This window comes from Lactuca virosa, chromosome 8 (genome assembly GCF_052849685.1).
Source record: "Lactuca virosa cultivar CGN04683 chromosome 8, Lactuca_virosa_CGN04683_v6, whole genome shotgun sequence".
NCBI lineage: Eukaryota > Viridiplantae > Streptophyta > Magnoliopsida > Asterales > Asteraceae > Lactuca > Lactuca virosa.
In genome coordinates this window covers 109,133,715-109,205,803 of record NC_136433.1, presented here as the reverse complement: position 1 = coordinate 109,205,803, position 72,089 = coordinate 109,133,715, and the positions used below count along the sequence as shown (strand labels likewise).

General features: G+C 40.1%; 2 protein-coding genes across 2 annotated transcripts; both read left to right on the top strand.

Annotated features, from left to right (window-relative positions):
* The first annotated feature begins 80 nt into the window (after window positions 1–80).
* On the top strand, window positions 81–3,789 carry LOC145133796 (glycerophosphocholine acyltransferase 1-like). The gene is made up of 8 exons (XM_079068755.1): window positions 81–453; window positions 520–618; window positions 783–840; window positions 971–1,071; window positions 1,195–1,290; window positions 1,431–1,524; window positions 1,655–1,898; window positions 3,337–3,789. The coding sequence occupies exons 1-8, from the start codon at window positions 367–369 to the stop codon at window positions 3,632–3,634; spliced, it is 1,077 nt and encodes a 358-aa protein (XP_078924881.1). The 5' UTR covers window positions 81–366; the 3' UTR covers window positions 3,635–3,789.
* Window positions 3,790–43,061: 39,272 nt separating this feature from the next.
* On the top strand, window positions 43,062–44,339 carry LOC145130716 (uncharacterized). The gene has a single exon (XM_079065491.1). The coding sequence runs from the start codon at window positions 43,062–43,064 to the stop codon at window positions 44,337–44,339; it is 1,278 nt and encodes a 425-aa protein (XP_078921617.1).
* Window positions 44,340–72,089: the final 27,750 nt, after the last annotated feature.

The following is a 72,089-nucleotide window of genomic DNA, read 5'->3' as shown; positions in this document are numbered from 1 at the left end:
ATGTTTCAAAAAAATATATATATTAAAAATAATCGGTCAACCCATAGGGGAAAAAAGTCAACCGTCAATTGTTTGGATGTAATGAAGTTCGTTATGAGATCACGCTTAAGATACCAACACCCAAATAAATTGAGGGTCCAAATCCACGCACAATTTCTGAAATTTACAGACTTTGAAATCATTCCCGATCAAAATTTTTAATTAATCCATCCCATCACCTCTCTCCCTCTCTCTGTATATACATGCATGTATAGGTGTCAATTCATATCATCACCTGCGATTTCGTTTTGTTTTTTGTGTATCGATAGGCGAAGAGAAAATTAGTGTCTACGCATTACAGATTTATGAAATTGTGATGATGAGAAGATGTCGAGCACTGAAGATTCAGAAGATTATTCATATGGCGGACGTCGATTTCAAAGGGTGAAGCAGAGGCTAAAAGATCGATCCAGGGTACGTATGTATTGTCAATTTCTTCGTATTGAATCGATTTGATACATTTATTCATTTGTCTGTTAGAGAGTCGCCCAAACAAAAGAAAAAACAAAGGAGATATTGTCCAAACAAGCTGTGAAGATAGCCAAACATGCTGAAGAACATGAAAGCTTCATCACCAAGGTACATACATATAAACACACATAGAAATACATACAGTCATACACAGATGTATATATGTATGTATAGAATGTGCATAATTAACAATTACAAATTTAGCATTTCATGATTAACCTTACATGGTAGAATTGTTTGAATAAATTGCTTTCTTTTTTCTGGTTTTGTAGGTAACTCATTTTTTGGGTGTCTTCGCATATGGGGCATTTTGTTTCATATTGGGTGCAAGTGAGTAAAATACGTTTTGGGATGATTTTTCTTTCTTTCTTTTCTTTGTGTTAATTGATGTCTAGAAATTGGCATGAATGATCTTTAGTTTTATTTAGTGCTTGTTAATGTCTTGTTTTTATTGTCTTAGGGCCCCAAGATGTTCGATATATTTACATTTTGTTCTACATCACCTTCGTTCCTCTTCGATGGATTTACTATCGGTATAAGAAATGGCACTATTATCTTTTGGTACGATCATTAATTTCTATCACTCATTCACTTTATCTGTTTGTTTTATTGGTGTAAGAAGAAATAAAGATGTGATCGACCGACTCTTATATATGCCAAAACGTAATGCATCTATATATGCAGGATTTCTGCTACTATGCCAATACCCTGTGCTTGATCATGCTTTTATTCTTTCCTCGAAATCAAAAGCTTTTCATGGTTACCTTCTCATTTGCAGAGGCAAGCGCATTCTCTCAACTCTCATGCATATTTATATATTTACGTATCTACAATAAGCAAATTTAACCCATAGTTAAAATGCATTATTAGTAGATCACTACTGAGTTGACTCACAATTTACGGTTGATACTCTTATGTAGGGACCGCTAGCATGGGCGTTGATCATTTGGCGTTGTAGCTTGGTTTTTAGTTCAGTTGACAAAATTGTAAGCGTCCTTATACATCTTTTACCAGGTGAGTTTGATTAAATTTGTTTAAAATTGGGAAAGACACATTTCCCAAATTTCTATTTTAACTCAAGTAAGTTTTGATATTTTTCTCAAGCTAACCATTTTTTTCGTCCTTTTGGGTTGTATATGTGTAGGTGTGGTTTTCTTTACGCTATGCTGGTGGGACCCGGAATTCTTCGAAGCCATGTATCCAGAGGGACATGCACATGCACGAGGAGTTTCATGGCGTAGTGTAGAAAGCCAATCGTTCCTGTGTACATGGCTATTCACAGTTCCTTTGTTTGCTTATGGCATTTGGCAGCTTCTTTATTTTCTTATAGTAAATGTCCTTCGTCGACAGCGCCTCTTAAAGGATCCTGAAGTCATGACTTCCTACAGGTTAATTAATATATCTCTAAATTCTCTAACATCACATGCATGGATATATCTACCCTTTCTTTTAAACGGTTTTTTTGGAGACCGAATTTATTGTTGTCACTGTTTGGTATTCAATTTTCTTAAAATAAATTTCCAAAAAATTCAAATGGGTTATATATATATATATATGTAAGGTTATCAATCTATTAATTTGATAATAAATTTTCATAAAGGTTTCAAATGATTTGATTTTTTTCACAAATGCACCAAAATATGACATTTAATTATGGAAAAACATTATTTTATAAAATATATAATATTTATATATTCATATTAAATTTTTATTTTTAATAAACCCGTGTAATACACGAGTTTCACACCTAGTATATATTAAAGTTATGAAGAAAATGAATAGTAAACTTGTCATTTTTTTGGCAGAATTGGTCCCTGTATTATTATTGGGCTTCAAAGTTATGAATAATAAATTTGGATGTTTTTTGGCAACTTTGCTCCTCATTCTTTAACCATTTTGACACTTTTGGTCCTTGCAACCAATAATTTTACACTTTTTAGGAACCTTTTAATATTTAAAGTTTGGCCACAAAACTTTAACGGTTTGACAACTTTGATCCATTTTCTAAAAAGTTGCAAATTCTCACCCCTTTAATTCTTTAGCCATTTTGACACTTCTGGTCCTTGTAGTCAAAACTTTTATATTTTTTCATAAAAACTAGATGTTTTTTGGCAACTTTGTTCCTCATTCTTTAACCATTTTGATATTTTTGGTCCTTACAATCAATATTTTTACACTTTTTAGGAACCTTTTAATCTTTAAAGTTTGACCACAAAACTTTAACGGTTTGACAACTTTGATCCCTTTTCTAAAAAGTTGTTAATTCCTACCCCTTTAATTCTTTAGCCATTTTGACACTTCTGGTCCTTGCAGTCAAAACTTTTACATTTTTTCATAAAAACATTAAAAAAACGGTCTGGGGCAAAAGTCCGGGCTTTTCATCCTTGCACTTTCTACGTCTGTCATATTTATCGATTCGCAAACAACATTGAAAGCTTCTGGCCCCCGCGTAGCGGGGGTAACCTTTCTAGTTACAATTATAAATTGTTTTTTTATAATAATCTTCATAACAATAATTTTAAAAAATAAAATCATAATTTTTTTTGTTCTTTTTCAGAAATAACTTAAAACGTTTATTTTTAACATAGTCCTACTAAAGGATGACATGGTAGTTAGTTTTGTTTCATCTTTAGTTTTGAAAAAAAAAAAACTTTTTTTGATCATCTACAATACATAGAGTATATATGTCAAACAACAAGAAATATAATATTTTATATGGAATTTTTGTATCAATATAGCTTTATTTGATTGAAGATTATCTTTATAAAATAAATTTATCAATTTAATTTTCTAGTTTACATAACTAACATGTTTGATGACGTACAGGGGGCTATCAAATAAGGCACGTAAAGCAAACAACGTATGGTGGAGATTAAGCGGGTGTCTTGGAGACCAAAATCGCATGCTAATGTACATTCTGCTTCAAGCCATTTTCACAGTGGCAACAATGGCGCTCACAGTTCCCATATTCCTGTCATATGAATTACACCTTATTTTCCAGATACTCAAAGCTTCTGCAGCTGTATGGAATGGAGGTCAATTCTTATTGGAGGTCATGCCACGTCAAGTGGTTCTCAAGCAGAAGAAAAAGCTAGAGGTGGCAGCGCCAGTACAAGGAAACTGACACCCACATCAGCGTGCCACGTCAGCTAGTCTCTAGGTGATTTACACAAGTCATCTGCCATGTCACACGGCATCCCATGATTTAGTTATCTTCCCCTTACTTATTCCAAAGTGTATATTATCCATATTTATTGGTGAATACATGCTTAATTAAATCCTCATAATCAAAATAATTGCTTACATTTTTAATTCGGTAATTGAAACGGTATGTTGAGTACCCTGTCTTTGTTTTAGTTTTCTCGCAATGTTAATACTAATCAAATTAATTTTCATAAGATACCAATAAAATAAAATGACATAATAAATATAAAGCAACACGCAAACATATATAAATGTAACATCCTCTGAGATCTTTATGTATCAATGCTTGCATGGAACTTGAGTCTTTTTCTTGTTTATTGTTATTGGATTTTTTGTTGCTTTGCATGGGTTTGGATTTAGCACTCACAAATCAAAAGCCAAAAGGAAAAGAAATTTCAGGGGCCAAAAAATACTAGTTTTTGGATTTGAGCTCATAACACATCAACATGCCGTTATATTGTTGCATTCATTCTCATATTTTAGTTTTAGTTGTTGTGCACACATGTAAATGGTACCCAGATTTGCACATTTAAACATGAAGATTAGAATATTTGTGAAGAATTTTGGAGCTTATTCTTTTACTCTCGATCATTGAAGACACACTTAGGTTGAATTTCTCCATGATACTTTGTGTAAACTTTTGTCAATTCCATGATTAGCATGGATTGGTGTAGTTTAGTGTTATCGGATGAGGTATTCTTAGGATTATATGTTGGATTTGATGTGATGGTGAATTTTCTACATTCTTTTCTTATGAACTCCGAAAATTAAGGTTTATTTTCTTGGATTGCTTGACTTGTTGTTTACACCATCTAAACAATTGCTAAATGTTTGAGGAAATAGAAGCATGAAATTGAATGCTTAGTAGTTCAACTGCAATTTCTGTTGATTGTGATTATCATCTGATACAAACTTACATTTGAGTTTAAAATTTATTAATAATTTTTGAAATTTAGGGAAGAAATATGCATTTCATTGGATGTTTAGTGCATGTTTATTTGTTGGTGCTCAACTGAAATTGATTTTAATGCAATTATTTGAATATGAGGAACTTCATGCATTACTTTGTTAAAATCCACACTGTAAATTTTTGTGCATCATGCAATGAAACTTGTATGTTATGTAGTACCAAGAAAGAAACATCTAAAGCCTACTAACACATGTTCAAGCTATTACCCCTAATATAATGGCGTCAAGATTTTAAACACAAATAAAGCACCAGATAAGCATATTTATCAAGAAAATTTTAAAGGTATTACAACTGTTGTTGATTTTTACTAGTTAACAACGAGTATAAACAAAAAAATACCGATCGCTTGCTCAGAAATATGAATTCATACCGATTTTCTCTTCAGAACTGCTATGCTTCTCGAGCAAGCAGATCACTTCATCTAAGAATCATAAATCCAATTCGAGATTGATTTCAAACCTTACCAATCAACTCCGACACACACTTCTTCACTTTTTCGTCACCGCTACCAGCTTTAGCTTTTACCACGACTGGAGCATCTCTAAACGCTACGACTATTCATTCTCGAAGCTTCTAAAGATTCCGCCATTTCTCGTTCTACGCATTTTTCTCTCTCGATTAATTCTTCTTTGGATACACCACCGACAATCAGCGATTTCCGCTATGATGGGGCGTACTTGCTGGACGCGCTGACAGAACAACCGTTCCGAACACCAGCCTCGCATTGGTGTATGATATTTGACTCACACGATTTGTATGCCGATGCCCAAGATTGGGGGTCTTTGAAACCGAGGACGACGGAATCGTCTGTTCAGGCTGGATGGGTCTTCAGATGAGAGGTATTTGGGGTCGAAGGTAATTAGGGTTTCTGCCGGTGAGTAGTCGTCTTGATTTATGGACATTCTTCGCTTATCGGCCTCAGGAGTCTGCAGTTTGGCAAATTCTATTCATATCCTCCTCTTATAAAATAGTATTATAATCTTTAAATAACTATATGAAGTGTAACTCTTTTATAATATTTGAGGTTGGCTATTCATTTATATAAAAAGATTTTTATATTATTTTTATGTTTTTCTAATTAAAACTATTTTTTACCTTTTTAAAATAAATAACATCATCCTTTCCGGATCCAATTTTATCAACCAAATCATATATCTATCATCGTCATTTATCTCTTCTCTCATCTTTAGTATCTCGAACCCTTAGAACTCTACAACCCTTGCCACCATAACTGGATTGTTGTCGATGAGCTTTGTCCAACTGTCATCAGCTGTCTCCTTCCCCGACAAAAAGAAATACCTTACAACTTCTATCTCCCTTTCTTACTTCTCTCGTCGCTCTTCTTCCTTACCCTCCTTCAACTCCGATGAACAATATCATACACCAAAAACCTCTCTCTCTCTCTCTCTCTCTCTCTCTCTCTCTCTCTCCCCCCCCCCCCTCTCTCACCTAAAATTAGTATAGGGAATTGCGAAAGAGGAACGAGAGTTAGATCTAGAAATTATTGTCAAATATGGAAATCAGGTTCACCTGATACTCTCACATGAAATTGGTATATGGTATCGAACAAGAGGAAGAGAGTCGAATCTAGAATGAGAGTCTATGTAGGGGTTGAGCTGGATTTCTGGGATGAAATAAAGTTCTATAGGGTTGTGAGAAATCAATATCAGTTTGACGAGGGTTTCATTTGATGTTTATGTTGTTAGTTTAGTCTTCTGATGTAATTTAATTTCCAATGGTTTCATTTAGGATTTGTTAGATATTCTTGCTGAAAATTTATTCTTGCGATATTCTTGTTGTTTTTTAGATTGTTTCGTTCTTCTCATTGTGGTTCTACTTTGAAGTTATGGAGGTCATGGAAATGGATCAGTTCAACAACATATCCCTTGTTTCGATAGGTCTTGGATGTTGTTGGGAACATTCAAACAAAGCTTAATGCAACATTTTGATTTTTTTCTAAGAGTTTGTCATATTTCAATTGAATTGCAACACTAATATAGTCAAACATAGGATAAAACTTCTTTATTTCTATATTCTACTTTTACGTTGTTCTTTCATTCCGTTTAAATAGGAACTTATAAACTCACTTGTTTACTATCTGAGTTGTACGTTGTGCAAAAAAAGATATAATTAAGAGTCATGTGCTTATGTGGATGGACTCTGCTTACCTTTCACTGCTTTTTAATGCATTGTAATAGTGATATGGAGTTACTTTGTAACCCCGTTTATGCAAGTCTCCATAATCTAACAAATAAAATGGGTTACAAAGTAACTTCAAATCATCGTTAGAATGCACTAAAAAGTAATAATAAAAAAGAGTAGTATAATGTAAACAGTTGATCCACAAAGACATAAGGCTAACAGTTATACACTTTTTACATAAGGTACACCACAGTCAGTAAACAAAGGAGTTTGTTTATAAGTTACTATTTAAATAGAATGGAAGAACAAGGTGTAAAAGGAGAATTCAAAATTAAAGAAGTTTCAATCCTATGCTTGACTATATTGTTGTTTAAGTTAAATTGAAATATGAAATTGACTCAATCATATCTAAGTTGGTCTTAAAGATGTTAACAAGCTCTAACACATCACATTCTCCGAATTGTTAAATTCAAAACAAGCTCTTTGAAAGAAACCTAACTTTATAATTTAAATTTAAACAGGTTATTAGAAAAATATCAATAGATTGCATTAAGCTTTGTGTGAATGTTCTCATCAACATCCAATACTCTTCACAAGCTTGGATACGTAAAAATGTGTGAATTTGGTTTACATTAAATGTAACGTCCGTGTTTCTGGGCTAAGAATTAATATAATTATTTAATAGTCAGCGTCAACCATTGTAACTCATTTTGAATTAATAAAGAGAATGAATATTATGTGAATTATGTGCTTATATACTTGTTTATAACGATATAATAAATTAAGAATGAAAATAAGCGTCAAAAATAAAATAATAGATAAACCCGATATATATGAAGAAAGTTTTAGTGGTCGTGACAAGGATTCCGGAGATATAAAAAACGCCGAAATCCGAGTTATAACGAATAAGTTATGACATGTCGAAGTGTTACGGCTAAACCGGCACGACACCGCATAACGTAAAAAGTAATTTTTGATAAAATATTTTTTAGCCTTAGTTATCTAAACAAAAGTTGAAATATACGTTAAACCGAGAGTGTGCATAAAAAGAACGTCCAAATCTGACTTCGTATGAGGAAGTTACGATTTTTCAAAGATTTAGCATAGCAATGCATAGCCCGGAATTTGAATGTTAGATCGGTCGAGTTTTAGCCAAAATAATCTAAATGAGAAATGAAGATGTCGTTAATAGGAGTTCAACGATAAAAAGACAGTCGAAAACGGAGCTCGTATGCGAAAGATATGGACGAAACTTAGTCCCTACTCTTCGAGCGCGGCGAATTCGATACAGTTTTGTAAATCTGAGATAGAATGATAGTTAGCTGACGGGGTCTTAATGAAAGTTGTAGTACTCGTAAATACCAACGCGTAGATATAAAGAACGTCGATAATAGAGCTCGTATGTTAAAGATATGGACGAAACTTAGTCCCTACTCTTCGAGCGCGATAAATTCGATATAGTTTTGTAAATCGGAGATAAAATGAGAATTAGCCGACGGGATCTAAATGAAAGTTGTAGTACTCGTAAATACCAACGCGTGGATATAAAGAACATAGAAAATGAATCTCGTACACGGAAGATACGGACGAAACTTAGGGCCTACTCTATGATCAAACCCCTATAAATAAAAGATGAATTCTTCATTTTTTTTCTTCACACCATAAGCCTTTCTTTCTCTCTCTAACTTCTCTCTAGACTCCCAAAACCCCTCTAAAGCCCTAGTAACTTCAAGGTGCTAGAGGAAAGCCCCGGAGCATCCGAAGGCTCCGAGAAAAAGAGCTTTTCGGCTCCGAAGCTCTGCTCCAGTGGAGCCCGATTTTTTTAGCAAAACTCACTGTAAGTGAGATACGCCTACCCTACTTTAAATATAGCTTATATTTAAACATAATATCGTTATTATGAACCTATAAATAAGTTTATCAGTAATTCAAAGTCGTTATACTGATTGAACTACTTACGGGAGAGGTGTCTAGAATGGTCACGTTGGGTTTGGTTGTTGGATTTCAGAAAAGCTATATGCCGAAATGGTCCTGCCTTCCAACTGTCCTGCCTGGATGATCTTTATTTGATAGATCATGAAGTAGACTCTGAATTAATGATGAATCTAGACTAATAATTAGTCGCAATGAATATTAGACTAAAATCTAGTGGTAATGATACCAGGTTTCATCGAAGGAAAACAAATTAAGCGAAGCGCTATCTGAGTTCGTAATCACCACCTTAATAGGTGAGTGCATAGTTACTTTCATCTTACACATATATATGAAGTAATTTATATAAATTACGTACTATGTGTGTATATTATCTGTTTACTTGATATCTATGTTGGATGAACGTTTTTATACATGTTTTAAATGATTTAAACTGTATACGTATTTTATATGTACAAAAATGTTGGGTATAACATGGGTAGATGAAATAGATGATCTGTGATAAAATGATGAGAGGTCTCGATGTTTATGATGATCCAGTCATCTAACAGAGTATAGATGACGACCACGGACTATTCTAGACAGTCCAGTGGAACGCTAGCAGGCTCGCAACCTGTAAGTGTTTATTTGAACTTAGTGTTCGCCAACAGTACTCCATCCCCTCATGGTTGCCTTATTTGACATAAATTGTTAAGGAACCCCTGAAGCAGTGTTGTCACCCCGATGAAAATCCTTAAGCTAGGTCCCTTATATTAGATGTTTTAGGGACGTAAAGTGAGGATAACGGGAACGGGTAATCGGGTTTGTTAGGTTTGATGAAATTAATAAACTTATTATTGTGGGTTGAAAACCCTATATGCTCACCAGGCTCCCAAGTCTGGCTCGCTCAGTTTATTGTATTACAGGTAGTGACACAAGAGCATAGTTGGATGACTTGACGAGGGATTATGGATTATAGGCCAGTAGATATAAATAAATGTTGTAAGGTCTATGTTGTTTTGTTTATGCTTTTGATCTGTATCGAACATGACATCCCGAGGTTTTAATATAATGAAATTCATTTCTTCGGAAATACTTTGATAAATCTTTATCACATTTATCTTTTGGGAACATATTCCGCAACACTTTTCTTTAAAAATATTACTCTGATTTTCAAACAAAACATAAACAAATCAGTCTTTTCTGACCGTAAAAATGGAGATGTCACATTAAAAGCCTTCAACGGAATTTAATTTGACGTGTCTTACTAGATTCATTTCACTAAACAATTACTAAAAAAAATTATTTTACTTATAATTCGCCATAAAATAAAGCCTATATGTGGCTCACATAGAACATTTGCTTTAAAAAGGAGATAAAAGGTAAAAGGGTTTTATACTTTTATGGCATGATCTCAAAAGGCTCGTCTCTTTCTAATGCATAGGCATTGTGCCATAGATTGAGTTATGTAGGCAACCAAGTAAAATAAGAGACGTCCACTTCAAAACGCATTCTAGAGAGGACCACACTTTTTGACAGAAGGTATGTAACATCATAAAGTTATTCATTTGTTCATGATTTATAATTTATTATATACATGATCGTAGAAGATCTTAATTAGATCAATTATGATTCAGAATGATGTAAACCCAAACAAAATCAAATGGCCGAACAACTAAATGTTTCACAACTGTTTTATATGTATTTATCTTTTATAAACAGTTATCATTTTATGTAATTTTACATATTTTAAAAGTTTTCAACTACTTTTGTCAAACACTCATAAAAAATAAATTTACAGCTCCCGACTACCAATTACAAACTAGCTTTGTCGGACGCACCTTATATCTTTCATACTCATTTATTGTTAGCTTTTTACATGCTTTAGTAGTGATTATTTACGAATTAATTGTTTTAGTGGTAATCACTCGGAATGTAGTGTTCCATAAAAATTTAGGACATGTTCAAATCTCATATGCTTCCATTTTAAGATTGCATGCAACTCATAAAAGAACCATGACAATAAAGAAAGTAATATGATAGATCCAAAAAAAAATGTTTCACTTCTTGACAAATAGAATTTCACAAGTGGTAACATTAACATATATGACTTTGGGCTTATTTATAAGCTAGTGCCCACTTTATTTTTAATTGAATTTAATGTTTTCCATTCTCCATTCATCTTTACGCCTAGAAATGAAACTATCAGCCTTTACGTTCACGTCGGGGCTAGGAAAAGATATTGGGCTGGGCCCAAACGAATCTCCAACGTCGATCGCAGTTGATGTTGATGTTGATGTTGATGGTGATGGTGATCGGAAATCAACGGGTCCATGCTCCGGTGAACTACAAACAGATTCATGAATGCTCCTTGACTTAACGGAATCCCCTCGGAGTTCGAATTTCATCGCTGGCGGTGGTGGGGTTGGAATTGGAATCATAGGCGAGTGTGGGCCGCTGAGAAGAAAATCGTCCCTGTCATAGAAATTGCTTGTTTTTGTCGGTAGAGGCGGTTTGTCTGTGCCCGCAGAACGCCGGCGGAGAGCTTCTGTTTTCCGTTGCAACGGCGGAGATGGAGATTTGATTTGGCTCATACGCTTGGACTCTTGCTTCAGTGTTACTGGAACAGTGGACCTCCGAGGTGGAGAAATAACGGAGGAGGAATTGATATGCTTGCTTTTCGTTCCAGTTTTGAAAAAACCCGTGATGATTGAAGATGGCGGAGGTGGAGGTGGTGATGGTGGTGGAGAGGTTTTTGGTGGAAAACGCTTCGTCTTACGGACGGTCTTAAATATGGCATTGAAAATGGTCCTAAGTGGTGGAGGCGGCGGAACCACCGTAACGGGAGGCGCATGCGGCAGCAACAGCGGCTGTATAGACGGAGTGACCGGCTGTATATTTGTCGGTTTCTGTCTGCTTTTTCGCTTCCTCTTCCTCTGATCATCCACTGAATCTATTTTCGTAGCCAGTTCCGATGTAGAGTCACTTAATGTCCCTTCAAGTTTGTCACGCTTCTGATGCAATCGGTGCTCCGATGGCACCAACGAAGGTGGAGGCGGAGGCAGTGTTGAAGATGGAGGATTTTGGGATACTATCTGTATCTTGTCAATTCGGCTCGTAACATCATCGACCGTTTCATCCCGCCCAAGACTCCGACAGGATCTCCGCCTCCTTGTCTTGACGCTGACGGAAAGCGGTGGGGTCGGAGGTGAAAGAGGACGCAATTGTACCATGCTCACCGGCACATTTCGACTGATTTTAGTACTTCCCTCCGCATGCACTTCCTCTGCCTCCCTCCGCCGAGGTCGGTGGCGGATATCACCGGAGATCGTTTCATATCGATATATATCCTCCTTTCCCCCTCCTATCCGCGGTGAACGGTTGTTAACCGATGAAGAATTCTGAATATCCACCTCAGAATCATCGTAAAACCTTATTCCATTCTCGCCCTTCTCCCTCAATGATTCAGATTCCCGCCTCAGATCCGGGTACGATCTGCTGCTTCTTATTAATCCACCATTAACCTGCTCGTGCTCCTCATACTCATAACTTTCCGGCACGAGATTGTTCACTGGATTGGTGGCGTTTGCCATCGTCGAAGTGTTGTTGGTCGTTGAAGCAAAAACACCGCAAATAATGGCAAAGAATACAAGGAAAACGTTAAGTGAATCCCAAGTGGATTTGAGAAAAGTTGGTTTGATGATTTTTGGAATATGTGATTGGAGTGGATGGAGGAAGAAGAAGAGGAGGAGCAACACAAGAATTGGGAGGAGGAGGATGAGAATCACCGGTTCGATTGATGGATTACGGCGGCGTGTGGTGGTGATGGATGGCTGGAACCAGGCGGTTGGTTCAGAGCCGTCATCTTGCTCCATCGTGTAAGTTGGGATTCAGAGATTCGATTTGAAGTTGAAATCTTGAAGATATATAAAGGGATACAAGAAAAACAAAAGATTCCTATGGATGACCAATGAATTACGAGTTCCATGTTTTTCGTACTTTGTCGAAGTCCATTAAAAAATACAAATTGTGCATTCACAGGTTTTATATTTAAAGAAAAATGATTTTTGCTTTTAAAAATAATATTTTAAATTCTAGTTTATAAGTTTGTCACTACATTTGTTTTTTTTTAGTAAAACTAGAATTTGATTTTTGATAACTTATTAATTTTGAAACAGTCTCTTTTTATTGTCAAGTTATGACATATTTGTTTATGATATAAGCTACATCTATTATGATTATATTGGTTGTTATATTTAGGGGTGTGCGAAAAAACCGCAAAACCGAAATCCGAGCCGATCCGGCCAACCCGAAACCGAAGTAAACCGAAACCGAAAAAGAACCGTAACCGAAAAAACTGGGTACCTACGGGTCGGTATCGGTTTGGATATTTAGATATCCATGGATACCCAAACCGAACCACTATATATATATATATATATATATATATATATATATATAAAGAAAATATTTTTTCTTTCATCATATTTATTTGAAACTCTCATTACTTTTTAATTTCTTTCTAATAATGATTATAAGTTTGTTAATAAAGTTAAATAAATATCAAACTTAAAGTGTAATCATATATAAACTAGAATTCAATATTAAAAAAATATCTTACTTCTACTTATAAAGTTATATTATTAACTTTTATCGTATTATACTTAATTTATTGAGTAAATTACACGAATGGTCCCTATGGTTTGGGGTAATTTACACGCTTGGGCCCTAACTTATTTTTTTAATTCGGAAGGTCTCTACTGTTTGTTTTTGTCACACACTTGGTCCCTACAGTTTGTTTTTGTTACGCACTTGGTCCCTATCTTACCTAAAAAAATTATTATTTAAATAGGAAAAAATGGTGAGGTAGGTAAGGTAAGGTGAGAGGGGCCGGGTTGGGGGTGTGTTTATCTAAATAATCTAGAAAATCAAGGTCAAAATAGTCTTTTTAGGTAAGACAGTGACCAAACGCGTAACAAAAACAAACAATAGGGACCTTCCGAGTTAAAAAATTAAGTTAGGGACCAAACGTGCAAATTACCCTAAACCATATGGACCATTCGTGTAATTTACTCTAATTTATTAGTTTTAATATGTTGTTGTATGTAAACCATTATCATTTTAAAACAACAAATTTTGAAAAGTTTAGATAAAATACTTAAATTGCTAAATAAAATATAACATTACAGGATCAACTTAAATATAAATTTTAGTTCAACTTAAACAACCCAAAGAATATTTTATAAATAGTTAAAAGTGATAAATTGTAGTGTCTTTCAAATAATGATTATAAGTTGGTTAATAAGCTAAAATAAATATCAAACATAAAGTGTAATCATAAATAAACTAAATTTCAGTATTAAAATAATATATTACTTCTTATAAAGTTATCTCTTTAACTTTTAACATATTAGGTCATATGGTATACGTAGCACGAGGTCGGTCGTGGTTGAGCTGGCCACGAACAACGGTCGTGCACACCACCCCGTTGTTTCGTGGTTGCTCATTTTCGTGGTCTTTCGTGTTCGACATAACGGACGGAAACAGCCAATAGAATCGCAGCCCACATTGACCATTTTCTATAGCCGTTCAACGGCGACTTTGTTTTTTAAAAAAAAAAATTTAACCAATTTATTTACCTATAAATACAACACTTTTACTCCTTATTTTTTACATCATTCTTTTCTTTCTCTATACACAAACTACACACTACATCTTCACAACCAAAAACCATGGATCCCAACCAAAATACCCTTCCAAACTACAAAAATCGCAAACCCGATAACGCTTCTGCGTTAGATACAACCCCTCGCCAATTCCCGACTATGGAGTCACCTCAAAGCGGTTTTATCAATTTGCTTCAAACCGGTTCCCCTATCCAACAAACATCACTTTTCCAACAACAATATCAACCTTTTCCGTCTTTCCAACAACAACAAATGCAACAACAATACCAACAATTCCAACAACTACAACAACTCCAACAACAAGCGTCACAACAACAACAACCACCAATTTCACAACCACCACTTTCACCGGATTTTGTTGCGGAAACGCAACCTTCACCACCATCTCAACCAAAAAAGAAAAAAGGAAAAAAAACCTGCCCGACCCACTACCACCCAAGAAAGGGTCCCATGGACAAAAGACGAAGAAGAAAAGTTAGCGGAGGCATGGGTGTCGACTTCCCAAGATCCAATTGTAGGAGATAGTCAACCTTACGTAAGTTTTTAGGAGAAAATCCGATCCATTTTCTACGAGTTAATGAAAAGTGAAACTCAAATGCCGATCAAATTATGTCGAAATGGCAAGATATTCGACTAAAATGCACCGAGATTGGAGGAATCTACAACAACCTCCTAAACATACGCAAAAGCGGCTCGAACGATTTTGATGTTTTCAAGACGGCCATTGAGCAATTGGAAAAAAAACTCCAACACGCAAAGTTTTTTTGTATATGAAACCGTGGCTAAAATTAAAAGACGCTCTGAAATGGAAAGAGCAAACGGAAGGAACTTCGCAATCTTCCGGTTCAAAGCGTTCGAGAAACCCCGATGGAACTTCCCAACAATCGGACGGCCGAACACACATCGACATCAACGACGATCCGCTAGATCTTGAAAACGAGCAACCTCATCGTCGGCCCGTTGGAAGAAATAAAGCAAAAAAGCGGCTTCAACATCTTCAAACTCTAGTGTTATGGATATGTTTGGCGATAAATTTGATCGATATGTGCAACTTCAAGAAACGAATGCCGAGGTGATGACTCGGATGGAGCAAAAAATGATTGAAGCACAAACATCATTTCAAGAGGCACAAGCGACGATCCAAACAAAAACCAATATGGAAATCTTGAAAATGAAAGCGGACGACCTCGAGGGCAAACACTTGGAACTTTTCCTCGCGATGAAAGAGTCGGTTCGAGCCCGACGTAGGCGTATGGGGTAGTTTATTTTATTTATGGTTGGAATTTTTGTTTTTTTTAATGTTTTTTTTAATTTTTTTTAATTTTAAGTAATGTAATTTTTATTTTTATTGTTATTTTTATTTTTTATTTTTTCAATTAATGTAGTTTTATTTAATGTAATTTGGTCTTTTAATTTAATGGAAAACTAGCATTAAAAAATGATTTTAATGTATTGTTGAATTAAATTTAAATAAAAAAATGAGGTGTGGTGGTGTGTTAGTGGTAGGTAACCCATATTAGTGGTAGGGGAATGTGGTGCTGATGTGACACACACCACATATGTGGTATGTGGTGAGTATAACGGATGGTCTTATTCTTAATTTATTAGATTTAATAGTTGTTGTGCATAAACCATTATCAATTTAAAGCTACAACTTTTGAACAATTTTGATAAATAATTAAATTGCTAATTAAAATATAACATTATACGGTCAACTTAAATATAAATTTCAATTCTAATTAAAAAACCAAAATAATATTTTGTGAATAGTTAAAATGATAAATTGTAGTGCTAAATGCAAAAAACTAAAATGTAATCTCCATTTAGCTAAAATATTTCCTAAAAATATTTTTATAATCATTAAAAGTTTTCAAATAAGTAGCTTAAAATAACTTACAATAACAATAATTAAAAATAACTCTATATAAATAATTATATTGTTACCTTTAAAAACAAAAAACAATGTTTGATGTTTTAAATAATTACAAGATACAAATTAAAACGTTAAGCAAATAAATTTTAAAAAATTAATTAACAATAATAACAACTATAAATAACATTAAACCATACATTATATTTAATTAATTAACAATAATAACAACTATAAATAACAACGTTATTGTTATATTTAAGAAAAATATATATTTGTAAAGATTTAGATTATATGGGTGTTTCTGCGCAACACGCGGGGATTCGCCATATATATATATATATATATATATATATATATATATATATATATATATATATATATATATATATATATATATATATATATATATATATAATTGGTTTATATCGAAAATCAAATAGATGGACTCCTACAAACTCTTATGACAGAAGTCACAAAAGGACTACCACTGAAAGACTAGAAGGACTATATCCATATTACGTATTAGTTACATTATTATTGTTATCCATAAATATCAATTATATGCTATACAATAAGTCAACAACCATGTACAGCATATAAATATAGCTTAATAAGGGCTTTAAAACTCACTCGTCACCTACATGGAACAACACATTGTCATTTACTGATTCAAAATTTTATATTTAGCGGCTACTCGTGAACCAAACCGTGGTTACCTGACTTTATACGGTTCGGTTCGGTTCAGTTTCGGTTATTGCACATGAGGTACCCACCCCGTGGTCACGGTTCATAATTTTATTGTTATGCGAGTCGAACCGTCTCGTGAACATCTCTAGTTATATTTGATTGATTCAACCTCTTTTGTTGAAGAAGGTAGCAATTCCAATGGAGGGGTGAGGTTGTTCCGGCGCGACGTCTGGTGGCTCCAGCTAAGGCGTCCAATGAAAGAGAGAGAGAGATCACCGGTGAGGGAGTGTATGTGGTTGGATTTTTTTTTATGTTATCGTGTATTGAGACAGAGAGGTGAACCTCATATTTATTATTCATAAAACTTTAAACTAAATAGGAATATATATATATATATATATATATATATATATATATATATATATATATATATATATATATATATATATATAGAAAATTCAATAGAGAACCACTATTAATCAATGAACCAAGAAACAAATCTAAAGCGTCGGAATTTAAAACGATCAACGACAAAAGGGTTGTAGGCTTTTACAATGGACGCATATACATCAGATTATAACAAAACTCCCTTCTTTTTTTTCGTTTAAATTTTTTTAGTTCATGTTTTTTATCGGAAAAAAAACGAATATATAATTGTTCATGATTTTTCGTTCTCTTTCCATAAAGATCTATATTGATATACAAAAAATGATTTTTTTTTTTCAAAAAACTCATTTCATTTCTTTGTTTTTGAAAAGTTAAGGCCTATTTTTTATCGAAAAAATTTAATAAATATATCAAACTTCATATTTTTTTTATACTCTTTAAACATAGATTCATATTTATGTAAAGAAATTAAAAAAAAAAAAAATTCAGTACACATTCACATTGTAAATCTGTCCAAATTCACATTATGAATTTGAGCAGATTTACAACGTGAAAAAATAGTAAGTTAAATTCACATTGTGAATGTTAAAATTGAAATATTTACAGTTTACATTCACAATGTAAATCTGAACTAATCGAGTATTTTTTTTTTCATTGTTGATGATGTTTATTAATAAAGGACAAAAAATTGAGATTTTTGGTATAATTAGTCTTTTTTAATAAAAATAAACTTAAATATTGAAAAAAAAAACAACAAAACGAAGTGGATTTTTTTCGAAAAAAAAATTGTTTTTAATATCAACATAGATCTCTATGGAAAGAGGACGAAACATCGTGAAAAACAGTATATTCCGTTTTTTTTTTCGATAAAAAATGTGGCTTAAAAAAAATTTAACGAAAAAAAGATGTGAGTTTTTTGGTAAAAATGTGGGTTTTATGGTATAATCTGTAACATCCCGATTTCCATGGATGAAATTCTAGGGTCTTTGAGCATTTAGAAAGCCTACTCGACGAGTTGGAAGCCCACAACTCGTCGTGTAGGAACCCTTATGGTCGCGTGGATAATGGGACCAACTCAACGAGTTGAAGGACCCAACTCGACGAGTTGGAGCTGGATATGAAAACCCTAATTTTTAGGGCTTGCACCCTATTTAAAGAATTTTATGGTTCATTCACAGCCCCTTTCGTCGTCCCCTTACCAGAGAAAACCCTAATCTCCCCATTGTGTGAGTGTGTGAGCTTGGAAGTCATTTTGGGGGCTCTTTTTGAAAGGAAACTTGAAGATTGAGAAGCTTGGATCAAGAAGAAGGCTGTAGATCCGTTATCTACTTTGTATTGGCAACCAATCTGAGGTATAAAGCTAATACCTTGACTTTTCACCACTTAGATCTTCCCTTGTGGAAGAAAATGGTCATTTCTAGTGCAAAATGGAGTCACTTTCGGGTTTGAGCTTGTCACAAGGACATGGTTTCAGATCTGGACTCCTCTAGGCCCCCATAGTCATAAAGTCATCGACTTTATCAAGCTTTGGCCCTTCTCCATGCCCTAAACCTCTTCTTAGACTTAGTTTTGGTTTTTTAAGCCTTTTGAGACCTTGCATGCACGTAACGTTGGCAACTTTACGTGGTAACTTCACCCTAGGAAGCTAGATCTGGAGTTTGGAGCTATGGACTTGACTGGAATGAGCTGAATGCGAAATGGCTGAAGAAACTTGACGAGTTGGATAGCCAACTCGACGAGTTGAGTAGGGTTTTTCCCGCTTTCTGGATTCTGCATGAACTCGGCGAGTTAGTGGGATAACTCGACGAGTTAGTTAGGGTTTTCTAGACCCTTTTGGACACTACATGAACTCGACGAGTTGTTTGGAAACTCGGCGAGTTGACTCGAGTTTTCGTTCTCTACTTTCTGAAGGAACTCGACGAGTTGCTAGATGCACTCGATGAGTTGGGTCAACAAGGACTGTTGACCTTGACTGTTGATTGTTGACTTTGACCAGGGTTGACCAAGTTTGACTTTAAGGATACTTTGGTAATTTGGGTCTTGATAGAATTGGTCATATGATAATTGTAGGTGTTGAGTTTGGAGTTGTGTTTGGGGAGTTTGACATTATCATCCAGTGCTACTTGCAAGGTGATTTTTCCTCACTATACTCAAGGGTCTAAGGCACCAAGGTCGGCCCTTTAGATTGTTATCATGGTTATCTTATGGTTGTGTACTGTCATGATCTGTTAGACTGGTAGCCTGGTAGATAGGATGATTCTATGCTTAGGGATCTGCTAGATCTGTTTGACTGTCTGTAGACTGTTATGTGATTATCTGATATAGGTGCACATGTTTGATTGGTAGTGAGAGTATTCCATCCCGAGGATGATTGGACTCAGAGTATGTGGGTATTCCAACCCGATGGTTGTGGGCCGAGAGTATTTCATCCCGAGGATTATTGGACTCATAGTACGTTGGCATTCCAACCCGATGGTTAAGGGCATGGGGTATTCCAACCCGATGGTTGATTGGATCCATAGTATGTTGGCATTCCAACCCGATGGTTGAGGGTCTGGGGTATTCCAACCCGATGGTTGATTCGACCCATAGTATGTTGGCATTCCAACCCGATGGTTGATTGGACCCACAGTATGTTGTTTTTCATTATATGTGTATTGTTGTGTATGGGTATCTTGGGGGAAACTCACTAAGCTTTGGGCTTACAGTTGTTGATTTTGTTTCAGGTACTTCAGATGACCGCGTGAAGGCGAAGGCGTGACCGTACACTTCCTCACATTTTATGATTTAGATTTCTGGGATACTCTGATGTCAAAACTATTTTGAAAATACTTTGTAATAATTAATGGTTTTTGAATGTTTTAAAAGTTTTAAATTGGTATGATTTTTTTGGATGTTACAAGTTGGTATCAGAGCCTTGGTTTGAGTGAAATGGAGGAACACTCGTGTGAATCCAGTCTCAAACTAAGGACAAGATTTTCAAAATGATTTTCAAATGGTTTTCAAAATACTAAAGGAGGATGCAAGTGTATGATCAGCCGAAGCCAGTAAGTAGACCCCAAAATACCTTACGGATTATTTGATTTTGTGATATGTTAGAACAGCATGCTAGTACTAGGATAGGGATCTTCAAGAATTACATGATAGAATTGCCTGATTATATGATGCCTGATATCCTAGGGTTTTCCTTCTATAAAATTGACATCATTACTGTAGTTGCTTAATGTATGCATCACAGTCGTATATAACTAAGATCTTATAGCCTGAGAATGTTTGGTTTGGCCGTATTTCATGTTCTTGTTTGATGAAGGGCTTAGGGTAGGATCAGGTATTCGAAAGTCTATAGGGTCCAATGTTATGTATGACTAACATACACGAGTGCTGCAAGGTTGGTGGAAGTTTCATGGATGAGTTGTGCGGGGTCAGTCGGCCAGTTATGAGATATTTAGCCTTCCTTTAGGAAGTGAGGATTGAGCGCTCGCCTATGCTTGTGTGTATTGTTATGGTGCTGTGATGATACTTGCGACAAATATGGGTAGGTGTGGAAGGTAGTATGGGCCCGTACTACTGAAAGCACAGGACTTATACGCGTAGCAAGGAAGTCACAACCCCTAGGGCTTTGTTGGGAGTTGGTTCCCCCTTGTTATATGGAGTATCTGATATCCTTCTGGTATATTTTCAGTATGGTGGTTACAAGGTGGTTTGTGACCGGATCCGGATTGGTTTCAGGACAGGGCAGTCAGGGTGCACCAGCAGTGCCCGAGACACTCAGCCAGATGAGGCCAGATGAGATGGACGCCAATATTCGGGAGATCCTGCATGATGAGGTTGTTGCATTGTTCCGGGCTGACTTTCCAGAGATGTTTGGGTCTATCAAGACCGCCATGATGGGGTACTTTGACGACAGATACGCAGCCATTGCTGAGACTGCGGCTGCTGCTGCCTCCGCAGCCATGGCGGCTGCATGTACGGGGGCAGGTCGGGCCTTTCAGTACCGCGACTTCGATAACACGAAGCCCCCGACTTTCGATGGGACTCAGGACCCGATCATAGCCATGAGGTGGCTATCTGATGTGGAGGGATGCTTCTTCACATGCTCATGTCCTGTTGACCAGAAGGTCAGATGTGCTATGAACCTGCTAAGGTCCGGAGCAAAGGACTGGTGGAGATTGATGACGGGGTCATACTCGGATGAGCAGCGAGCGGCAGTTACTTGGGATCACTTCAGAGATATGTTCCGTACTCGCTACATTCCACGGGTTGAGCGAGAGCGGCTGGCACAAGAGTTTTTGGAGATGAAGCAGGATACGGAGTCGGTGACGAAGATCACCCGCATGTTCACTGAGAGGGCGATGTTTTGCCCAGAGTTTGCTTTTGAGCAGGCTCAGATGACTCGTTATCTGAGCATGCTCAAGACGGAAATCAGACAGTTTGTTGCTACTCAGCGAGGTGACACTTTACTGGAGTTGCAGTAGGCCGCTAGGCAGCGTGAGTTGGAGATTGAGCTTCAGTTGAGGGAGCGGAGACAGGCCCCGACGCAGTCACAGCCTGCGCCGAAATGGTTTTGGGTCGCTGACTTCAGGCAGGAGAGTCAGAGGGGTCACACTTGTGGGAAGTGTGGCAAGGTGCATGATGGGGTTTGCCGATCTTCTTCAAGATGCCACAAGTGTGGCAAGGAGGATCACATCGTGAAGGATTGTAGGAAACAGAATCCAAGTTCTGGTGTCAGACTTTGTTACCATTATGAGCAGGTGGGCCATATGAAGGCCCAGTGTCCCCTGCTAGCTGCCAGGCCGGTGCCAACTCCAGCAGCGGCTACTTTGAGGATCACGGACGAGAGCCAGGATAGGACAGATCCCCTAAGGGCTCGGGGACGCGCCTTCCAGCTCATGACTGAGGAGGCCAGGACAGCACCTGATGTAGTGACTGGTATGTCTTTATCCCTTATCTTATCGTTCATGTTTATATTGTGGGCTTTTATATGCTTTCTGCATTAGTAATTAGGACATAGGAGGGTCAGGGAATAGGAAAGCTAGATAATAGGTTGTTTTGGAGTACAGACAAGGAAGGTATGCCAGGATCAAGAATCAGGTAGTTACTCATACTTTGTAAGTAATTACAATTTGGAAACGCAAAGGGTCTTCAGCTGGAATTCAGGTTTCCCTGGAGGTTCATTCATTCCGGATCTGGAGGATTATTTAGTACGGGTTATTCATTACATGGTTGAGTATGGAAATACCTGGTTAGGACGGTTAAGTTATGTTGTGGCTTCACCACCAGTGGGTGGTAGTTAGTGTTCTAAGTGGGGAAGAATTGGGGATTCTCAGGTTGAGCATCAGCCATTGAAGTTTTTGTTTGTGGCTGTTCGAATTACGGATTCCAGAGTGGTTGAGAAGGTGTTAATCAATGAACCTCTTCAGAAGCGGGAATGATCAATACCATGTGGACTCGTATTTCCCTTGTTGAGGTGTCGGAGTGTTCGAGGCCATTGGTTGTTGAGCATGTATTTAGTAGGAATTATCTAAAGAGTTCCATAGACGGCAGTTAAGGAGCGAGGAAGGTGACACCAATTCCCCTATGCAGTGTATCTATGTCCCTCAGTCCTTGGGTAATGTTACCCTCGAAGGTGAAGAGGAATTTCGTTTTGTATCTGACTCGGGACTTTGGCGACCTTCAAGATAACCTTGGAAGTCTTCTCGACCTAGTTCCGTGTTAATAGGATCCGTGCGGCCTCAATCAAGTATGTGATCTTGTTTCGATCGGGGATGGGGATGTCTTCTGTTATTGATGGAGGAGGTGTGTTGATTTACCTCGAGAAACTTTTCTTTTGGGATGAGGTGTGGGTTTTCCCTAAGTATGCACATGGGGTGGTTTTTCTTGTGTATATGTGCATGTTCGAGGTGGCTCTGGGGTTTGGTTCGACTTATGCGCATGGTTGGGTCGGGGTTATGGCCTGTAAATCGGACCTAGAGTTCGACTATCATTCTGTTCATGGGTCATGTGCGACCATGGCTTCGTAAGATTTTGCTTGGGTAGCAGCTATGTAACATCCCAAAATTCAAGACCAAAAATTTCATTTTTAATTTAAAGATTCATAAAACAGATTACTAAAAATTCCATCAATGTTATCTCATATCATGAAAAACCATAAGTCAACTATCTCGAAAACATATCATAGGAAAATAATGTCAGAGTACAAATCCCAAGAATCTCATGTGCGGAAAATCGTGTGTGTCATGCGATGCAGTCATGCCGGCTCCTTTCCCTTCGAAGAAGAGGTACCTGAAACCAAAACTGTAAACCGTAAGCACGAAGCTTAGTGAGTTCCCCCATCATACCACATATCATACAATAAACATACTGTTAGGCATATATGGGTGCCCGACCTACCCTGCTGAGCATACCTAGGTGCTCAACCTACCCCTGTTAGGCATACCGGGGTGCCCAACCTACCCTTATCAGACATACCGGGGTGTCCGACCTACCCCTGTCAGGCATATCTGGGACTATTTCACCCCTACCACTACCACATAATAACATATCATAAACATACTGTTAGGCATACATGGGTACTGTCTACCCCTTCGGTCTCTTTCAACCAGTTACTGGGGACTATTTCACCCCTCCTACCACTAGCACATAATATCATAGCATCCTAGCACATAAAGCATAACAGATAGTGGCATACCAGACAATTATCACAAAGACAATCATCTCAACTATAATCACCTACTGGTGGGCAGGAATTGGTGCCTTAGACCCACCTCTACTGGAAGGTAACTCACCTCGCAAAGTTGAGTGTCGAATATCACAGAAAGGAATCTCTAATAGCTGCTCCGATGACTCCCCGACTATCATTATCATAACAACACTTAGTCAAATCCATAATACTTCTTAGGGTAAAATAACCATTTTACCCCTTGGTCTAATTTGGACCATACCCAAGGCCCAATTCCATCTTATCTTTCCCAGCCCACTAATGGCCCACTAAAGGCCCATTAATTGCCCAATTTTCTAAATTGGGCCCAACTCATCAAATGGGCCTTATCACAAGCCCAATAAATCCTTAGTCCAAAATAAATAATTTTGAGTGGCCCAATATGGCCCAAAAGGCCCAATACTTTAAATCTCAGTTCTAGGCCCAGAAAATCTACTCCACAGTGGGCCATGGGGCCCAACTATCCAGGCCCAAAAACCCAAGTTCGCCACTCTGCATGCGTACGTGCGGCGTACCTGGCACGTACGCCCAGCGTACGCTAGCCTTGACCAAAAGCGGGAAGTTGACCCAGTACACGCAGCATACCAGGGTGTACGCCCAGCGTACTGGCCAGCTTCCTTGGGGCTCCATTTGTGTCACACCCCAAAACCGGAACGGCGGAAACGTTCTGGGGCGGAGGACGTCATGTATAGTATCACAACAAAGCATAATAGTAAACAAGCAACCACATCCATTGCATTAATAGAATAATTTTAATACAAGCATGTTCTGTACAGTTTATAAGACACCAAAAATATGAAATCAAAATAAGATGAGTCTTGAAAAGTGCTCCATCTTCCCAAAAGCTGGCCTCGGTACCTGTCTACTGACGACCTGAGAATACAAGTTATTTTGAAAGAGTTTGTCAGCATTAAAGCTGGTGAGTTCATAAGTAGTTAGTGTCATTGCTTGTGTGAAAATGTTTGTACGCGATATATGTGTAAGTTTGTAAAAATGTTTGTAATAATTGTTTGTAAAATGTTTGTATCTCCTAGAAAACCCTATGTTTTCTACTAAAAGTAGCCTTCTACCAAGGCATCAAATACTGTATGTTTGTTCATTGTAAAAGTGAGTATTTCCCCCAATTGTGACTATCATTTGATAAAATATAGTTCTTGTATTACTGTTTATGTGAAAAGATCACAAAGTAGATGTAATGGGAAATTAACGAAGTACTGTAGTATTGTACTATAGTGACTACTGTTGTATTAGCTACCTTAAACCAATTGTTAATTAAGGTATAATGTGATATAATTGTAACCATACTTGATCGACCTTAGTAAAACACGACGCTCGAAGACGTCGAGATGGTATGACATTCATCACCCGAAGACCTACAGGTCCCACTGTAGCTAGCAGCAAGGTGTAGGACGGTCAGTCCAGTATAGATCTATACACGAATTCACGCTCTTCTTTCAGAAGACTCTGGTTACAAGTCGAGCCATGACAGGGAAGCCATGCCCCGAAGTAGTGCCTCACATTTAGGTTATAGTGTGTATGTATTGTTTGTACTAGTGTAGTGTATGTTCTCTCTGATTCTCATCATAGTATGTTCTTTAGTATAGTGTTTAGTGTGTATGAATAGTAAGTATTAGTGCATGTTCTCTCTTTCTAGTGTGTAGTATGTTCAGTTATATAGTGTAGTGTATGTGTTGTTTACAGTATGCATTGACTCATGTATGAACTGACTCTTTGTATGTTTCATAGTATTGGAAATAGTGAGTAGTATACTCGTAAATTATACCTATTATAGTTTACTAGTAATGTTATATAAGTAACTTAGCATATACACATTTGTTACCCAAAGGGTTGGAACTGAAGTAAAAGCTTTATATCTACACATATATACATGATATATAACTAAGGATCAAACGACAGTCGGACAAACAACAGGGTACTCTAAGTCCACAACCAAACAAGGAACATGAAATAAAGTGAGTTATCAGTCCTAAGTCCTTCAAACCTTACTTATATAACTATATATGCATTAGACAGGATTTGGTAATATATAAGTTTAAAGAGTTGAAAGTAAAGATTTGATAATCAAGAATGAGTTTATAAACAGTTTAAAATGTAAAAGAGTTTGATAACCATTTTGAAGTAGTTTTGTTGACAAAGCAGTTAAAAGTATAAAAAATCCATTTGTTTGCAAGTTATAAATCACATGTGATTGATATTATAACTAGTTTGATTCAACTTGTATTCCCCCCCCCCCCCCCCATAAAAGCATTTAAAAACATTTAAAAGGTTGATTAAGGGGTATGAACTCACCTGTTGTGAGTGGTTTGGATGGAAGTGTTGGACAAGGTGCTAGGTGTCAAGTGGAGGCTTGCACACACACAATGATCCTATTTAACATGTAATGACACATATATGTATCTAATTAGTCATTTAAAAACTAATTAATCAAGTAAGGACACCCTAAAACATGGATAACACTTTGATTCAAGTGCTAGGAGTATCAAGGGGTTGCATCTAAAGAGAGTATGGCCTCACATTGGAGTTTACCGCTCATATGGTAACACCACATGAGTTTACGGTTTATGGTCATTTCCCCCATGAGTTTACGGCCGTAAACTCATGGTATAATGTACCATTTTGTGCTAACAGGTCTTACAAGTCATGATTTAGCATCTTATAGTCAAGTCCAAGCCTTAGGAAGTCATGGTGGCACAATGGCACCACTTTATAGAGTTTACGGCCCATGGACCATTCCTCATGAGTTTACGGCCGTAAACTCTATGTGTTCTTGATCTTTTTGATGTTTAAGGTCCTAAACACTTCAAGGAAGTGATCTAGACTAGTATCCAAGGCTTAGGAAGGGACTAGGGCTCATAATGGCCCCCTTATTAGGGTTTACGGTTCATGGACCAACTCTCATGGAGTTTACGGTTTTGGGTTTACGGCCGTAAACCCATGGTAACTCCTACCATTTCGTGGTTTAAGGTCTTTAGCTCATGTATGCAAGGTTCTAGTCCAATACCCAAGCCCTAGAAGGTAATGGTGGCACATGTGCACCACCTTATGGTGTTTACGGTCCAAGGAGATTGCCTTGGCCGTAAACCCATGTGTTCTTGGGTGTTCTTGATGTTTTTCAATGGTTTAACAAGTATTCTAAGTAAATAACTAGCTAGGAGGAGTGTACTTACTTATAGGAAGCTTGTAAGAGTGTTTAAGGGCCAAGAACACTAGTGTGTGTTCTTGGTGTTTTGAAGAATACTTGAAGATCTATGAAAAAGAGAAGATTTCATGGATGAAATCATGTATAACTACTAGATGAAGTGTTTTAACAACAAATCAATAGAAGAAACACTTACTTTTTTGGAAGATTTGGAAGATGATCTTATGATAGTTGAGAGAGAATGTGGGAGTTCTTGAGCTAGGAAGTGAAGAATGAGAGAAATGGGGAGTAAACTCATGTTATATGCATGAGTTCACGGCCAAGAGGGGTTTACGGCCCAAACTCCCAAAGTTTGGCCGTAAACACCTTGTTATGGTGTGAAGTGTTTACTTGCTACACATTACTCCTAGAAGATACTTCCTTTTACTTGTTCGTTTGACGTATTTATTTTAAAAACACCCAAACGGACTTTAAACCGGCTAAAAATTTACAAAAATGAATTTGACTATTATTTGTAGTGCTTGACTGTAGAGTTTATACAAATGAAAATTTCAGGTTGTCACAATTTGTGACTTAATCCAGTAAGTCCTCACGTCCATAATATAGATCCAGGTCCTTTAAGACATCCTAATCCATAAAGTCACAAACTTTATGTGTTTGCATGCATGGATGGGGGTCAAAACATGATTTTGGTCCTTTAACAAACTTTGTGACCATCAAACACTTGCATGGTTGTGGCTTAACCATCAAGGTCCGATTTTTATGACTCTAAGTGCTTCTAAGAGCTCAAAAGGATAACTCTTTTGGTCTGAAACTAACAAGATACAAGAAACCCCAACAATGGAGTCAAAATAACCCATAAAACACCCCAACATTATAACTAAGCATGCAATGGTCAAGTTTGAAGCTTAATACCTCAAATGAGTCAGAAATGGTGCTAATCTCCTGGATCTAAAAGCTCCCTTTGAATCCATGCTCCTTCCTCAACTTCTTTCTCTTCCAAAACACCACAACAACACCAAAATGCTCTCAAATGGCTACCAAATCACAAGAACACACAAATATGGGTTAGGGTCTTCGTGGTGGCTGTCTAAGGGTGAGAGGGAGACTGGACTAAGGGGGATAAGGTTCTTTATATAGGGATCAAACCCTAAATTTTAGGGTTTTAGAATCTGCATGTGTACGCTGCGCATACTCTTTGGTACGCTGGGCGTACGTGCATGGCATGCGCTTCTTCATCTCATGAGTACGCTGAGCGTACTTGGCATTGTACGCCCCACGTACGACACTTCTCAGCCCAAACACAAGGATCCAATGATCTAAGCCCAAACCAATTCCATTCATTAATCTAATAATAATATAATTAGTATCTTATTAATCCCGAATGTTACAAATCTCCCCCACTTGAATTAAACTTCGTCCACAAAGTTTGCTGCTGCTGCTGCCGGGAATAACTCGGAGTAATGCTCCCTCATCTTGTCCTCTGGCTCCCACGTCCATTCCGAGCCCTTACGGTGCTGTCACTGCACCTTCACCAACTCTACTTCCTTGTTTCTCAGAGCCTTCGTTTTTCTGTCAAGAATAGCTACGGGTCTCTCGATGTAGTTCATGCTGTCATCCACCTGAATATCTGATATGTGTATTTTTATACATATTTTTATATATTGTATCTTAATATTTTAGCCGTTATTATTCTTATTTAGAACTAAAAGGTACTTATAATACTTTGAATTGTAATTTACAGCTATTATATGTTGGTGGAGCGGAAATGGAGAGAAAAAGCCCGAGAAAACGGAGTTGGACTGCAAATATGAAGAATTGGGATGAAAGCAGGACGAACGCCCTGCGTTCCCATGATGAACACGTTGCGTTCATGTCTTGCTGATTACGGGATCGCTTGGAGGAACGCGCTGTGTTCCCTATACCTACGTGCTGCGTTCGCTTGGCGGTGTAAAGTTGCTATATTTTGACATTTAATTCGTTCTAAGGGGGGATTCCGACTTCTAACCTAGTTTAGTCGACAAGTAACTTCAGGTAAGCCGTTTTGAGGGTCTAGAAGGCGGCCGGAAGGCCGTTAAGTTAACAGGAGCGAAGATCTGAAGGATTAGAGAGCGGATTCATGTCGGTAATCATGTGATTTGTTATCGTGACCATGTTTAGCATTCCACTGAGATACTACTGCGTTTTTACTTTCTGATTTTTGTGTCAAACCATTTGCTTTGAGTTTATGATTAGATAAAACCTTGATTTGTGGATTAATTGTTATATTAGATTGTTTATTTATGTTTAATTTATCTTGCCAAGCTTGTTAAAAGATCCTTATGTGTTAATGACAATTATTTTCTGTTAACTATTAAGTATATTGAGTTGTATGAACATCTGCTTGATTGCTTGTCTCTTATGATTTTGATGACCATCAAGATTATATACCTAGGAATAGCGAACGTGAAACTAGGGTTAACTAGGAAATAAGTAAGTTAATGTGTGAGCCTTGTGTGACGAACCATCAACAAGAGGTTAATTGAATTAGTAATTTGATTAACTATTATTACAAGTCTTGCTTGATATGAACTGAACACTAGGAAACATGTTAGTTTAATCAGTTGATCACTGTTTGAATTGATTTGTTTGCTAAAGGATTAGTAACAGCGAACGTGAATCTAATCATTTTAGAAATCGGTGAACATGAATAAATAAATCTGTGTGTGCAATTGTCTATGATTTTTAAGGTGTAATTTGTCTAAACCAAAGTACCTAAAGAGATTTGTCTTCCTGTCAGTTTATCAAGTTTTTCTATTTAGTTATTCGTTTGAGATTTAATAATACATTTCTTTATTCCTTTTGTGTGTTTCGTAACCTATAATCAAACATTTTAAATTAATTCACTACTGTTCCCATTGAGTTCGACACCCTTGCTTATCAAAGCTATACTATACTCGATTGGGTTCATTGCCTGTAAGGTGTGGTTTAGATGCGATAAATTAGGAATTATAAATAAAAAACTAGTGCATTAAAAATACACATCAATATCCTCTAATGGCACAACTGCAGAGTCATTCACCAAGCACTTCCGCAGCTGGGAGATATGAAAGTTGTTGTGGATCTGACTAAGCTCGGCTGGTAGATCCAGTCGATACGCCACCCGGCCCACCCGGGCCAATACCCTGAACGGTCCGATGTACCCGGGGACCAACTTGCCCTGCTTCCTGAACCGGATGAAACCTTTCCAAGGTGACACCTTCAGGAGGACCATGTCTCCTACCTGGAACTCCAGGTCCGATCAACGTCTGTCGGCGTAGCTCTTCTGTCGACTCTGGGCCGTCTGGAGTCTACTCCGGACCTGCTGGATCTTCTCTGTCATCTTAAGTACCACCTCGGTACTCCCCATGACTCTCTGTCTAACATCCTGACTCCCAGGTATAATATTTAATTAAATTATATACATTTTGTCAGGTCAACTCGACGAGTTGGAGGCCCCAACTCGCCGAGTAGAGATTTAGATGGCCACGTGATTTTTAGAGTTGACTCGACGAGTTGAAGAACCCCAACTCGACGAGTAGGAGCTGAGTGTGAAAACCCTAATTTTCAGGGTTTGTGCCCTATTTAAAGGACCTTAAGCCTTTCATTCCACCTCCCTTATCACCTTAACACACTGAGAGAAACCCTAATCAAGCTATTACCATCTGAGAGAGAGAGAGAGAGAGAGGCTAAGATTGTATGTTTTAGTGCATTCTTGGAAGGAGATAGAGGAGCAAAAGTCTTGGAACAAGAAGGAGCCCTTGGATCCAGTGTTCTTTCAGTGATATCTGCTATTTGGAGGTAAAAATCTATCACCTTGATCATTGTTTGGTTAGATCTCTTCATTAGGGAGTTTGTGGCCATTTCCATCTTCTCTTTGAGTCCTTAAGTTGTTTGAGCATGCCATGAAGCTGAGACTTCAGATCTGGACAGTATGAGGTCCCTTGAGCCTAAAGATTCAAGCTTTATCAAGCTATTGGCCAACTTTCATACATTAAGCCATTTATAGAGCTTTGTTTTTGGCATTTTGAGCCCTAGATGACATGCATAGACGTAAAGCTTGCAGCTTCACGTGATACTTCAGCCTTAGAAGGCTAGATCTAGAGTATGGGGCCTTAGTTCTGCTTAAAACGTCTGAATGAGAAAATGGATTGAAGGGACTCGACGAGTTGATGAGACAACTCGACGAGTTGGTTAGGGTTTTCCCCGATAGTCTGGACACGTGCAAAATCGACGAGTTGGTAAGACAACTCGAGAAGTTGAGGGGGATTTTTCCCGACTTTTCTGAGAATAGGAGGAACTCGACGAGTCGCATAGATGCACTCGACGAGTTGGGTCAACATAGACTGTTGACTCGAGTGTTGACTTTTGTTGACTTTTAGGGTTTGGTCAGGTTATGGATTATGGAGACCATGGAGGGGTAAAATGGTCTTTCACCCTTTCCGAGAGTTAGAAAAGAGGTTAGCTTAGCATCTTTGGATTTGTTGTTATAAAGTGTTAATTAGAGATGATTATGACATGTCGGCGGAGTCTAGGCCGATCGTCGAGTAAGAGACCTACTTGCTTACGTATGAGGTGAGTCTTCTCATTATACTTACCTGAGTGGTAATATTGTGTGACCGGAGGGTCTTATATGCTTATACTGAGTTATTCCTGCATTTGTATTTGTGATATATGTTGTATATTATTATGTGCCTTGTTGAGTTAGGACCGGAGGGTCCAAAAAGAGTTGTGAGACCGGAGGGTCTACACTGAGAAAATGGACTGAAGGGACTCGACGAGTTGATGAGCCAACTCGACGAGTTGGTTAGGGTTTTCCTCGATAGTATGGACACGTGCAGACTCGACGAGTTGGTAAGACAACTCGGCAAGTTGAGGGGGATTTTTCCCGACTTTTCTGAGAATAGGAGGAACTCGACGAGTCGCATAGATGCACTCGACGAGTTGGGTCAACATGGACTGTTGACTCGAGTGTTGACTTCTGTTGACTTTTAGGGTTTGGTCAGGTTATGGATTATGGAGACCATGGAGGGGTAAAATGGTCTTTCACCCTTTCCGAGAGTTAGAAAAGAGGTTAGATTAACATCTTTGGAGTTGTTGTTATAAAGTGTTAATTAGATATGATTATGACATGTATGCGGAGTCTAGACCGATCGTCGAGTACGAGACCTACTTGCTTACGTATGAGGTGAGTCTTCTCACTATACTTACCTGAGTGGTAATACTATGTGACCGGAGGGTCTTATATGCTTATACTGAGTTATTTGTTATCCTGCATTTGTCTTTGTGATATATGTTGTATATTAATTTGTGCCTTGTTGAGTTAGGACCGGAGGGTCCAAATAGAGTTGTGAGACCGGAGGGTCTGCATTGAGACACATTGACCGGAGGGTCCTTATCTAGATATAACCATGAGCGGCTAATTATTTGTGTGCGATATTTTGAGGAATCACTAAGCTTTGTGCTTAGAGTGTTGTGTGAAATGTGTTTCAGGTACCTATCAGGATCGCGGGAAGGCGCCGACTTGATTGTACACACCAGCTAGAGATTTTCTTTTGTGGATTCTGGGATATTGACAAACATTTTTATTGACTTGTGTTTTAAACAACTTATAAACCTGGGTTTGAGAAATGTAAAACTGTGTTTTATGTGGTTTTAAAAATGAAAATTTATTTGAAAATTTTAGATTGTTACAAGTTGGTATCAGAGCCTTGGTTTGAGGGATTCGGATGTACTCTCGGGTATGTGTGATGTGTGTAAAACCAACTAGTTTTAATCCTACTAACTTAAACACAAAGACGAACACACGAAAGGCAGTGTACCTATCGATTAGCAGTTTAGTTCAGGTAAGTAGGGTATCAAACACAGGGAACGGTAAACAATTAAAAGGAATGCTAATATTATCTAAATAAAACAAGTAATAGAAAGGGGGTTTCTCTAGTTTTGCAAGACTAGAAACTTAAACAACTAATACTTAGACTACTTAACTAAAAACTAGATAAGCAAAGATTCAACTCAATTCAATAACGAAGGGGACTTCTGTTTAGTTCAACTCAATTGATCCTATGGTTGATATTATGGTAATAGTGCAATGGATTAATTCTTCTATTGGCTACCGATTCAAGTGATTAGCCTTGCGTTCGCTACGATAATCCTTAGAAAACAAACTAACTCAAACAGTGATCAGTTGTCTAATTTAATTTAATTCACTAGATTATTTATTCGGGTTAATTTAGACTTGTAATAGCTAACTAAATTGGTCCTTTAGTTAACCTCTTGCTGATGGTCATCAAACAAGCTCACACATGAATTTACCTAATTTTTCTTATTAATTCTAGTTTCACGTTCGTTAGTCCTAGACATATGATAAAGTGGTCACATAAACATATGGGGTTGATAATTAAAAGATGTTCATACTATTTAATTATCTTCCTATTAACAGAAAATTAGTTATCATTCACACATAAGGTTCTTTAACAAGCTAGAATCAACAAAATCACCAATATTAAATCAATCCTACCATTAATCAAACCATAGTGTCAACATTGTCTCCCCAAACAGAAGCTAAAAGGTTTTAGCTCATGATTAACGCAGTAAAACACTCAAAAACGAAATCAATTGGTAAAAACATAGTTCAAACAAGAGATTAGGTAAAGAGTAAACTTGATTTTGCCTTAATTCTCCTCAAAATCGAATGTAGGGTTGATTCTTCACTTTCCAGAGCTTCACCAGCGCTTTCAATCGTATCTTAGCCTCCAAGGGTTCCTCTATATGCTAGGTTATCGATCTGAAAGTCCCTTTATATAGATTTTCACAAAACAGAGGCTACTCGGCGAGTCCAGTGACCTACTCGGCGAGTCCGTCACTTAAAACCCGTGTACGGCAAGTCAGCGCGTCCAGAATCGCGAAAGTTCGATACGATTCGCCGAGTAGTCGACCCTACTCGCCGAGTCCGTTTGGAATCAGCATTTTCTCAAAACACGAAAGTCGTCCGAAATTGTGTCTAGTTTTCAGAACAATTTGAATCTCGTGAATCGGAGTTACGGTTCATGAGATATGGCCAAAACACTGACGAGGGGTCAAGCTGTCCAGCAACATCCTTCTTTCTTCAAAATCCAAGATCCAAACTTCCAATCGCTAGTTTCGCTTCCTTTTCCATCCGAGCATGTAATTGTTGCTGAAAATGAAATATTTAAGCTAATTAAGCACCTTTGGTTCATTATTTGAGATAAAATTAACATAAAGTATTAAGATAATGCATGAATTATATGACTAAATATGCACATATCAAAATACCCCACACTTGACTTTTGCTTGCCCCCAAGCAAAACTGAATTTTAACATACTAATACCACATAAGACAATCCCAATCGAACGCAGCCATTATGCCAAGACCGCAACGCATGCATTTGTGTCTAAAGTTTTTCCTAAGGACCCTCCTCAATTCTAAATACTCACAATCCTCATAAACACTCGCCCACTTCTTTTGAACAATGCTCATTTTATGCATCCCTCTGAATCCATCCGCAGAAAGCCTCCTAGCCTCAAGGTATTTTTGGTTGAGCAACCCAAGCATACATAATCTAGACAATTACAACTTTTTGATACCACTATAGAGCTCATTTGGAATTCTTCACTTCTTGGACATTTGATATTGATTTCTTTGAATTCACCACTTTTTGATTTTTGGTATCTTCAACTTTTGAACTTTGGAATTTTTGATCTTTAAATTTACACTTTAATAGCTCCAAAACTCTTTCAACTTTTCTTGTAATTCTCTCTTTTTTGAACATGTATCTCACTTTTTTTTTCTTTCACTCAAAACCTACATGCTTAAGCAAGGGCGCTCAACTTCAACCTTTATTGATTAAAGATAAAAATTTTCCTGGATACATTTCAAGTACACGATGCTAAACATATTGCATCCCTAAAACTAAGCGAGGTTGTGTTTTTGTCCCATGATTTCACTAGAATAAAGGAGGCCACAAATGCACTATAACGTATATTGGCTCAACTAAACATTTGGGTCTTCATAGAATCATCAAATATAATACTAGCATGATCCTTGATTGCTTTACCAAAATTTTCTAAATTAATCCTAGCAAATTTTATGCAAAATTTTAAAATTTAACTAGTGTAACCAACCCCCTACCCCACACTTAATTTATGCAATGTCCCCATTGCATATCATGCATGATAAAGAACAATAAAAACAAGGAGAGAATTGGAACAAACTCCCCTGGGATAGTAGTGGCGAGGTTGATATCTCTTCTCTTCAGCTCCATCTTCAACTGACTTTAGACATGGGAACAGCTCATCCATGTCTTGGGTGTCAACATCTCGTGTGGTACAGTCTTTATAAAAGCTCCAGATATAAGGGAAAAACTCTTGGAAATGCTCGGAAAATGATCTTCAAAGAATAGAACCAATGCCCATATCAAATGTCATCAAATCTTCAGCTCAAAAGTAAGAAGAATGAGCGACTCGTCGAGTAAGTATGTAGACTCGCCGAGTTGAAGCGTAAATGGCAGAAGAATCGCGGATTTTCACATGGACTCGGCGAGTCCATAAGATGCACTCGGTGAGTAGACCGCTGTGTGAAAATTTTATCTGCCCAAGTCCGTTTCTGATGTATGGGGGTTATATAAACTAATACTTTCCCTCATTTTTCTTCAGTGAATAAACACTCTATAACCCTTCTATCAATTGGACTCATAGCTTGACTCAAAACTTCGTTTCCTCTCTCGCCTAGACTCGATTTCTCACTTCGTTAGCCTTGACTCTAGACCCTCACATGCAATCCTAAGCTTCAAACTGAAAAGATCAAAACAACACACAAGTAATAGAAAAACGAAAACAAACATCAAAATCAAAATCCTAAATTACCCTAATAAACTAGAAGTTTAAAAAGAAAAAGAAAAGCAAACTCTAATGACGGGTTGCCTCCCGCAAGCGCTTCTTTTTGTGCGAGTCTTGAGCTGGACTCCCAACTTAATAAACTGATAATAAACTCAATGCCAATCCATCCGTTGCATTGAGTATTTTCTTTGGACCAATTTGTAAAATTCGACTCTTTGCTTCAAAAATTGGCCAAACGAGCTTGAATTCATAAAACCCAAGAATATTGACAAGGGTTGGAACCGGTTGGATACTAATCATAAATGGATCGTGATTTAGAACTTTCTCCAAAGTTGGAATCGTCACCCCATGCTTCGAAACACAAACTGAAATTACAGGGGGCCATGTCGTGGTAATGGTCAAACCACAGCTTGGTTTCTGCAATTCAGCTTGTTTTTGTTCTTCATCCGACCTCTCTACTAGCAACCTTTCCAGCTCCTCCAAATCTCTTTCTGGATTAAATTCTTCATCTTGTAACTCTAGCTCTTGTGACTCAGATTTCTCTTGTGTGTTGGGCAAGATGTTATCTAACCATCTATCAAATTTCTTCAAATCTTCATCCGATCCACACTCCTCATCTTCTTGCTCAATTTCCTGTACTACTTCCTCAAGAAAAGCATCAAAAGCATCGAGATTTGGAAAATACATAATAAAATAAAAATAAAATAAAAATTAAACTATATAAAAAAAATAAAAATATATGATAACAATTAGCAAATAAAATTAACTATTTAGAACCGTTCCCCGACAACGGCGCCAAAAACTTGATGTGTGTAAAACCAACTAGTTTTAATCCTACTAACTTAAACACAAAGACGAACACACGAAAGGCAGTGTACCTATCGATTAGCAGTTTAGTTCAGGTAAGTAGGGTATCGAACACAGGGAACGGTAAACAATTAAAAGGAATGCTAATATTATCTAAATAAAACAAGTAATAGAAAGGGGGTTTCTCTAGTTTTGCAAGACTAGAAACTTAAACAACTAATACTTAGACTACTTAACTAAAAACTAGATAAGCAAAGATTCAACTCAATTCAATAACGAAGGGGACTTCTGTTTAGTTCAACTCAATTGATCCTATGGTTGATATTATGGTAATAGTGCAATGGATTAATTCTTCTATTGGCTACCGATTCAAGTGATTAGCCTTGCGTTCGCTACGATAATCCTTAGAAAACAAACTAACTCAAACAGTGATCAGTTGTCTAATTTAATTTAATTCACTAGATTATTTATTCGGGTTAATTTAGACTTGTAATAGCTAACTAAATTGGTCCTTTAGTTAACCTCTTGCTGATGGTCATCAAACAAGCTCACACATGAATTTACCTAATTTTTCTTATTAATTCTAGTTTCACGTTCGTTAGTCCTAGACATATGATAAAGTGGTCACATAAACATATGGGGTTGATAATTAAAAGATGTTCATACTATTTAATTATCTTCCTATTAACAGAAAATTAGTTCTCATTCACACATAAGGTTCTTTAACAAGCTAGAATCAACAAAATCACCAATATTAAATCAATCCTACCATTAATCAAACCATAGTTTCAACATTGTCTCCCCAAACAGAAGCTAAAAGGTTTTAGCTCATGATTAAGGCAGTAAAACACTCAAAAACGAAATCAATTGGTAAAAACATAGTTCAAACAAGAGATTAGGTAAAGAGTAAACTTGATTTTGCCTTAATTCTCCTCAAAATCGAATGTAGGGTTGATTCTTCACTTTCCAGAGCTTCACCAGCGCTTTCAATCGTATCTTAGCCTCCAAGGGTTCCTCTATATGCTAGGTTATCGATCTGAAAGTCCCTTTATATAGATTTTCACAAAACAGAGGCTACTCGGCGAGTCCAATGACCTACTCGGCGAGTCCGTCACTTAAAACCCGTGTACGGCAAGTCAGCGCGTCCAGAATCGCGAAAGTTCGATACGACTCACCGAGTAGTCGACCCTACTCGCCGAGTCCGTTTGGAATCAGCATTTTCTGAAAACATGAAAGTCGTCCGAAATTGTGTCTAGTTTTCGGAACAATTTGAATCTCGTCAATCGGAGTTACGGTTCATGAGATATGGCCAAAACACTGACGAGGGGTCAAGCTGTCCAGCAACATCCTTCTTTCTTCAAAATCCAAGATCCAAGCTTCCAATCGCTAGTTTCGCTTCCTTTTCCATCCGAGCATGTAATTGTTGCTGAAAATGAAATATTTAAGCTAATTAAGCACATTTGGTTCATTATTTGAGATAAAATTAACATAAAGTATTAAGATAATGCATGAATTATATGACTAAATATGCCCATATCAATGTGCAACATCCCCAAAATATGACCCAAAAATTTTTGTTTTCAAATCATAATTTAAAATTATAAACCATTCAAGTCATAAGTAAAATCATAATTCATGTATCATAAAACATAATAGTGTCTATCTCAAATCAAGATCTCATAACAAATCATTAGAGTAAACTCCCAGGCTATGATTGTGGTGTGTGCCATGCGATCAAGCCGATCCCTTTCCCTTGCTAGTGGAAGTACCTGAAACCAAACTGAAAACTGTAAACACGAAGCTTAGTGAGTTCCCAAAACTACCACATACCATACACATAAATCATGCAACTAAGAGATATGGGCCCCGCCCACACTCTGCTGACTCTGAGATACGGGCCCCGCCCACACTTAGCTACTTCGAGATACGGGCCCCGCCCACACTCGGCTATTATGAGATACGGGCCCCGTCCACACTCGGCTACTATGAGATACGGGCCCCGCCCACACTCATCTACTGTGAGATACGGGCCCCACCCACACTCAGCCACTAATCCAACATACATGCATCACACAGACAACAAGTATAACTAATTCAAATAGTCAGACATACATCCATAACCAAACTATACTACGAGATACGGGCCCCGCCCACACTCAGCTACTAACATTTCATACTACGGGCCGACCTTGGTGCCTTAGACCCGTTCCTACTGAAAGGAAACTCACCTCGTATGACTGACTGTTGTAACTATGGGTGAGGAATCTCTGTATGCTGCTCCGGTGACTCTTCGGCTATAATTTCCATAAAGGTACTTAGTCAAAAACTGATAATTGCTCTTAGGGTAAAATGACCATTTTACCCCTGGCTAAAGTCAACATCCTGGTGACGACGTGCCTAAGACGGCACGACAGAATCGCGCCTAACCGAAGCGTCGAGCATTCCAGTCGAGCTAAGCCCAGCAGGCTCAGCGCCCGCCAGCGCCTCTGGGGACAGAATGCCCAGGCGAAGGGCTCGCGCCCGCCAAAGAATGCTCCCAGCTCCAAGACAAAAGAGACAGTCAGGGGACAAACAGTGGAGTCAGGCCATTACCGCCAGAGCCAATAAGAGCGCTCTAACGGTTGAGGACACACGACCTTCCAATCAACGCCTCTGATCTTGTCTCCCCAAAAAGCGATCTTGTCCAGTACGGACTGGGCAAGAGCGCTAGGTATAAAAGGATGCACCCTCGGACTCACAAGGTAAGCTCTTCTCTCTAAAAGAAGACACAAAAAACCCTAGATACCTTCTAACTTGACCGTCAGAGCGTTCTTCCGGGAGCACCCTCCCGGGAAACGGCTGACGGCCTCTCTTTCTTGTGATCTTGCAGAGGCAACGAGGAACCTGATTCACCAGCGCAAATCCGGTTGAAGCTTAGGTCGCATCATTTGGCGCCATCCGTTTGTGAGACAAAGAACACAAACTAAAAGCAAAAGGCTGAAGAATCAATGGCGTTCGACGACAGCGATGGACACGATGGCTATCAGGCTAGTCCCATACACTCCATGGCAACGTTGGACGAAACACCGACGCCCACCCAACCAATAACACCTCCGGCGGGGTCACTCTTAACCACATCCCTTCAGATGCCGCCATTCTTTGTACCACCAATGCAGCAACCACCATCGATCCACCCAACGATGCTACCACCAGGCCAAGTTCTCAACATTCAGCCGCCGTTTTCAGTGCCACCGTTCAATCAAGTGACGGGTGGACTGGGCCCAATGCTTTCCCTACCCCCACTGGCGTAGACTATGGTAGCTCATACACCACCTATCTACTCGATGGCGGGCACGTGGACCGGACCGACCATTGCCTCCAACCATAACCTCCAGCAGGCCTCGACAATCAGCCCTTTAACACCAATATACCCTTTCTCCTCCGGCTATCCTCTCCAGTTTCCATTCCAACAACCCCCCTTTTATGGATCAAGTCCAGGCTATCATGCATCGTCGTCATGTGGTTTAAACCTCCAACACCAGTCGCAAGGCACACCAACCGTTCCAACCCAAGACTGCCTTTCTCGCAGCGTTAAATCCCTATTTGTCAAAGAGTTGCTAGACTACGAAATACCAAACACGGCCAAACTGCCAACGCTCAAAACCTATAATGGTACTACCGACCCAGATAGCCACATCGGCACGTATGAGTGGACAATGACGTCTCTGAAGCTTGATGAGAGGTTCTGGTGCACATATTTCCCGACGACTCTCGATGGCAACGCAGGCACATGGTTTAAGACGTTGCGTCCAGGCAGCATCTCCAATTTCACTCAACTTAAATACTTATTACTTACCAACTTCATGTAGCTACGAAAGTACAAAGGAGATTCTGATTCCATAATAGGCTGTAAGCAAAAGGAGGGTGAAACCGTGCGAGAATATTTCACCAGGTTCATAAACGCCACGTTAGACGTGCCGGGACACGACGAGGGACTCATAGCTGGCGCTTTCACGTGGGGACTTTTACCAGGCCCCTTGTCACAAAAGCTTATGGGTAAGAAACCCCAAACGAGGGCCGAGTTAAAGGAGAGGGTAGAACGATATCTGAGGCAGGAAGAAGGCGAGGCAGCGAAACAGGCATACCTAAATGCTATGACGACCAAACGCCACAACCCAAGTCACACGGAATTTCGAGGGGGAAGTAGGCACTTTGGCCAGATAAGGAGGCCTCAGGCGAGGTTTCGGCCATTCGATAGAGACGACAGACGGAGTCGTCGACTGGAGGTGTACACGGTATCAGAGAAACAACAGCCAGCCAAGTCACCTAAGAGCCGGTATTGCGAGTACCACAAAAGCAAGACACACGATACTGCCAGTTGTTCGGTACTCAAGAAGGAAATGGAAGAAAAGCAGCTCAAAGGAAACTTGGTGGAAATAGCGCGGAGCCTGCGCGCCAAATTTGACGTAGGGAGGCACTGTCGCCAAACCAATGGATCCCCGGGCCCCCGGCGCGAATGCTCACTTTCTCTGTGCAAGACCCCCGTCCTGAGGGATGGAGAGGTGATAACCCATTGATAATCCAGGCCTCCAACAAGGATGTGACCATACAGAGAGTCTACGTCGACACAGGGAGTTCGGCAGACATAATCTACGAGCATTGTTTTCGGCTTCTCCCAGATCGTTGGAAAGACAACCTGAGACCCACGGCGGGGAGGCTGGTCGGATTCACCGGCCACAGCTTGTGGCCGCTGGGCACGATTCACCTCCCCCTGACAATCACCAGCCACGATAAAAAACGAAAGAAGACGGTCCTAATCGACTTCGTGGTCATTCGACATTCGGCAGAGCACAACATCATCCTGGGTAGAACGGCCCTCCTAAAGCTAGGAGCGGTCCCGTCGACCATGCATGGAATCTTGAAATTCGACACTTCGGCAGGCCCAACCACAGTACTTGCCACCCTCCCAGGGAATTGCAGTGCTTTACGGTCATGAAGCCAGCAGAGATGACTAAAGAAACAAAGAAGCCGCGACAAGACCCGACAAAAGGAAAGGAAGTAATCAACGAAGGATACCCTGATCAACCGATCAGCATTGGTCACGACCTCCCAGGTCACGTAAGGGAAGCAGTAGTCGACCTACTCAAACGGTACAAGCACATATTTGCATGGACCCCCACAGACATGGTGGGGGTAGATAGGAAGGTCATTGAGCATAAACTGGCGATCAAACCAGGGACAAAGGAAGTGAAGCAGAAGAAAAAGGTCCAGGGAGGGGACCGCAACAGGGCAATTAACGCAGAGGTGGCTAAGCTTGTGGAGGTCGGAATAGTAAGGGAAGCAGTTTTCCCAACCTGGATCGCTAATCCGGTTATGGTGCGCAAGCAAGACGGGTCATGGCGTATGTGCATTGACTTCTCAGACTTGAACAAAGCGTGTCCCAAGGACTGCTATCCCCTCCCGGAGATCGACCAGAAAGTGGAATCACTGCAAGGGTTTAAGCTAAAGTGTTTCCTGGATGCATATAAGGGATATCATCAGATTCTGATGAGCGAGCAGGACGAAGAAAAAACGGCTTTCTACACGGATCATGGCACCTTTTGTTACACCAAGATGCCTTTAGGTTTGAAAAACACGGGAGCCACATACCAGTGCCTGGTCGACTCGGTCTTCGCCAAGCAAATTAGGAGGAATATCGAGGTGTATGTCGACGATATGGTGATTAAGATCTCCCATGAAAAAAAATGTTGCAAGACATCGAGGAGACTTTTCGTACGCTAGAAAGGGTCAAAATGAAATCGAATCCGGCTAAGTGCACATTCGGGGTAGAAGAAGGAAAGTTCTTGGGATACTATGTTACCAAACAGGGCATCCAGCCTAGCCCAGTTAAAGTGGACGAGTTTATGGAGACACCACCCCCAGGCACCCTCAGAGGCGCACATGGTTTGAATGGGAAGCTCACGACTTTGAGTAGATTCATCTCGAAATCCGCTGACAAGGCCATGCCACTATTCCATACACTGAAAGGCTGTATTGAAAAGAACAACTTTCAATGGACAGCCGCGGCGGAAGAAGCGCTCCAGAAGATTAAGGAAGCACTACACAAGCTACCCACACTGGCCAGCCCCATCCCAGGGTAAACACTGCAAATGTACCTCTCGACCTCAAACGGAGCGATATCCTCGGTGTTGACCGTAGAAAGGGAAGGAGAGCAGGAGTCGGTATACTTTGTGAGTAGGGCATTGCAGGGTCCTGAGCTCAATTACCCCACCCTGGAAAAGCTAGTCCTGGCGCTCATTTACACGGCGCGACGTTTGAGGCGCTACTTCCAAGCGCACCAAATAGAGGTACTAACAAATTGCCCCATCAAACAGATATTGCTCAAGCCAGAAACAACGGGCCGGTTAGCAAAGTGGGCAATTGAGCTAGGGGAGCATGATATAAGCTATCGTCCAAGGACAAGCATTAAGGGGCAAGCTCTGGCTGATTTCTTGCTCGAAATTCCAGACGAAGGAAGCTCAGCTAAGGAAAGAATCTGGGCGGTAGAGGAGGTCCCAGCCAACGACTGCTCATGGACGCTATATACCGATGGGGCGTCCAGCAGGGAAGGCTCAGGGGCAGGCTTAATCTTGACTAGCCCAGAGGGAGAGGAAGTGACCTATGCTCTTCGGTTCGACTTCCACACCTCAAATAACGAGGCGGAGTATGAAGCCTTGCTCGCAGGGTTGCGCTTAGCCAAACAAATGGGTGCGAAGGCTGTGACAGCCCTAACAGATTCGAGATTAGCCGCGAACCAAATTAATGAAAGTTTTGAGGCAAGAGATCAAAGAATGGAGAGGTATGTGAGAATGGTGAGACAGCTGATCCAGCCCTTCAGACAGTTCACGATTAAGCAAATACCTCGGAGCGAGAATAAAAGGGCAGACGCTTTAAGCAAGTTGGCATCTACATGTTTCGATCATTTATCGAAGAAGGTTTTGGTAGAAGTGCTCAGGGAAATAAGTATAGACGAGCGGCAGATAAATACCTTGACAACCACCGGGCCCACATGGATGACACCATTTATGGAGTATTTGCAAAGGGGAGTACTACCAGACGAGCACAGTGAAGCTAGGAAAATACGTATAAAGGCGCCCTCATATGCATTGATAAACGGGGAGCTGTATCGAAAAGGGTTAATGGCACCGTGGTTGAAATGTGTAGATCAGGCCAGAGGGATGGAGGCGCTACAGGAGGCGCACGCAGGCCAGGCGGGCGCACATGAGGGAGCTAGAGCTTTAACGGGTAAAGTGCTCCGAATGGCAATATATTGGACCACTGTACACCAAGACGCGCTGGGATTGACTAGGAAGTGTGGAGAATGCCAGTCTTATGCTCCAGTCCAAGCAAACCCGCCAGTACCACTGCAGAACATATCCAGCCCATGACCATTCTACCAATGGGGCATAGACATTGTAGGCCCGTTCCCGGAAGCACCTGGAAAGCTGAAGTACATGGTGGTGGCAGTAGATTACTTCACAAAGTGGATTGAAGCAGAACCGCTAGCGTGCATATCAGGAAGGCACATGATAAAGTTTGTATGGAAAAATATCATGACAAGGTTCAGAACACCTAAGGTGCTCGTCAGTGACAATGGTCTACAATTTGCTGAAAATCCTTTCAGAGAATGGTGCGCCAGTAAAGGGATAAATTAGCGGTTCACATCAGTGGCGCACCCACAGGCTAATGGGCAAACAAAAGTGTCCAATCGAACCATTGTGCATGGCATCAAGAAACGGTCGGGTAAGGCAAAGGGGAATTGGGCAGAGGAGATACCGGCAGTATTGTGGTCATACAGAACCACTCCACGAACAAGCACACGGGAGACACCGTTCAGCCTAACATATGGGACGGAGGCTGTACTTCCCATTGAAATAACGGTTGGCACGTTAAGAGCGATCAGTGCGGATGAAGAAAGCAATGCCCAAGATCTAAGGTTGCATCTGGACGTCCTCGAAGAGAGGTGCGAGAATTCGGAGGTACACCAAGCTGCATACAAGCGTGTAACATAAAGATATTACAATCAGAGGGTAAAGGAGAAAGCGTTCAGAGTAGGCGAGTATGTGCTGAGAAGGAACGAGGCAAGTCGAACCCAACCACAAGGCAAGCTGGGCCCAGTATGGGAGGGCCCGTATAAGATCATAGAAGCAAATAGGAATGGCGCATATGTGTTGGAAACAGTGGAAGGAAGGCGAATACCAAGAACATGGAACGCTAGAAACTTGAAGAATTTTTTCTTTTAAGGACGAAGTGGCAAATAGCCCAGTTGCCCAGCGTCGTACTTAGTGTACTTGATTTCATGCTTAGCGACATGATTCTCATACTTAGTGTATTGGAACCCATGGTCAATGTAATCGAATGGTTGATATGCCAAATTTTAATACTCAGCGTATTAAATCTTAAAATGTTTAAATACTTAACGCATTAAATTTTATTGTCGGGTGCTTAGAGAAGCCAGCCTTGACACTTAGTGTGTCGATACTAATGTGGGCAAAACAAAATGCTTAGTGCATCACAATACTGTTAGATAGAGCAATGCTTAGAGCATGCAACTGGACACCCAGCACACCAAACGTCTTTACATACAATCAAAAGAGTAATTTTTAGCAAAGCCCATACATTACATGCCCAGAGCGAAACAGACAAAAAAGGGGGCAAAAACAACAAAAGGAAACTAAAACAACCATAGAGAATATTTTCACGCCCCAGGAGGGGTAGCACACGATGCTGGAGCATCTTTGTTTTCATCACCATTGTGTCCATCGCTGATAACCATTCCCACCACCACACCCTTGTCACCCACTCCAATGTCGTGGTCACCATCATCCTCAACATCTTGCCCATCCTGGCCAGCATCACCCTCGATCACCTGCATAATCTCATCCCCTTGAATCACCATACCCTCTGGGGTACCTTCTAAACCAGAGAAAGAACACAACCCTCGGAGGCCCCCAATATCCAAATCTCCCAAACCCAATAAAGATGCATGATCCATACTCGCAAATGATAACAGAGCAATGTTCACGCTAACCACCGGACCAGTGGAGGAAAGACAAGCACCAACATCATCAGACCCAGCTCCAACGGTCACTTTCTGAACGGATTCAATCCCAGCCACAAAAGCAGCGTGTCGAATGAGACTTATAGCATTCGTGAAATCCGGATGCTCAATCAACTTGTCCACAATACGAACGATAGCCACACGTACTAACCAATCCAAATCCCGGCGAGAAGCACCCACATCCGCTTGCAAAGAAGATATTAACTTCTCACGATCAGCAGCATCGCGCTCAAGACTCTCAACTTGAATCATCAAGCCTTCATTCACTTGAGTAAGGGAGTCAACCTTGGCCTCTAAAGCGGCTCTAGCATCGTCAAGGATAGCCTTCTCATATACAAGGAGCTGACACTTTTGTTCAGAAAGCTGGAGGTCCTCACCAAGCTCGCCAACGCAACGCTCTAGCCCTACCACGCGCGACTCGCATGTGGCATGGGTGGCCTTCATTTCGCTAAGGAAGTGGATGCGTCGGGAGCCGGCAACAAGGTAAAACATGGCTTGCGCGGCAGCGTAAGCCATATTGTGGGCAAGAGCAGGGTTATCCATGGCCTCCATGTCGCTAACTGCAGCAGGAGGAAAAGCATGGAGAGAGAACTCCAGAGCATTGGCACGAACGGATAACCGAGAATCATTATGAAGATTCCAGGAAGGGGCAAAGACAGGGGACCTGGCGGAACTCTCCCCAGTTGTCACACCCCGATCCTTGTCGGAATCGATCGAGGCGTGATATATTGTTCAAAGTCTCATGACAACTATGTTATAATATGATTAGATTCAATTAAGTACTAAGTATGCAAACAAGATCCACAACATACAAATACAAATCCAAATATGAATAACATTTATTACATCAAATTTAAATAGTCTTGTGGATTTCTAAGGCACAACCTATTTTTCATCAACTTCATTCTTCAAATCTGCATCATGGGTAAAAACAGGTCAACTACGAGAGTTGGTGAGTAATCTAATTTTAGTAGAGAAAATTGTGAAGTTGAAACCTTTATAATTGGAAATTTGTTTTCTTTTGAAGTCGGCAAACAATTGTATTTGAGATAACGGTTTATAAATCAAAAATTGATTAACAAATGATAACAACAACAATAAGTCCTCACCCTATATATACATATGTATATATATAAATATATATAGGATGGAGCATCTAATCATCATACACACTCAACCACGTGCGATCAATCACCTTAGCGTCCCAAGGCGGGGTGGTCAACCCAATAGCGCTATTATTGTCCATAACGTACCTCAAGAATACGGGCATAGTCATGGAGATTAGACTAAAAATGGTAATGCACTACAAGTACATGTAGCGTAAACAAACAATAGTTATACAATTAATGACTCACGTATAAATGTCCCAACAATGTCTCAATTGTGATAAAACGATAAAATGTAGTTGGAATATATTAGAACCACATGATACACCCCAAAAGTATTGAAAATTATAAAGTATGGGGTAGATTACTCACATTAGTCCCAAAACGAAATGCGTGTGTCGTACGATAGACGATTCGGGTCAAAATGGCGTAGAACCTAATATAATTAATAGTTTTGGTTTAGGAACTGCTAAACGAGAATGGAGTATTAATACAAATAATTAGACACATATTCTTATATTAGATGAATTAACAATAATTCATTTTGATTATAATATTAAGGTATTTATTTGTTAAATGAATTTTAAATTGAATTACTTACTTTGCATAATTAATTTATATTTTCAATTTAGGTCAGATTTTAATAATTTCTTATTAAAATAATAACTTGCCCAATTATAATTATTTACAGATTTTAACAATTATTTATATGAAATAATCATTAAAATGCATTTTTACATGCTTAAATACTTAGGAAAATAGTTTTAAATAGTAAACAGTATTGAAAAATTATGAAATTATTAGGAAATCATTATTTCATGCAATATGAATTACTGTAAAATTTGTATATTTTTCTGAACTGTTTTAGTATTTATTTAATATTTTAATGATTAAACAACACAAAATTCGGGAAAAATAGTAAATGATTCTCAAAAAATCTGTAAAATTAACCATAGTTTTATAACATGATGTAGAGCTCAGTGTATAAGTTTCAGATATTTGTGACTATGGTAAGTATTTTTTATATATTTCATTATTAATTAATCAATAAAATCATAAATAATAGTAAAAAGTAATATAAATGCATGAAACTTCATATATCATGTTTAATCAGTATACAGGTCATTTACAGAATTTTCTCAGAATTTATTGAATGCAAAAAGTATTTTATGTGAATTATTGCCCTACTTTATTGCAATAATTATAGTAATTCAATAAAAATAAATTATTTTCTGAAAATTTCCAGAACTTCTTATTTTATTGATGAGATTCTGAGAAAAATCAGGTTTATGCATAAAATGAGTTTTAGATATTTTGGTGGATTTGATTTGTTTCTTGTATGAATATGAAACTTTTAACAACATACCTTGATGAATGCTTCAAGAGGGATGAAGATTTGAGTATAATAGATTGTTCTTGGATGGAATATGAGTATTCTTGGAGGAAATTTCGAGATTGAGAGTGAGAGAAAGAATAGAGAAGGTTTAAGTGGTGAAGAGAATAATGTGTTGGGAGAAAAAGGAAAGGAAAGTGGATGAGAGGTGTGAGTGGGAGACCATGGGAATAATCTTTTTGCTTTTGGTGGTCTTCATAATTTCCCACTAACACAAGCATCTTTTACATAATTAATATAAGAGTTTTATAAAATTTAATGTAAAGTTTATAAAAATAGAGTTTTATAAAATTTAATGTAAAGTTTATAAAAATGGAGTTTTATAAAAGATGAGTTATTATTTGATTATAACAATCTACTTTGATTTGAAGTTTAATTATAGCATTCAAGTTTGATTCTTTTAAATTTAATTAGAGCATTATACTTTGATTTGATTTTAATATGGTATCATAATTTAATTTGATTATAGTTATAACGTTGTACTATACTATGTTGCTATTAACGTCAATTTATATCGTAGTGTATGAGTTTCGATCCTATTAGCGTAAAGTAATCTTGAGTAGGGTTTGAATGAGATTGCGAGAGGTTTCGTTTGTGATCTTTTTGAGTGTCCGGCTTCGCAACGCAAGGTCCATAGACCCCGTTAAGCCATGATTTAGTGTCCTACACAATCCCGATGATTGTGCAATAGTGTTTTATCGCTTTGGTTCATTGTTTAGCACTGTTAAGGCTAAGGAAAATCAAACACATGAACTTTCCAAATGATGTTTTCTCATTAAAATAGCGAATTATACAGTGATTACATAACGTAAACCCTATCATACAAGGGTTAATGGAGTTGACCGGTTTGACTAGTTGACTTTGTTTGACTTTGACTTGACCGAAATTTGATGGTTGTCACATCACCCCCCCGTTAGAGGGAATTTCGTCCCGAAATTTTCATTTTGATTGGGACTTCAAGAGTTTGGAAAAAGATGTGGAAAACTTTTCGTAGTACAAGAAATTGATTATGGTGAGGAACAACCCTCCTGATGTCACATGATGACCTTGGAAATTTCTTATTGTAACTTGAACTGAGTCAATTTAAAAGGAGTTTATTGTTTTGGGATGATAGAGTATTCTATGTGTGCTTTTATACTCCCTGTTTTATCTTTGGTATTACCACTATGAATATTTTATAACGTAGTTAGCGAGTTCCATCATTACGAATGTTTCAACAAATTTTGACGAAATTTGCATTATAAGTCCTACAAGTTCTTTTATAGTCGATTGACGTAAACTAGTCGTATATCATTAAGATTGCAAGGGCATTTTGGATGGGTGACCCCGCCTTAAGCCCACAACCAAACAAGGAACAGGGAATGAGGCGGAATCACACATTCTAAGTCCATTGAATCTTAATGATATATGACCATAATGTTTACACTAGCCCTCATAGATTCCAGGGGCGTAGTATTATTGGGCTAGAAGTAGGAATTGTAGTTCAAAATAAAATAGTTATAGGCCTGCTATCTTCAAACTTGGGCTTTGGCCCCTCCCGATTCCTAATCAGAATGGTCCAATACTCCCAATTCTCCAAGCGACCAAGTGGTATCAAGAAATCAAAATCGATTCATCCCCATTTTCCTAATTCGCTGCCTATCTCGCCTGCTGTTCGTTTGTCGCTGTCTCGCCAAGTCAGTCGCCTGGTCTCACTCTCGCCAATCGCCATCGCCAAGTGCCCAAGTCCCCATTCTCACTTCACAGAAATCAGGTATGTAATCCCGAGACCCAAATCCTGTTCAGATGTTCTTTCTTTTCTGATTGTAAGATTGTTGATTGTTGGTGTTGGCGTATTGCACTGCTGCTGCTGTTTTCTGTCAATTTGTTGCCTATTTATGCGTTACTACTGTCTTACTGAGTTTCCTTTTAATTTGGCTGTCATTTGCGATTTGGCGATTTGCCAATTTGATTTATAAGTTATGAACTTATAGATTTGGTTATTGATTTGGTTATGCTTAACAGCTTGTCAGCTTCAAACAAAACTGAAAAGTGACAACAAAGATTGATTTGGTTATTGTTAAATGAGTTATTGGTTATTGTTCTAATTTTGAATTTGATTTTGTTTTGATTGGATCAATTGTTCCTTCATTTTTATTTTTCTAGATATAATCATGGGAAAGATGAAAACATTGAAAGAGAAATTGTTGTCTGCTTACTAATATATCATTCATAATCTGTTTTTAAAGACATTAAAGGCTGTCGGGCTGAGTTGTAATTCTTTTTCTAGGTGTTTTTGGTGTTTATTTGTAGAAAACAATCTGTTTTTTTTTTAATTTTAATTTCAGTTTATAATATTTTCGCCCCCCCCCCCCCCAAGTTAATTGTTCAAGCTCCGCCACTGATGAATTTACTAGTAAAAACCCTGAGTTTTTTTTTACATAGATGATAAGACTTATTTGGGTTTTGCCGTGTTCTCAAGATTCATGGTTTATATACTTGAATCGATGCTAGTTTTAGTAATAAAAAGAAATTTTGAATTTAAACGTCGAGGTTAGAAGCTTGTACTGATATTTAAGGGGTTAAAAAATAAAATTTTATTAGTTACCTATAGCGACACACAAGTCATAATTTGCATGTGTGAAGACTTGGAGTACTTTCTAATTGGTTCGTGTGTGAAGACTTAGAGTACTTTCTAACTGGTTCATGTGTGAAGACTTGGAGTACTTTCTAATGAGAAGTGTGCTACTGGGGAAATTTGAAACTGGTACGTAGCTTCAAAGTCAAGAATATGCGGTAGGCATGTGATGTATTAAATGCATGAGGCACATAAGTGATAATTTGCGGCAACATATACGTATATGTGTGTGAATTGAAGAAGAAGGTTACAGTTCAAAGACCATATATATTCATTTCCTCTTTATTTGTTATTAATTACTTCTCCCACTTCACTTATATAAATCATCACATTCTTACCGCAACTTTTAACTTCTCCCTCACAAATGGATCCACCTGCAGATCATCAAAACCCCATAGATGACCTCGATTGGTTTCAGTACTTTGATCATCAAGATCTTTTCAGGTATATATAAACGTCACTCATTACCCCATCTTTCGCACAGAAAAGTGATTTTGTCTATATTGATCAAAACATGGTTTGGATTTGTAGTGATCAAAAAGAGTCTTTCATCGTGTTGGATTTGATTATCTTGAGTTTTTTTTTTTTTTTTTTTTTTTTTTTTTTTTTTTTTTGGATTTTTGCAGTGGTGACATGCTCGACCATCATGATTACGAGTTGTCGGAAAAATTGCATGAAGTGCTCGATCAGAACGTTTCCACGGTGCTTAACAAAGATCAAAACATCATTTCTAGAAATGAGTTTCACGATTTGGATCCCCTTAAAGACATAAGCTTATGGGATTGTTGGGAGGATGGTAATTTACCATTGGTTAGTTTCAGTGAAGATTGTAAATCCGGTGGTGAGGCTACAGGTAGTTCTAGTGCTGCCACCACTGATCACGGTGGCCGGAAGGTGGCAAATAGATTGAGACCATTGGAGTTTGAAGAGATAGCGAAGTACTTTGAGATGCCGATAATCATGGCAGCAAAGGAACTAGGGATAGGGTTAACATTGTTGAAGAAAAGATGCAGAGAGCTAAACATAAACAGATGGCCTCATAGAAAACTTAAGAGCCTTCAATCCCTCATTCAAAATGCCAAGGTAAACTACGATAATAACCTTCTATACATTACTCATGCATGTATGCATGCACTTGGTAACCAAAGTTGTTTTGGTATTTTCTAAAATTTTAATTATTAGTTTCTTTATAACATAAACATAGGCCCTAGGCATATGCCACATCGAATCAATTGTTTTACTACGATTTCTGATTTATATTTACATAAACTTAACTCATTGTAAATTTTATGAACTCACACGAAAAATATATTGCATCTACCTAAAAAAACTAGGAGTTGGGATTAAAGGAGGAGGTAGAGACGTTAGCAGGGCACAAGAAGATGATGGAGAAATTGCCAGGTATGGAATTGACAGAAAGAACAAAGAAGCTTAGGCAAGCTTGCTTCAAAGCTATTTATAAGAAGAGAGGACTTAACAATCCTTAGTCCTTACCTTTTCTTTTAGCCATTTTGTTATAATTAGTGGATTTTAATCTACATTGTATGTGTTTTTCTCTTGATAGATTGATACCCTTTTTAGTTTCATTGTGTTTGTCTATTGATTTTTTATGCAGAAAATTTTGTATAATTTGGGTATTATAGTTTGTATTATGTATTTAGCTATATTCTAGATTGCCGACACGACTACGCTGACGACTCTATACCAGAGGTCTATATAAATAGACTTATGAATTTAGTAGGAATAACTTGATTATAATCTTGTGATTTGTTCCATGTCTGATCCACTCCTAAGATTCACTCGACATACCCCCAGTTATGTGTAATTAAAATTTTATTAGACTGTTGATCCTAATGAGTCTACCCTAAGTCCACAACCAAACAAGGAACATGTCAACTATGAGAAACACGCATATGGACTTGTGAGTTATTTGTAAATTGATTAGGGAAATAAAGTTTTTTTTTTAGACATTGTTGGGTAAAATAATTGTAAAACACTTGTTGGGCCATGGTTAGGAGTGTTGGGCACCTTTTGGGCTTTCCATGGTTACTAAATGTGAAACATGTAGCACTTGCGTGGGCCCCCACAAAACTAAGTTTTCACATTTCTTTCCCACTTCTAGGCCCATTAGGGAACTTAATAGTCTAATGAGTTGGCCATTTTGGAGTGTATCCTTTCGGATACGTTTGATAAGGTTGGGTATTTTGATGGCTCAAAAGTAATGTGAATGACGCGCTTTGGCCTATAGGTTTGGGAACTCTCGCCTTTGGTCCCCAGATAAGCAAACTGGTCCCTCGGTTGATTGGGATGTATATGAATGCTTACCTAGTCAGGACTTTCGGGCTACCGGCACCTCCCCCTTCCAGTTACTACGCGTCCATTACTATGATCATACCCAACTAGAGTGGATGACTTTGAATTTCCTATGAGCTCTAAGGAATACATATATGTATATACATTTTGTTAAACAACTTGAGTATGTGTGTGATTTTCAGAGAAAGTGGAGAATATTCACAAGTGTATGCACACATATAAGTGTCAGGAGTAATACGTATGCACATAAGGGAGCAATTAACACACAAAGGTATTCCTAGGATTTTCTAAGTGTGAATTGCATGCAGTTGTGTGTGCATTTTATAAACTAGCATACGAGAGGACCCTAGAGGCTATAGACTAGGTCAAGGCAATTAACCTAATTCCCTATAGTCAAGGGCTCTGATACCAATCTGTCACACCCCGATCCTTGTCGGAATCGATCGAGGCGTGATATATTGTTCAAAGTCTCATGACAACTATGTTATAATATGATTAGATTCAATTAAGTACTAAGTATGCAAACAAGATCCACAACATACAAATACAAATCCAAATATGAACAACATTTATTACATCAAATTTAAATAGTCTTGTGGATTTCTAAGGCACAACCTATTTTTCATCAACTTCATTCTTCAAATCTGCATCATGGGTAAAAACAGGTCAACTACGAGAGTTGGTGAGTAATCTAATTTTAGTAGAGAAAATTGTGAAGTTGAAACCTTTATAATTGGAAATTTGTTTTCTTTTGAAGTCGGCAAACAATTGTATTTGAGATAACGGTTTATAAATCAAAAATTGATTAACAAATGATAACAACAACAATAAGTCCTCACCCTATATATACATATGTATATATATAAATATATATAGGATGGAGCATCTAATCATCATACACACTCAACCACGTGCGATCAATCACCTTAGCGTCCCAAGGCGGGGTGGTCAACCCAATAGCGCTATTATTGTCCATAACGTACCTCAAGAATACGGGCATAGTCATGGAGATTAGACTAAAAATGGTAATGCACTACAAGTACATGTAGCGTAAACAAACAATAGTTATACAATTAATGACTCACGTATAAATGTCCCAACAATGTCTCAATTGTGATAAAACGATAAAATGTAGTTGGAATATATTAGAACCACATGATACACCCCAAAAGTATTGAAAATTATAAAGTATGGGGTAGATTACTCACATTAGTCCCAAAACGAAATGCGTGTGTCGTACGATAGACGATTCGGGTCAAAATGGCGTAGAACCTAATATAATTAATAGTTTTGGTTTAGGAACTGCTAAACGAGAATGGAGTATTAATACAAATAATTAGACACATATTCTTATATTAGATGAATTAACAATAATTCATTTTGATTATAATATTAAGGTATTTATTTGTTAAATGAATTTTAAATTGAATTACTTACTTTGCATAATTAATTTATATTTTCAATTTAGGTCAGATTTTAATAATTTCTTATTAAAATAATAACTTGCCCAATTATAATTATTTACAGATTTTAACAATTATTTATATGAAATAATCATTAAAATGCATTTTTACATGCTTAAATACTTAGGAAAATAGTTTTAAATAGTAAACAGTATTGAAAAATTATGAAATTATTAGGAAATCATTATTTCATGCAATATGAATTACTGTAAAATTTGTATATTTTTCTGAACTGTTTTAGTATTTATTTAATATTTTAATGATTAAACAACACAAAATTCGGGAAAAATAGTAAATGATTCTCAAAAAATCTGTAAAATTAACCATAGTTTTATAACATGATGTAGAGCTCAGTGTATAAGTTTCAGATATTTGTGACTATGGTAAGTATTTTTTATATATTTCATTATTAATTAATCAATAAAATCATAAATAATAGTAAAAAGTAATATAAATGCATGAAACTTCATATATCATGTTTAATCAGTATACAGGTCATCCCAGAATTTTCTCAGAATTTATTGAATGCAAAAAGTATTTTATGTGAATTATTGCCCTACTTTATTGCAATAATTATAGTAATTCAATAAAAATAAATTATTTTCTGAAAATTTCTAGAACTTCTTATTTTATTGATGGGATTCTGAAAAAAATCAGGTTTATGCATAAAATGAGTTTTAGATATTTTGGTGGATTTAATTTGTTTCTTGTATGAATATGAAACTTTTAACAACATACCTTGATGAATGCTTCAAGAGGGATGAAGATTTGAGTATAATAGATTGTTCTTGGATGGAATATGAGTATTCTTGGAGGAAATTTCGAGATTGAGAGTGAGAGAAAGAATAGAGAAGGTTTAAGTGGTGAAGAGAATAATGTGTTGGGAGAAAAAGGAAAGGAAAGTGGATGGGAGGTGTGAGTGGGAGACCATGGGAATAATCTTTTTGCTTTTGGTGGTCTTCATAATTTCCCACTAACACAAGCATCTTTTACATAATTAATATAAGAGTTTTATAAAATTTAATGTAAAGTTTATAAAAATAGAGTTTTATAAAATTTAATGTAAAGTTTATAAAAATGGAGTTTTATAAAAGATGAGTTATTATTTGATTATAACAATCTACTTTGATTTGAAGTTTAATTATAGCATTCAAGTTTGATTCTTTTAAATTTAATTAGAGCATTATACTTTGATTTGATTTTAATATGGTATCATAATTTAATTTGATTATAGTTATAACGTTGTACTATACTATGTTGCTATTAACGTCAATTTATATCGTAGTGTATGAGTTTCGATCCTATTAGCGTAAAGTAATCTTGAGTAGGGTTTGAATGAGATTGCGAGAGGTTTCGTTTGTGATCTTTTTGAGTGTCCGGCTTCGCAACGCAAGGTCCATAGACCCCGTTAAGCCATGATTTAGTGTCCTACACAATCCCGATGATTGTGCAATAGTGTTTTATCGCTTTGGTTCATTGTTTAGCACTGTTAAGGCTAAGGAAAATCAAACACATGAACTTTCCAAATGATGTTTTCTCATTAAAATAGCGAATTATACAGTGATTACATAACGTAAACCCTATCATACAAGGGTTAATGGAGTTGACCGGTTTGACTAGTTGACTTTGTTTGACTTTGACTTGACCGAAATTTGATGGTTGTCACACCAGTAACACCGCCCAGAGGGAGTGACGCCTGGCCGGGATCGCTAGAGTCCTTGACAGGATAAAGCTTCGAAGGAAGAAACGGAACACTTAGAACAGGTATGGGTGAGATAGACGAAACAACGGGCTGATCACGCGCCCCATGGGTCCCTTCGGACTGTTGCGCGTCGTCATCAGGGATCACAACCACGCTGGTTGGCATGGAAGCCATAGAACTCAACAGGCGGGAAAAGGTACGCATGGTCTGAATTCTTTTGGCGACATTAGGTGCGCCGGTAATCGGTTCACCCATGGCCAAGACAGCTTTCCTCTTCGCCTGCATGCGCCGAACATCAGCGATGATACCCTCTTTGTTATCCTCGCTACTCTCCATGGAAGAGGAGAGGGTACTACCCAGAGGCATGACAGCAGAAATAGGGCGAGAATGGAAGGGATTCGTCTCCGACGCCGACTCGCCTGTAGGAGAAGTAGAAGGGGCAACAGTCAAAGCAAGCTGGACCACCCGGCGAGGCGGAGGGAGCCGGTCAACTAGATCCACCTCGCGGTACTCCGGCTTACCCCGGTAACGTTTCCGTAGAACTTCATCCATAGACAAAGAGGATTCAGCACCTGGGAAGGCCAGAACGTGAAGTATCAGTCACCTAAAAGAGAGAGAGAGAGAGAGAGAGAGAGAGAGAGAGAGAGAAGGAAAAGAGGAAAGGAGAAATCCAAGCAAAGCACTTACCGTCAACGTTGCAAAAGAACGCCGCCATTTTGCCACGACGCCTCCAAGAGGGACTCATCCCTACACCAGAGAGGAGGGCCTCAGAGTAGTCCTCAGGAGATACTTGGACACTCTTTAGGTAACCAACAACGCCCTGATTGTGGGGGAAAAGCTTGGGGATAGTATCAGCAAAGGTATTTGCACGATACCGACCGCTCCCAACCAGTTCTTGATTCACCCATAGCCACTTATCCTGCCAATTCTTGGGGGTTCGTCCGTCGGGAACTAGAGCATGTCCTCCTCGCCGGACTGAAAAGGTGCACTTATCTCCGGTGACGCAGAATCTGAAGAAGTACTTAAACACGAAATAGTTAGGAAGATAGCCATTGGCCCTGCAGATCATCTCGAATGCTACCACTTTGTTAACAGCATTTGGGGTCAGCATCTGCACGCTGCAGCCATCCTTCTGGAGAACTTCTTCCTGAAAGTCCGTCAACGGGAAACGGATGCCAGCGTCTAGGGTTTTCAAATAAACCCGATTTTACCAGAAGGGGGGATGAGATGCTAGAACCCGGAGAAGGAAATTCCACACCCTCCACAGAAGATAAACCATATGAAATTTCAAGCTGGCGGTATTCAGCGGCGGGGGGAAGGATACCAGGAAGACTCGCCATAGAGAAGGAGAAAGGAGAAAAACACAGAGAAAGGAAGACGAAGAAGGATGAAGGAAGAGTGAAGGAAAAAAGAAACCCTATAAGCATTTTTATAAAGAAACGGAAAGGGCGGGGTATTTAAAATGTCTGACACGATGACGTAACTGCCAGCCATCATGCGGAGTCACGTCGCCATTAAGGGCGGAACGGCAGGTAAAGAAAAACCAACACATGTAAGCTAATTAAGCCCGGAACGCCGTAACTAGCACTGCAATGCTACGGCTACCGGACTGGGGGACTTGATGACGTGCCTAAGACGGCACGACATAATCGCGCCTAACCGAAGCGCCGAGCATTCCAGTCGGGCTAAGCCCAGCAGGCTCAGTGCCCGCCAACGCCTCTAGGGACAGAATGCCCAGGCGAGGGGCTCGCGCCCGCCAAAGAACGCTCCCAGCTCCAAGACAAAAGAGACAATCACGGGACAAACAATGGAGTCAGGCCATTACCGCCAGAGCCAATAAAAGCGCTCTAACGGTTGAGGACGCACAACCTTCCAATCAGCGCCTCTGATCTTGTCTCCCCAAAAAGCGATCTTGTCTAGTACGGACTGGGCAATAGCGCTAGGTATAAAAGGATGCACCCTCGGACTCACAAGGTAAGCTCTTCTCTCTAAAAGAAGACACAAAAAACCCTAGATACCTTCTAACTTGACCGTCAGAGCGTTCTTCCGAGAGCACCCTCCCGGGAAACGGCTGACGGCCTCTCTTTCTTGTGATCTTGTAGAGGCAACGAGGAACCTGATTCACCAGCGCAAATCTGGTTGAAGCTTAGGTCGCATCACTGGTCAAAGTCAACACCCAGTTGACCTGACTCGCCGAGTTGATTCACCAACTCGTCAAGTCCCTATTCTTTCATCTGTTCCCAACCCCGACTCTACTCGTCGAGTCTAGCAAGAACTCGACGAGTTCTCCTTCAAACCTAGCATCGGGACCATCCTCATCTGGCTCGCCGAGTTCATCCTTGAACTCGTCGAGTTCATCTTCACCATAAGAGTGTGACTAGTCTGTGACTCGCCGAGTTGTATGAACAACTCCTCGAGTCCGTCTTCATGGGTTGGGGATTGCCTTGGACTCGCCGAGTGTGTTCATCCACTCGCTGAGTCCCATGGTTTCCAGGTCCATAACTACGTATATTTCGTTGAGTCCTTCTTCTGGACTCATCTAGACCCCTTCTAAAATTAACTTGATCCCTTCAAATCATAGAAGATTGGAGAACCAACCCCCCCCCCCGACTCGCCGAGTCTACTTATGTCCAAGTCCATAACTCGATTTCTGTTGTGCTAAGCTCATCCAAAAGGTAGATCTGGGCTCCTAAAGCCGATATAACACGTAAAGTCACGAACTTTATGTGAATGCATGGGACTTTTAAGCTTAAAGGACCAAAAATGGGGTTTATTACATGCATGGGGTTCTCATGGCCATAGAGATGGCACCTTTTTGCCATGAGGACCCTCCAAGAATCCAGATCTGAAGCTTCTACCCTAAATTACACCCTAAAGCCGAAATGACATGGAAATGCCCTCAAATATGCCAAGGTTCAAGCCCCAAATTAGATCTAACACATAGGAGGTCAAGATAGGGGCTATTTACCTTAAATACATTGGAAATGCAACCAACTCAGAATCCACTGACTTGCTCCTTGATTTACCGAGCTTCCCTCCCTTCTTCTAGCTTCAAATCAAGATGCAAAAGGCACAATATAGCTCAAAGATGCTCACAACTGATTAGTGTTTCGAGGACAGGACTTGGGGGTGATGGAGGCTGGGGTGGAAGCCTTATAAGTTGTTTAAATAGGGTGCAAACCATCCAATTTAGGGTTTTACTCGGATAGCTCCTACTCGCCGAGTCAGTCTTCCGACTCGTCGAGTAGGCCACTTAGTCCCCCGACCCGGAGTCGATCCTAATCGACGAGTTGGGCCTCCAACTCGCCGAGTCCAAGGGTAAAATGTGAAGTTTGGCATGAATTTAACTGCGTACTAGACCATGTGTTACAATTCTCCCCCACTTGTCTTAGACTTCGTTCTCGAAGTCTACTGTCTCTGAAACCAACTATGGGTAATGCTCCCTCATTTCCTCCTCGGACTCCCACGTCCACTCCGAACCCTTGCGGTGCTGCCACTGCACCTTCACTAACTCTACCCTCTTATTTCTCAGCTCCTTCGTCTTGCGATCTAAAATCACCACGGGTCTCTCGATGTAGTTCAGGCTATCATCAACCTGAATGTCCTAAAGGGGTACCACTGCTGAATCGTCCACTAAGCACTTCCGCAACTGAGAAACATGGAACATGTTGTGGATTTGGCTGAGCTCTGCTAGAAGATCTAACCGATAGGCAACCCGACCCACCCGGGCCAAAACCCTAAACGGACCAATGAACCGGGGGCCTAGCATGCCCCATTTCCGAAACCTGATAACACCCTTCCAGGGTGACACTTTCAGGAGGACCATATTGCCCACCTAAAACTCCAAATCTGAACGCCGCTTATTGGCGTAACTCTTCTGCCGACTCTGAGCAGTCTGGAGCCTGCTCCGGACTTGCTGAATCCGCTCCGTGGTCTTGACTACTACCTCTGACTCCCCATGACTCTCTGACCGACCTCACCCAACAAATTGGGGTCCTACACTTCCTCCCGTAGAGCATCTCGAAGGGAGGTCGGTCTATACTAGAGTGATAACTGTTGTTATACGAAAATTCTGCTAACGGAAGATACGTATCCCAACTGCCACTGAAATCTAGCACACATGCCCGAAGCATGTCCTCGAGAGTCTGAATCGTCCTCTCACTATGCCCGTCCATCTAAGGGTGGAAAGCGGTGCTAAAATGGAGACGAGTACCCATCTCGTCATGAAACCGCTTCCAAAACCTGGAAGTAAACCGGACATCTCGGTCTGACACCACCGAGACAGGCACTCCATGGCGTGCCACTACCTCTCGCACATAAATCTCGGCCAACTTCTCGGCCGAGATGCTCTCCTGGATTGGTATAAAATGGGCGCTCTTGGTCAACCGATCCACGATGACCCATATCGAATCAACCCCACGTGCGGTCCTGGGAAGCTTAGTGATGAAGTCCATCGTGATATCCTCCCATTTCCACACGGGAATGTCTAACGGCTGCATCTTGCCGTGAGGCCTCTGGTGCTCTGCCTTGACCTTCCTGCAGGTTAGGCATCTCTCCACATACCAGGCTACGTCCCACTTCATGCAGGGCCACCAGTAATCGGGCCGAAGATCTTTGTACATCTTTGTCGCCCATGGATGGATGGAGAACCGAGACTTGTGGGCCTCATCCATCAATACCTGTCGTACTCCGCCCCAGTACGGTACCCAGACCCTCCCATGCAGGGTCAACAATCCTCAGCTATCGTAATCAAACGAAGCTACTCGGCCCACTATCCTCTCCACTTCTGGCGCTCCTTCTTCAGGCCCTCAATCCGCGCCTCCCTAATCTTCTCCAGCAATGGAGTAATCACTGTCATCCTCAGATAGATGTCTCAGATTGGAGCCACTACCACCTTGCGGCTCAGGGCGTCGGCCACTACGTTGGCATTGCCCGGGTGGTAAAGGATTTCACAGTCGTAATCCTTTACCACATCTAACCACCGACGTTGCCTCATGTTCAGAATCAGCTGGTCCATGAGGTACCTCAAACTCTTGTGGTCTGTGTAGATGGTACATCGGACCCCGTAGAGGTAATGCCGCCAAATCTTGAGGGCGAACACTACCGCCCACAGCTCCAAATCATGCGCCGGGTAGTTAGCCTCGTGAGGGTTCAACTGTCTCGAGGCATAAGCTATCACATGCCCTCGCTGCATCAACACCGCTCCCATGCCTGTGATCGAAGCGTCACAGTAGACTACAAAGTCATCTACTCCCTCTGGCAGTGTAAGAACCGGCGCCTCGCACAGTCGCTGCCCGAGCGTCTCAAAGGCTGTCTGCTGCTCAGGACCCCAGCGAAACACCACCGACTTCTTGGTCAGTCGGGTCAGCGGAACTGCTATCTTGGAGAAATCCTGGATGAATCTCCTGTAATACCCTGCCAAACCCAGGAAGCTCCGAATCTCGGATGGAGACTTCGGGACTTCCCACTGCATCACGACCTCTATCTTGGCCGGATCGAATAATATACCCTTCTGGTCGACGAGGTGTCCCAGAAACTGCACCTCGCGCAACCAGAAATCGCACTTGGAGAACTTTGCGAAAAGTCTCTCCCTCCTCAAGGTCTCTAGCACGTCCCTAAAGTTCTCCTCGGACTGCTCTTGAGTCTTGGAATAAACCAAGATGTCGTCAATGAATATTATCACAGACCGATCCAGCATCGGTCTGCACACGCGGTTCATGAGATCCATGAACGCGTCTGGAGCATTGGTGAGCCCAAACGGCATCACCACAAACTCATAGTGGCCATAACGGGTCCTAAAAGCGGTCTTCTGCACATCATCATCCCTGAACCGCATCTGGTGGTAGCCGGACCGTAGATCAATCTTGGAAAACCAAGATGCTCCCTGAAGCTGGTCAAACAAGTCATCTATCATCGGGAGTGGGTAACGGTTCTTCACCGTTACCTTATTCAGCTCTCGGTAATCTATGCACATACGGTGCGACCCATCCTTCTTCTTCATAAACAGGATAGGATATCCCCATGGTGAACTGACCGGCCTAATAAAACCCTTGTATAGCAGCTCGTGCAGCTGCGTAGACAACTCCTGCATCTCGGGAGGAGCCAACCGGTATGGTGCCTTGACTATCGGAGCCGTACCAGGGACCAAGTCAATTCGGAACTCAACCTGTCTCTCCGGAGGTATCCCGGGCAACTCCTCAGGGAATACATCTAGGTACTCTCGTACCACTGGTACATCATCGACTGTCATCTTACCCTTATCCCGGGTATCCATGACGTAAGCAACATATCCTGCGCAACCTTGCTGAAAGTAGCGTCTCACTCTTGCTGCTGAACAAAGAATCGGTCCGCGTTGTGGTCTCTCACCCTGAATCACTAACTCTCCCCCACTGGGAGTGCGAACTCTAACCAACTGCTGCTCACAATCTATAACCGCCCCATTGGGGCTCAACTAATCCATACCCACGATAACCTTATTCCCTCGCAGGGGAATAGGAACCAAGTCCACTGAAAACTGTTCATCAAATAACCGAAGTGTACATCCTCTATGAACTCTTGCGACCCTGACGGTCCTATCATCTGCTATCTCTACATCAAGCGGGCAATCCAGCTCCCCCGGAGCTCTACCGAATCGCTTGCTAAGTGCGAGCGACACAAAGGATCGGGTAGCACCCGAGTCAAACAGTACCATAGCTGACATGTCGTTCACTAGGAACGATCCTACACACAATATACAAACATGAGTAATAATCAGAAATAATAAAGAGTTAATGGAGAAGATACATACCCGTAACCACATCCGGGGCTGCACGTGCCTCCTCTGTTGTCAACTGGAAGGTTCTACTCTTCGCCGCTGGCGCCTCTGCCCGGCCCTGACTGCCGTCGGTAATCCTCAAAGTAGCAGGGGCGGGTGCCGTCACCTTCCCTGCTGCTGCTAAACTCGGACACTGGGACCTCTTGTGGCCCCTCTGATTGCACTGAAAGCAAATCAGATCAGATAATGCGGTGGTAATAGTGGTAGAAGTAGTAGTACAATCCCTACTCACATGCCCTGTTCGGCCTCATTTGAAACAGCCCGAACTCCCTGCCCTGCATGCCCCCTCGTGCGACCTGCCATACTTGCCGCAGCGGCCTCGGCCCTACTGGCCCTTCCCTCAGGAATCTGTATTGGGCTTCTTGCCTGAGCCCTCCATGTCAGATACTGTCTCTGGCTTCCTCTTCTTCTCCATCTCTAAATCTATCTCCCTCTCACGAGCCCTCGCAATCATGTCCTCCAGTGTCCTGCAGCTGGAGCGGCTCACCAACTGGCGGATATCACTCTGCAACATCTCATGATACCGGGCCTTTTTCATCTCCTCGTCTGCCACATACTACGGAACAAGAAGGGCCCTCTCCCTGAACTTGGCGGTAATCTCTGCCACCGTCTCAGTCGTCTGTCGGAGATCCTGGAACTCCCTAGCAAGCTGATGTACCTCCATAACAGGTGCGAACTTGGCCCTGAACCTGGTCGTGAAATCACTCCAGGTCATCGCATCCAAAACTACATCATCACCAATAGCTCTCCCAACCTCCTCCCACCAATCACGTGCCCTGTCCTTTAGAAGACAGGACGCTAATCTGACCTTGTCCCCCTCGGGACACCTGCTGGTACGGAACGCTTTGGCAGCATCAGCTAACCACCTGCTGCTAGCGATGGGGTCCCGAGCCCTATGATAGTCGGGAGCCCCACATGCTCTGAACTCCCTAAACGTCAGTGTGCGCGACCCCGTCATGGTCGCTATCTCAGTGCGGAAAGCGCTCAACTTCTCATCCAGAAGCTCTAGGATACCCTCCTTGACCGATCCAAAGATCATAGGAGTCTGCTCTAGTATGTTGCGTGTAACCTCCGAGGAGATGAACTCCCTAGTCTGCTCATCTAACTTCCCGAATCCAGAGCCTGGGCCTGATCCCTCTCCGGCACCTGAACTACCAACTGCTGGTCTAGGGCGTAAAACCACCATTCTGAAAACACATCATAACAATCGTCAGCATACTAATATAACTGGAGGGATCACACATACTTCAAGTTCCCTGGTCTCACCTCATCCTTCCTTGATTCGAGTACGGATCCTCTGCTTTCAGTAGTACGGTCCCATACTACCTTCTACATCTATCCGTACTTTCCTTAAGAACTGCCTCGACTCCACCAAGTCCTTTCTACTGCTACTGCTCTCTGCTACTCTCATCCTAGGCTTGCCCTAGGGAAATCACCATCCCACTCTCCGCCATCAGCTGCATAAAAGTCCATGTTTTCTTCCCCTAACTAGCTCGCGAATACTATTACATATTACTCAGACTAGATAATTCTTCGAATGAGAGATCCTAGCCTACAACGGTTGGACTCAAACAAGAGCTGCGAAATAGGGCTAGACCTAACCTTCTGAAATTATTTAGTCCTTGCAATATGTAGCTTAACATATTCGTTTACTAGTTAGTGAAAGACAACTAGAACTCGTAAAAGCACAAAGCAAACAACATTCAGGCATTGAGTACACATATTCAAGCATCTACTATTCTGGCTATCTTACTGACTAACCTGTACTAGCATGTAGTTCTCATAAAGCTGATCACATATATCAGGCACATAAGGCATCCTTCCTAGATCCTTAGTCCTAATCTAGCATGCTGTTCTAATAAAGCTGAAAAACATATCATAGCATAAACTTGTATGGGTAATTTGGGAGTACTTACTTGAGCTCGGCTGATTGCATGCACCACACCCTTTTCTCTTTTTAAAGTTCCTTTCTTTATACTTTTCTAAAATTGTTTTCTTTTCTCAAAATCCTTTTATAAACCTGGTTTTTCTTTTGAAAACTTTATACCACTTCCTTAGTTTGAGTTCAGAAACACCCGAAAGTATGGCTGAATCCCTCAACCCAAGGCTCTGATACCAACTTGAAACATCCCAAAAATATGACCCAATTTTTTTTTTCAAATCATAATTTAAAATTATAAACCATTCAAGTCATAAGTTAAATAATAAATTATGTATCATAAAACATCATAGTGTCTATCTCAAATCAAGATCTCATAACAAATCATCAGAATAAACTCCCAGGCTGTGACTGTGGTGTGTGCCATGCGATCAACCCGAGCCCTTTCCCTTGCTAGTGGAAGTACCTGAAACCAAATTGAAAATTGTAAGCACGAAGCTTAGTGAGTTCCCCAAACTACCACATACCATACACATAAATCATGAAACTAAGAGATATGGGCCCCGCCCACACTCAGCTACTTCGAGATACGGGCCCTGCCCACAATCGGCTATTATGAGATACGGGCCCCGCCCATACTCAGCTATTATGAGATACGGGCCCCAACCACACTCATCTACTGTGAGATACGAGCCCCACCCACACTCAGCCACTAATCCAACATACAAGCATCACACAGACAACAAGTATAACTAATTCAAATCGTCATACATACATCCATAACCAAACTATAGTACGAGATACGGGCCCCGCCCACACTCAACTACTAACATTTCATACTACGAGCCAGCCTTGGAGACTTAGACTCGTTCCTACTGAAAGGAAACTCACCTCGTATGACTGAATGCTGTAACTCTGGGTGAGGAATCTCTGTCTGCTGCTCCGGCGACTCTCCGGCTATAATTTCCATAAAGGTACTTAGTCAAAAACTGATAATTGCTCTTAGGGTAAAATGACCATTTTACCCCTGGCTAAAGTCAACATCCTGGTCAAAGTCAACACCCAGTTGACCTGACTCGTCGAGTTGATTCACCAACTCGTCAAGTCCCTATTCTTTCATCTGTTCCCAACCCCGACTCTACTCGTCGAGTCTAGCAAGAACTCAATGAGTTCTCCTTCAAACCTAGCATCGAGACCATCCTCATCTGGCTCGCCGATTTTATCCTTAAACTCATCGAGTTCATCTTCACCACAAGAGTGTGACTAGTCCGTGACTCGCCGAGTTGTATGAACAACTCGTCGAGTCCGTCTTAATGGGTTGGGGAGTGCCTTGGACTCGCCGAGTGTGTTCATCCACTCGCCGAGTCCTATGGTTTCCAGGTCCATAACTACGCATATTTTGTTGAGTCCTTCTTCTGGACTCATCTAGATCCCTTCTAAAATTAACTTGATCCCTTCAAATCATAGAACCAACCCCCCCCCCCCCCCCCCCCCCTCCCCCGACTCGCCGAGTCCCAAAAGAGACTCGCCGAGTCTACTTATGTCCAAGTCCCCGGTGGAGAGGGAACGATTGGCCCATGAGTTTCCATATCTCAAGCAGAATATGGAAACAGTGTCAGAGATTATGAGGATGTTTCACGATAGGGCGTTATTTTGCCCTGAGTACGTGTCTACGGAGTAGGCACGTGTGAGCCGGTACTTGAGCATTTTGAGGAGAGATATTCGGGAGTTCGTGGAGAACTCAACATACCGGACATTGGCTAAGTTACAGACCAATTACAGGAGGAAAGAGACTGAGCTGTAGATTCAGACCAGAGAGGAGGTAGAGTCCCAGGGGAGAGACAGGAGACCAGTGCAGTCGCAACCGACGACGAAGCGGGCTAAGCTCGCTGATACGAGAGCAGGAGGCCAGAAGGGCCGCACTTGTGGCAAGTACGGCAAGAGTCATGAGGGATCTTGCCAAGCATGGATTTGCTACAAATATGGCAAGGAGGGGCATATGGCGAAGGACTGCCCCAAGGGATTTGCGGTTTGCTTTCATTGCAACCAAACTGGCCATCGGAAGGCCGAGTGCCCCAAGGGATCAGCCCAGGCTTCTACTCCTGCTGCTATGCGCGTTACTGATGGTCGGTCAGTGAAGGCTGAGGCTCCGAGAGCTCGTCGGAGAGCATTCCAGCTGACTGCGGAGGAGGTCCGCACAGCACCTGATGCTGTTTCTGGTACGTATCTCCTTATTTATGTTATTTCGAGATTTTTTATGCTTGTACTATATTGCATATAGGTACTTTTCTTGTGAGTTATGTGCCTGACTTGGTGTTATTTGACTCGGGTGCGAATTGATCTTTTGTGTCTTTATCCTTTAGTCGTCACATTAGTGTTAGACGCGAGGCGTTATGTCACACCCCCAAACCGAGACGGCGGAAATGTTCGGGGGCGGAGGACGTCATGTACAGTATCACAACAATTGAATAATAGTAATCAAAGAAATAACAACCATTGTATTAATAGTATAATGTTTACATTGTATTCGATTCATATAAAACTGACTCCAAAAGTAAATAACAAGTAAAGACTCGAAGCTACTATGCTCCATCTTCTTGAACCCGGTGCGTATACCTGTCCACTAGTGTCCTGAGAATACAAGTAGGTTTTGAAAGAGTATCAGCATTTAAGCTGGTGAGTTCATAAGCATTTTGGTATTCGAAATTATGTTCTTTGTTCCTTGAAAACGTTAGTGTGTTCCTTCAGAAAATCCAATATTCTCTTTTTAAACGAAATGTAGTCTTAAAACCCAAGATCAAATGTAAAAGTGTTATTTCATACTTATATTAGTATACGCGGTTTTAAATAAATAAAAACCTTTTGAATGTAAGATGATTTCAAAAAATGACAGTTGTTCTGTACTTGACAACAATGTAATGTAGTTTTATAATGATATTAATAAAACCCCTTTTATATGATTGTTAAATCCCCGTAAACTATATGTGTCATTGTTTCCCTATGTGAGTTATTATAACCATACTATTGATATAGTGACCTGTGACGACGTTCTTCAGGCATCAGATTGTTATGACATTTGTCACCCCAGACCTTCCGGTCTAGTTGTTGCAAGCAGCTTAGGTGTGGGTTGTCAATCCCAATATAGGTCTATATACAAGTATCACGCTCTCCCTACAAGAGACTCTGATTAGAACTACAGGATTTTAACCGGTACTCTAGGAGTACCATGAAGTAGTACCTCACAACCTGATTCAACGAGTTTACGTGTAGTTTAAATGAAACCCCCTTTTTGTAGTAGATATGAAACTTTTCTTAGTATGTTCGTAGAATTAATGTACCATAAACTATACCCACTATAGTTTATCATATATGTTTGTAGTGATGAAAGACCCTAATGTGAATGATTATTTCTATTTCATGGAATAAAACTAATAAGAAATACAATCATCATGTAGCTATTTACTGCTATACACCTTACTCAACATGTTACAAAGTGTTAATGAATTTTTAAACTATTTTACTAGTTTTAAACTTCCAATCACTGTTTTTAGAAAAATCATAGTAAAATAATTGTAAGTCGAAAACTGAATCCGTAAACTCTGGGAGTTCGGAATAAGTGTCTAGTTTGTTCAAAATTTTTATTATGATTTTTAGTGGTCGCTAACCAGTGTGAAAATTTCCATCTTCACAGACCGGTCCGAAATCACTTCTGAAATGATAGGCAGTTTTGTAAAATTCACTATAAATTTTAGAAAAATCATATGAACATGTGTAAGTAGTCATTAGAAAGGTATAAACCTAAAATACATGCATATCAAACAGTTTTGAAAAATAATATGTTTAAGATGGTCAAAACAGTTAGTGAATGGACCATAACTTTCCTGTTGAAAGTTGTTATTTGAGTTAGAATATTTTTTGGTGTTGTAACTTGTATTCTCCCCCTTAAAACTTTAATAAAACATGAAAATATAGGGGTATGAACTCACCTTGAGTGATTCCCTGAGGTGGAAGGTTGAAGAATAGGGGTTTTCAAGTCAAGAACACTTTGAAGGATGCTTGAAGATTTGAAGATCCTATAATGGAGAAAACCTCCTGAATACTTCTTGCCAAGAAGATCATGACTGAGGAAGAGAGAGAGAGAGAGAGAGAGAGAGAGAGAGAGAGAGAGAGAAAGAAAATTGTGTTTTTGGAGAAGGCAATTGAGATTTTGAATGTGAGGAATAAGATCTCTTGGGTGGATTTGGTTAATGTAGTATGATGGAGTGTTGGGATGAGTTGAAAAAGGACAATGATTTGACTAGGTAAGGTGTGAATAGTGACGTAAAGTGGGTGATTACCTTATGAATAAAATAATGACTCTTAGACATTATTCATAAAAATGTGTTCTAACTCCTCAAGGTTGTCATGAGAATTACGAGTTTGAGGGTGTTCCCGACGTCAAATACTCCTAAAATTGTTAAAAGGTCCGAAATGGTCAAAAATATGGAATGGGTCCGAGTGTTAGGAGTGTCCGGAGTCAGGAGCGTTCGTCCGGAGTTAGGAGTGCCCAGAGTCAGGAGCGTTCGTCCGGAGTCAGGAGTGTCCGGAGTCAGCATCGTTCGTCCGTCTGGAGTCAGGAGTGTCAGGAGTGTCCGGAGTCAGGAGTGTTCGTCCGGAGTCAGGAGTGTCAAGAGTGTCTGGAGTCAGGAGTGTTCGTCCGGAGTCAGGAGTGTCAGGAGTGTCCCGAGTCAGGAGCGTTCCGGACCAATAGGGTCCTTTTGGTTTTTCTCCTTTGGTTTTGAGCTGTTTTCAACAAAGGGAGGGGTTGGGATAGTACGGATGTTTATAAAAAGTTGAGAGAGATTTGAGATACAAAGAGATATTTAGGAAAGATTTGGGAGAGAGAAAGATAGAGTGGGAGAGATTGAGAGAGACTTTGTTTGTTACCTTTGTTAGTGTTTGGCCCCGTAATGCAAGGTTTGTAAACCCCATTATGCCTCGTTATGAGTGTTTTATGCCCCCGAAGGGTACGTAATAGTGTTTTCTAGAATCGTTACATCACTCACCCTGGTTAGGGCTTAGAATTTCTGAACATGTGAAACTTCCGAGTGATACTTTGTATTATGATAGATAGTTGTACATTAGTAAACATAGAGTAATTCCTAACATACAAGCACTAGTTGAGTTAATCGGTTTGACTTGTTGACTTTGTCTTGACCGGAGATTGACGGTTGTCACATGTTAAGTTGACCACTGAGGGTTTCTATAGCCGATGAGCATGCGGTTTTTGCCACTGATGTATTCCGGGGATGTGTATTAGAGATTTTCGGTGTTGAGTTTCCAATAGATCTGGTGCCGATAGCGATGGGGGATGTCTGTGTTATAGTGGGCATGGATTCGTTGAGTCGGTTTGGAGCCGTAATTGACTGTGAGCGTCAGATGGTGACCATACGAGACCTTAGTGGGCGAGTACTTACCGTGTATGGCGAGGGAACTAGATCGGGATCAGCTTTTTGCTCTGCCTCTAGGGTAAGGAAGAGTCTACAGCAGGGCTGCACTGGGTTCTTAGCATACGTGATGGATATGCGAGTTGCCATGGAGAGGACGAGTTCTATTTCCAATGTTCAAGTAGTGTGCGAGTTCCCGGATGTTTTTCCCGAGGAATTGTTGGGTGTGCCTCCTGAGAGGCAGGTGGAGTTCCGGATCGATCTAATTCCGAGTGCGGCGCCTATTGCCAAGGCACCTTATCGCCTTGCGCCGCCTGAGATGTAGGAGTTGTCCTCACAGCTCCAGGGGCTGCTGGGGAAGGGTTTTCTTAGACCGAGTAGCTCACTGTGGGGAGCACCGATCCTTTTTGTCAAGAAAAAGGATGGTTCACACCGGATGTGCATCGATTACCAGAAGTTGAACAAACTGACGGTCAAGAACCGTTATCCATTACCGATGATCAGCGATTTGTTTGATCAGTTGCAGGGGGGATCTTGGTTTTCCAAGATTGATTTGAGATCTGGGTATCATCAGATGAGAGTCTGTGAGGAGGATATCCAGAAGACGGCCTTTAGGACTCGTTATGGGCACTACGAGTTTGTGGTGATGCCTTTCGGGCTCACTAATGCACCGGAAGCGTTCATGGACCTCATGAACCAGGTGTGCAGGCCCATGTTGGATAGGTCGGTGATTGTGTTCATCGATGACATTTTGGTGTACTCGAGGTATAGGGAACAACATGAGGAGCATCTTCGGGAGGTTCTTGGAGTATTGAGGAAGGAGAGGCTCTATGCCAAATTCTCCAAGTGTGATTTCTGGTTACGAGAGGTCCAGTTCTTGGGACACCTCGTTAACCAGAATGGGATTTTGGTCGACCCGGCCAAGATTGAGGCAGTTATGCGATGCGAGGTGTCGGGATCCCCATCCGAGATCAGGAGTTTTTTGGGTCTGGCGGGTTACTATCGGAGGCTTATCAGAGATTTCTCTAAGATTGCCGTTCCTCTCACCAGATTGACCAGGAAGAGTGTTACTTTTGTCTGGGGGACCGAGCAGCAGACTTCGTTCGAGACTCTTCACCAGAGATTATGCGAAGCTCAAGTGTTATCCCTTCTGGAGGTAGTGGAGGACTTCGTAGTCTATTGTGATGCATCTATATCGGGAATGGGTGTCGTGCTGATGCAGAGGGGACATGTGATAGCGTATGCATAGAGGCAGCTGGAGCCTCACGAGACAAGGTATCCCACCCATGATTTGGAGTTGGGGGCGGTGGTGTTCGCCCTCAAGAATTGGCGCCACTATCTTTATGGTGTCCGATGCACCATAT

Coding starts and splice junctions, on each gene's coding strand:
- LOC145133796 (XM_079068755.1), top strand. CDS start 367: ATGTCGAGCACTGAAGATTCAGAAGATTATTCATATGGCGGACGTCGA. Junction 1,072..1,194: donor AATGGCACTATTATCTTTTG/GTACGATCATTA, acceptor CTATATATGCAG/GATTTCTGCTACTATGCCAA. Junction 1,899..3,336: donor GAAGTCATGACTTCCTACAG/GTTAATTAATAT, acceptor GATGACGTACAG/GGGGCTATCAAATAAGGCAC.
- LOC145130716 (XM_079065491.1), top strand. CDS start 43,062: ATGTACCTCTCGACCTCAAACGGAGCGATATCCTCGGTGTTGACCGTA.